Source organism: Eucalyptus grandis, chromosome 2 (genome assembly GCF_016545825.1).
Source record: "Eucalyptus grandis isolate ANBG69807.140 chromosome 2, ASM1654582v1, whole genome shotgun sequence".
NCBI classification, from domain to species: Eukaryota; Viridiplantae; Streptophyta; class Magnoliopsida; order Myrtales; family Myrtaceae; genus Eucalyptus; species Eucalyptus grandis.
Window position 1 is genome coordinate 52,787,606 of NC_052613.1, and position 51,776 is coordinate 52,839,381.

Consider the following 51,776-nt stretch of genomic DNA (forward strand, 5'->3'; position numbering starts at 1 on the left):
CGACAAGAGTTGTCGAAGCAACATTGGTGCAGCTCCCACCATCGATGATCACCGAACACACCTTTTCGTTAATAGTGCAATGGGTGTGAAATATATTCCCCTTTGTTTGTTATCAGGAGAAACTTCAACATGCAATGCTCTTCGGATGATCAATAGCTCGCCATCGTCGGCTTTCTCCACAACTTCTTCTTCCGATCACATTCAGAAATATTTTGGTCTTGATTGCCCTTAGTCTCTTGAAGCATCAAATTGATCTCCTCAATTTCTTGAAGAGTCATAACTCTCTAATTTGGACAATTTGCTTGTAAATGCCCAAAACCATGGCACTTAAAGCATTTCCTTACATCGCCTTCAAACTTCTTTTGGACTTCTTTGGAAGGCTCTGCAATTTTTCCCTTGCCTTTATCTTTTGTCAACGTACTCTCGCCCTTGCTTGAGGAAGCACCCTTAAATATAAGATGTTGCCTTTTGTTGAGGTTCTGGAGGAAAACCTCTTGCTCTTTAATTGCTTTTCGACTTTTATGGCTAACTTGCATACATCTTCAAAGGACCAATAAGGTTGAAGTTCAACCATATCAGTAATTTCTCGATTCATGCTGCCAAGGAAACGAGTGATGGTTTACTCAAGAAATTCTGGAACTTCACTCCTTATTTTGAGTTGTTCAAATCACGAATGTATTCTTCAACACTCATCCCTTGTTGTCTTAGGGAATTCAGTTTGAGGAAGAGATTTTGCTTATAGTTGTCGGGCAAGAACCTCTTCTTCATCAACTTCTTGAGTTTTCCCAAGACTTGATTCGGCCTTTTCCTTCCTTTGCTTGTTGATACTTTAGATTCTCCCACCATAGAGAAGCATATTTGGTCAGCTTTAGGATAGCAATCTTACATTTATTTTCATCCGAATAGGACTTGAAGTCAAAAATTCGTTCGGTTGTGTGTAGCCAATCCACAAAGTCTTCGGGATTGAGATTATCGTCAAACTCAGGGACCTCCACTTTAATGTCTTTTTCATCCTCCTTATGCCTCCCTCTTCGTCTTCGTCTTCGAATTTGAGATTTCGAATCACTAGAGTGCAGAATCGTTCAGTTGTCTCCAGTGGACTTGGAATCGCCATTAGAATTTTGACGAGATTCGGAATCGTCACGCCAATGCCGTTCGTTGGGATGCCTTGTTGGTTGTCCTTGTCTCGTCGGATTCTCTAGAAGATTGGAGACTCGCTCCATTTGTTGTTGAAGATTTTTGATTGCACGATCTCGCCTTTCGTTGTGCGCTTGCTCTAGAGTCAAGCCTCTTGAAACTTGATCATCCATAAGGAATTTGTAATAGAAGAAAGAAATGAATCACTCAAACAAGTTGAACCTTGAGCTATGATACCAATCTTTTGATGTGTGATGGGGTGAGTGATTCCAGAACGGAAAATTTTCAGTGGGGGAATTTTACGGTTAAGTGTATGGAGTAGTGTATATGATGAAGAAACAAATGGGAATAAGAAAACACAGAACGATCTCATTCCAAGGTATAAAGGCCACACCATCAACCGAGGATGAGGATCGAGATCTATGAAGTTCACCACCAAGGTCTACAACATTCAACATTCAATGTTGGCTTGGATAAGCATTGATGGTTTTGAGTTGGTCGATGGAGTTACGTTGAATGCTCCCGCATCAAGAGGTGAAGTACACAATTCCCACAAGCTGAGACGTTGGACTCATAGAAGGAATTTAGTTACAGTCAATTTCCCAGTTTTGGTTCCTCAATTAGCTTAGCTGCTCTATGCTTTGCACCCACTTGACTGCTTGTCATATGGGGTCCTTGGTGCACTTATGTAGTGTTTCAAGTTTTTTTTTATTTATTTATCCCAAATCCATCTAGTGGGACACCAAAATTCATTTGTGTGTTGTGAAAACACTTAATCCGTGTAAGCCTAGGTGTTTGCAACTTTACCATTGAAGAAGTGAAAAGAGGACATTCGTAGCAATTGCTTCTTGAAAAACCCAGATTTCAGCAGAAGTTGGTTGAAAATCGACAATTATCAAAGAAGTCACTTTAATTTTCCCCAAAGAAGCAACAAAGATCAGCAATTGTGTTTCTTGCTATTGTGTGCCTTTTTTCTTAGGTAAACCTGGCATTGCATTAATGCCCCTAAACATAACATGCAAAGAGGTTTAAACAAAGCTACAGTAAAAAGAACTGGAAGCATAAGAAATTAAAACAGTCCTAGAGAACTTAGTCTATCTAAATAAACTAAGGGCAGAAGCTCCTTAGGGACAGCTTAAGCTCCAGAGAAAAGGTTCCTGCGGACACTTCGCCAACAGATCTGCGCATTTGGTTTTGATTCCCTGAAGAGGCTGGTATTGCCTCAATACCAAGAGAGGATTTAGTAGCATGAAGATTTAAGAGGCAGAAAGAAGTAAAGTAACGGCTAATCAGGAACAGCTACTCTATTTAGGTCCTTCTAAGAAGCATTATCATATAATGCATTCAGGTCTAAAATTTGTCACTTAAAATTTCAAATTCACGTCCAAGTTTGCAATTGCACTTTTTGCAGCAAGGGGGAGTGGGATAAATAGCTATTTACTATTGCACAAGCAATCTTGTTCTGGTCCAAACACGCTATCAGTTCACGAAAATGTTTGATCTTTAGTTGCAAATCTCTGTCTCGGGAAGGCCCGAGAAATAGTTTGCGTTGGCACTCCCTTCGGCCTAATGTCTTCCCACAGAAGCAGTCCAATAGCAAATCTCAAGAGTGAAATTGAGCAAGGTCTGGTATGTTTTCATCCTACGCAAGCCAATTGCCCACGAAATCCTTTTTTCAAAACAGACGCTTTTCTTCTCTTATAATGGCCAATGCGCAATGAAGTGTTTCAGTCCCCACCCAAAAATCCAGGTAACACATCTCATGTCCCAAAAAAGCTCCACTCGCTCAAGAATCCTACCGAACTCCTCTAGTCAGAAACTCTGAAATATTGTCATTTCTGCTCCAGACTCCAGGCCTGATAAAAGTCTGACTACGCAAGGGAATAAAGGAATCATTTGAGGAGTCCCACGCACGTCTGACAACGCAAGGGAACTCGGCACAAAAATCAATCGGCCCAAAGCAAAAACACAAACTTGCTTTCACTTGCCCACTTTCGTTTAGGAAAGACCAGTCTATTCTTCCAAGTTTCATAGGGCCATTGGAAAAATCAAAACTAAGGGCGCGTTTGATAACGATTTTGTTCTCGGGAACAGATTTCGATCAGAAATAATTCTTTTTTATTCTGTTCTTAGAATAATTTCTAAACATTTTAAGTCGTTTGGTAATTATCTAAAATTTCTTATTCTAAATAGAATTGCGTTTGGTACTATGTTAATTAATTCTGTTCTAAATCAATTTCTTTTAATTTTTAAATGATTTTTTTACTTTATTACTTTTTAACTTTTTTTTCTTTTTTTCTCCTATTCTTCTTCTTCAAGTGGCCGGCAATTTCACCGGAGCGTCGCTGGCTCTCGTCGCCCACTTGCCAAATCTTGCCTGATGAGCATTTAGCGAGCTTGCCGGACCGGTTGCCGATGACCATCGACGGTAGAATCGGGATGGCGGTAGATGAAGAAGAAAAGAGAAGAAAAAAAAAGGGAAGAAGACTTGATTCTTAAATTTGTTCTTGGGAACAATAATCAATTTTTTTTTTTTTTTTAATTCTTGATTTTACTCTAAATTTGTTTTCGGGAACAACGGAAACAAAATTTTTACCAAACGCAATACTATTCTCAAACTGCTTTCGAAAACAAAAAATCAGGGATACTGTTCGGATGGTTACCAAACAACCCCTAAAACCCCAAGAAGAACTCGCCTCTAAGCAATAGTATTAAGGTGAATTAACCAATGAAAACTCCTGATTCCACTCAGCACCAGCCATTCGGAAAACGTCAGATGAACTTGTCTCATGCGGCATTTTGATAAGCAGAAAGAAGAACGCACATATTCAACTGTTTCAGTTACAATTTACGAAGATATAATGCAGGCAGGTGAGGACTCGTACCCCTTCTTTGAAAAGTGCCCCTTCTTTGAAAAGTGCTGTGGTCCCATCCATCGTCTTCAACCGGTCACCCTCGACGTCCATCTTCACGAATAAACAGATCATTCCTCTCTGCATCTGGACACAGAAACTTCTGTTTGTTCGATCCGATTCCTTCTCCTGTTCAGCACAATTCAGCCCAACTTCACACCTCCGACCCTTCGAATGGCGACCCAGAGCAATGCCCTCGCTTCTTCCATCGATTCGAACTCTGGGTTCTGCGCAAAAACCGGAATTTACCACAGCCTCAGGCCTCCCGCCCCGCTTCCTCAGCCGTCCGCGCCAATCTCCATCACCGACTACGTCTTCTCTCACCTCGCCTCCCATCCCCCACCGGCGACCGCCGCCGCTCTCCTCGACGCGGACACTTCCCGCCGCGTCGCGTACCCGGAGCTCATCCGCCGCGTCAGGTCTCTGGCCTCCTCTCTCCGCTCCCGCCTCGGCCTCTCCAGAGGCGACTGTGCCCTAATCATCTCCCCGAATTCGCTCGACATTCCGGTCCTCTACCTCTCTCTGCTCTCCATCGGCGTCGCGGTCTCTCCCTGCAATCCTACCAGCACTGCTCCGGAGATTCTCCACTTAATCCACCTCTCGAGACCTTCGATCGCGTTCGCCACGTCCAAAACCGCTGGCAAAGTCCCTTCCCCCCGGCTCGGCACGGTTCTAATCGACTCGCCGGAGTTCGAGTCCCTGACGAGGGTGGTGGCTCCAACCGGCGATCCCGACCAAATTGGTGTCTCGCAATCGGACACGGCGGCGATCCTGTACTCGTCGGGCACGACGACGGGGAAAGTGAAGGCCGTGGCGCTGACCCACCGGAACCTGACGTCACTGGTGGCCGGATCCTACGCGGTGACAGCGGCGAGGGCCTCCCCGGCGGTCGCGCTGTGCACGGTGCCGTACTTCCACGTGTACGGTTTCACCTATTGCGTGAGGTCGCTGGCGATGGGGGAGACGCTGGTGTGCACGGGGAGGTTCCGCGTGGAGGAGATGGGAAGAGCGATCGAGCGGTTCGGGGTCAGCCACTTGGCGGTGGCCCCGCCGGTGGTCGTGGCGATGGCGAAGGGCGGGAGAGCGACGGAGGGCCACGATTTCGGCTCGCTCGAGGTGGTGCTTTCCGGCGGCGCCGCGCTTCCCGCGGCGGTCGTCGCGCGGTTTAAGGATCGCTTCCCCCATGTGCGGTTGGCTCAGGTGAGCATCCCGAGGCCTGAGAGCTCCATAGGCGCGTAGGGCGAAGAAGATGGAGGCTTTCGAAATATCGAAAATCGATTGTAATATTAAAATTTAAAACGCATAGAAGCAAATTATTATAAATTCTTTAAAATAATTTATGGGGATATGATACGAAATGAAATAGGATTTAAATGCTCCAAACAAATTTATCAAAGTGAGAGTTAAATCAATGTAGTCTTGATTTGGATTTAAATTCAGTCAGAACAATCACACGTGTATAATGCGTAGGTCATGCAATATTTTTCGATGCATATTTAAAACCCGTGGAATGTCTCTGTATTAATTAAATAATTTTGATGGTACTTTTTCTTTCCATCAAATCATTCCATGAAACATTAGTCTTTATCCTTATGAACAGACCAAGATTATTATTGCAATTAAAACGTTTTCTCTTCTTCCTGGCTTTCCCATGACTCTCTTCATTTTTTGCCTTCTTTTTAGGGAAAAGGACACAGACGATTTATAATAATTTTCTCGATGTACAATATTATCCCTGCACTTTTTATTTATTTAGTATGATTCTTGAACTACTAATAAATATTTAATGTCATTTCATTTGCTCAAATGATAAGTTAGTTGTTATTTGATGACTTGAAGTATTATATATTGGGTCAATATTTCCGTTATTTCATCAATCTACTTTAGAAGAGGAAAAGAATTGGGGCATTGACGTGCTTATCATTATTTAATGACGTGAATTATTATATTGTGATTTGAAATGAATATCTTCAGTAGACATGTAACCTTTTTTTGCCAATCGTTTAAACTTAACGGATTAGAAGTTATATTAGCAAATTCTACTAACTCGAATTAAATGAAGGATGCTATTAAACATTTTCATATAATTTAAGGACTGAATTAAACATTTATTAATAATCTAGGGATCATATTGAAAAAATTAAAAGTTTAAGGACGACGTTACTTGTTAGACTAATGTTCGAGGACTATTTGTTTCATTTTCCCTTGGTTCTATACGTAAGTCACTCTCGTAGGTTGTTCTTGCTCTCCTGCTAAGTTGAACATAAACTCAACACCAAGAACCTTGAAATAATTGCTTGCAATTGAGATTTCTGTCCTTAATGCTTTCTTTCGCTGTAACAAAAATACAAAACAAGGCACTGGACAGGTAATTAACTCTGTAATGAGTTGCTGATTCATGAAATTTATTCGTAGGGATATGGGCTAACTGAATCGACGGGAAGAGCCTTTGGGACGGTTGGTCCAAAGGAATCCGCAGTAGTCGGCGCAGTCGGAAAGCTCGTACCCAACTGCGAAGCTAAGATCGTCGACCCTGACACCGGAGCATTCTTGCCGCCTTGCAAAGTCGGCGAACTTTGGCTCAGAGGATCTTCCACTATGAAGGGTAACGCGTGACAACACTGTACTGAAGATCGCCACCAACTTAACTGGAACTCCCATGAATAATGAACACCAACTAAAACCTCTTGATGAATGTGTTACCTGATACACTTTGGTTCAATTAGGTTATGTCGGAGATCAACAAGCCACCAGGGCGATTTTCGATGCGGAAGGGTGGTTGAGAAGTGGCGATCTCTGTTACATCGATGGACAAGGCTTCCTCTTTTTCGTGGACCGCATAAAGGAGATCATCAAATATAAAGGTTACCAGGTAATTAGTGTCGTTCAACTGGATTTTCTCAATTTCAGGTTGCTTTTTGTGCTGAATCCTCTTGACAGATTGTGATGGGCAGACCTTAGTAATCCAGTAAAGCAAATGATTCTTTTCAAATGGTTCCGGGTCTTTGACACTTTGAAGTACTTTCAAATGTCAAAGACCACGTTAAGGCATATGTTAAACTAGGGCCAAGGCCAGTCTATGAAAACGTACATACAAGAAATGACTTAGTAAAGGTGTGCTTCGCAAGGTTTATTTAGATTGAATTTGATTTTCGTTCAATCAGGTCGCGCCAGCGGAGCTGGAGAATCTTCTTCAATCCCATCCGGACATCATAGAAGCTGCCGTTGCCCCGTATGTGCTCCGACCAGCTTGCCCATGAGCTGCTCTGCTCAGATAAACTTAAAACTATTAAGTATGAACATTTACATTTTGTAATATCTACTCCTAATTTTTGGGCAGATATCCTGATGAAGAAGCTGGTCAGATACCCATGGCCTTTATTGTGAGGCGACTGGGAAGCACTGTCGATGAGTTGAGCATTAAAGCGTTTGTTGCAAAAATGGTACTCCATCTTTCTGTCGCTTACCTTCTCTTGATTATCAACTGGTTTGATGAGTCAGACTTCAGGTCGTCTTCAATGATAAGTTCTTGATGTATTGTTTACACTGGGACAAACCCGGGTGTAGGTTGCCCCCTACAAGAAAATCCGACGCGTTATGTTCATCGATTCCTTACCTAAAAATGCAGCCGGTAAAGTTTTGAGGAGGGAGCTGACCAAGCTTGCGTCACTGGAAGGTGCTAGTAAACTGTGAATTTGGAGCTCGCCAATGGGTATGGCGTCACTCCCATTTTACATGCTGTGAAGCTTTACATGTTTTAGTTTCCTTCACTCCTATAGTGGAAACTGGCGGCCCACGTTCATCCATTCATATGACAAAAATTGTCAGACCAGAGTTCTGGAGTAGATTGTGGTGTTATCCATCTTCCTATACAAGTAAATGGCCAAAAAGCCTACTACTCATTGCGTCCAAATGCTACGATAGAGTGTCTTGAAAGAGCGCTTGGTGTTGCTTGTTGCTTTAAATGTTTCACATGACAAAAGGGTTTTCAGTGCATCACAGTTTCTTGGTTGTGTGAACCAGTATAGAAGTTGGAAGCTCCAAACAAGCAGAATGAACTCCAAAAAATTGGAGGTCATACGTTATTGATGATATCATCCAAAGATCAGCAATTACTGTCTTGATCAGCACAGTATCGAACTTTTGACGCCAGAAAAAATCCAGCAGATTCTTCAACAGTTTCTCTGAACAAAGTTGCTTGGCATTTAAGAAAAACCAGTTTCATAGATTTCCTTTTTAAGTAGGAAATTCGCACAGTGGGTCAATGGAACAGACCAATCAGACCAACACTTACTTGCAGCTAGCGCCATCACTTGTTGTTAGGGCATCAGAGAAGCATACAAATCATCGTTTCCCAATTCAAGATTCCATTATTGCTTGCGGGGTACAATTTCATGCGTTAGGCTGTTATTTCTTTCTCTTTCTTAAGAGGGGGAGAGAGACTGGTACATCCCCAAAATAGGAAGTAGTTCCGAGACAGGGGAACTGTACTGGCGGCAGCGCGTGTGAGGACCTCACCATTGGCAGTCGCTGTGTAAGTTTCTGGGTCTGCGGGGATTCTTGGAAGCGCATCATTCAGCTTCATATCCAATTTAGTTAGCTTCCCGACATTGCTAACTGCTTGCACCTTCTTCTCGAGTCCGTATAGGGCTTTTCCGTGAGCATCTGCAGCTGCCTGCTTAAATACAGATAGCTTAAAGGAAAAGAACAGAGAGAGAGACAGAGACAGAGAGAGGAATAGGGAGGGAGCCATGCCTTGTTCACAAAAGCAATAGAGTTTGCACTTCCAGTCTTGCCAAAAGCTCCAGACATGGCCAGTATAAATAACAGCAGCATTTGCAGCTGCCTGTTTAACCCCGCTCATTTACGTTTACATGGTCTTCTATTACTGTGACTCCCGAATTTTTATTTTTCAGAGCATTTTGACATTTGCGAAGAAAGGACTATGGTTCATTTGTTTTCTAATGGCTTTAATAACATTGTATGCAACTTCTTGATGTGGTATCTAAGCTTTTGCGAGTGATGTGCCCAGTTACCACACTTTCTTAAGGAGTTTCAATTATCTTTTTTCTCATGTAATGTGGAAGAGACATTCTGTATATACATTGTATACTTCCATCTTTCCATCGGTCTGTATGTAAATTAAATAGAAATATATTATGAAAAAAATAAAGTCTCATGAATCACTGTGAAGTAGCGAAGGAGCTATCAAATATGTGAGAGCTACACAAGGAGAAGAGTTGCCTGTATATCACAATCATGATCCAAGAGTGGAGCTACATGAGGGAGATGCCTAATTCCCTAAAAGACCTTGAACTTTTACTTCAATCCCAATTCAATCCTAAATTTTTTTTGTCTCATTAAAAACCTATAACTTTTGGTCTAATCCCAATTCTACCCTATTTTTTTTTTCATTCATAAAAAACCCCTCAACCTTAAGTCCAATCAATATTCTACCCTAATTTTTTTTTTGTCTCACAAAAAATCTTAAAGTTTTACTTGAGTCCATATCTGCCCTGTTAACCTTCCCTCTAAGATTACTATTAGGCTCTATTCTTTTCTCTGAAAATAACTTTTAGAAAAATATTTTCCGGATGTTCGGCGTTCGTTTTATCGAAAACGAACTAGTCAAGTAAAACGTTTTTCGCTATCGAAAAAAATACCTTCAAAAGTGAGTAGAATATATTTTTCTTTTTAGAAAGTGGAAAATTATGTTTATAACTTCGTCTATCTTACTTTCTTTTACCAAACACCATTTGATTTTATTTTCATGTTTTCTTCTTCCTTTCGCCCTTTTTTTTTTTTTTTAAATTGAGTTTTTAATTTTTTTTTTTTACTTTCTTTCCTTTTCTTAGAGGAAAAGGAGAAAGAAAAGGCAAAAAAGTAAAAGAAAAAAAGGAAATGAAAAAAATATAAAAATATAAAAATCAATTTAAAAATAAAATAAAAATAAAATTATTGAAAATGAGTGCATACAAGAAAAGATTTTCTTTATTGAATGGCGGAAAATATTTTCTAGTTCATTTGCAAATTTCAGTCGAACACTTAAAAATATGATTATTTTCCTGGAAAATGGCTTTTTAGAAAACAGTTTTCGAAAATGCCACATTTTTTGCAAAATGAATGGAGCTTTAGTCCCGAATTTTATATTCAAGGAGACTTTTTTTGGAGATGAATTTACATGTCGGCCCCACCGAAGTCTTATTGGATTTGAAATTTGGATGAAAAAGCTACTAGAGTTGGCTTTCTTCAATTGCTCTTGCTCGTAAGAGACTCTTCATTCTATCTCGCTTGGAGACGTTTTATTTGTGCTTAATCTTCAATCTCTTGTGCTCGAGAGGCTTTCATCTCTCGCAATTGAAAAGCTCGCTCGCAATTGAAAAGCTCTCGCTTGAGACAATCAGCTCGGGATGCTCGAATAAAGAAATTTTGGAAGGAGGGTTAAAGAAGGGAAATTTGGGATTCAAGTAAAAGTTGGTGATTTGTTACAAGACAAAAAAATGTATAAGATAGAATTGGGAGTTGATCTAAAGTTTGAGGTTTTTTATAAAATTAAAAAAAAAAAGTTGGGGGTTTTTTTAGGCTGTTGGGCCCAAGAGAGGAGAGTAAAATATGTTGAATATATGTCACAGTCATGATTAAAGAGTGGTAAATAATACATACCTAATGCTTGAAGGTACACCAAGCCCATTAAATGAGGATTCATTTAGGATTTTTTGTCACGCTTCTCTCTTCTATGTAAATATCTGTGCGGCGCTCATGAAAATTGGGTACTTTCCGGCCCCATCACTAAACCGTTTACCAGCAGGGCGCATGTCTGTTGGCAAGGATTGAGTTTTTCAAAAGTTGCATTTTTTATTAAAACATTTTTATGATAATTCTACTCCCTTCTCTGTAGTTAGAAATCTCATAGCGAATTTTTATTTTTATGGAGTATGGTAGATTTGGTTTCGTTTGATAAATGCAAGAAATAAAAACGATTAAGTTATAAGTTCTTTATCTATGACAATGGTAACTTAATTTGAAAATTTTTGAAAGTCTCATCATGTTATCTTTTAGTGCTATATTACATTCTCGCTATAAGGTGAACTCTTTAGATTTGTGCAATTATTTCATAAGTTTCTCATGCTTAATTTATTTTTAGTTGGTTGGTTTTTTTATTTGCTATTTTCCATATTGAAGGGAAACAATGCTAAGAATTGCATAATGGATTGGGTCGAGTATGGGAATAGGTCACTAAATTTATATTACGCAAAAATTGGTCAATATGAGTCGAACCCATTTTAAATGGGAAAAGTACCAAAATAGTCATAAACATTTTGTATTGATACTAATTCAGTCCTAAGCTTTCATTTGGACCAATTTAGTCCTAAACCTTTTCATAGTTGTACCAATTAAGTTCATTTGGCTTGCTAATTTAAGCTGGAAATTGCTGATGTAGCTGCCGACTGTCTTATGTGGTGCCATGTGGACAAATTTTATAATTTTTTATATTTTTCAGATTTTTTAAATTATTATTATTTTTTCCTTTTTCTATTTTTTTTTCTCCTTACCCCTTGGTCGGTGAGGTTGTCGGCTAGCCGACCATTGCCAGCCACAAGCTAGTTGGGGCGAGGGGCCCTGTGCCCTTGCCGGGCACAAGAGAGGGCGTCGGCCCCCACCTAGATCCAGGCGAGGGCCTCTGCGCCCTCGTCGGCCATAGGTGAGGGCGTGGCAACCCTCGCTCGTGGCGGGCAAAGTGCGGCGACCCTTGCTTGGATCTAGGCAAGGGTCCGACGCCCTCGTCGGCCACGGGCGAGGCCGCGTGGCCCTCGCCTAGATCCGGGTGAGGGCCTCCACACTCTCGCTTGCCACGAGCGAGGGCTGTCGCGCCCTTACTTGTGGCCGACGAGGGCGTAGAGGCCCTCGTCGGCCAATGGGCAGGGGTTTCGGCCCTCGCCTAGATCTGGGCGGGGGCCGACGCCCTCACTTGTGGCCGGTGACGGCGCGGCGGCCCTCGCCAGTGATGGTCGGCTAGCTGGCAACCTTGTCGGCCAAGAGGTAAGGAGAAAAGAAAAGAAAATAAAAAAAAAAAAAGGAAAAAAAAAGAGAAAAATAATTTAAAAAATCTGAAAAAAATTATAAAAATTATAAAATTTGTCCACGTGGCGCCACATAAGACCGCCAGCGGTCACGTCAACAATTTCTGGCTTAAATTAGCCGTATTGACTGAATTGGTATTAATGTGAAAATGTTTAGGACTAAATTGGTCAAATTAAAAAGTTTAGGATTGAATTGGTACCGATACAAAATGTTTAGGACTATTTTGGTACTTTTCCCCATTTTCAAGCCACCTAAATTTTACATGACCCATTCATTTGACGAATCTAGCACAAAGATATGGGAGTGGCTACCCTATGTGTGTGTGTGGATATAGATGTTAGGTAAGACAAGACGGCAAAGCCTCAAAATTACACCATTACTCTCTTAATAAAACTTGATCCCGTCTTATCTCTTATCAACAAACAAAGTAAACCTCTCATTGGCCTAGCTAATGCTAGAGTGTTGATGACATCACATGATTGAAGTATTCAATTTGCTAATCACTATGCACATGAGTTTGCTTCCCTGAAAGCATGCGCAATTTTGACATGTTGGAATTACTTTTAACATTTTTCCAATATGACAAATGAGAATGTCACCAAAATTGAGGGAGGAACTTGATTTCCAAAGAAGGGAAATGGTTGCTTGCGAGTTCACCTCCACAATAAGTTTGCAAATGCCCAACACGAATTTTGAGACCCAAATAAATGCCTCCAAGTTTTGCTTTGAGTAAAGAGTGCACTCCCATAGTTGGAGCTAATACAACAAGCCAATTGCTTGATTTATTATGTAGGAGTCGCCTACTGATACTAGAGCATGGTTTCCTTTAGAGGCCCATTAGAATTGAATTTGACCCAACCCAAAAAAAGGATTGTTCAGCACACAAACATATCTCATTTCTCCCAAGACAATCTGTTTTTGATCATATGAACTGAAAGGATGTCCGTAACAAATCCCATAATCAGGCTCACATGTGCATCAGGAAGGGAAAAGTCAGTTTGAAATAGGCTGAATTTGGTTAAGTTTTGGAAATGGGCCTCGGAAAAATGCAAATATCTTTGACCTAAAGGGTTTTGGGGAAATGCAAATTGAGTTTGGTAAAAAATTCTTTACAAAACTATTTTGATGTAAAAAATGTTTGGTAAATCTTTTTTTTATAAAGGGCTTTTGGATTTCATTTTTCTTTTTTATTAAAAAATATTAAGCTCTTTATTGACTCTAGTGAAGGTAATGGTAGTTTTGGAACAATGAGAGGTAAAACTGAAAAACTAAAAATTTATAATAGTAGTTTTAGAAAAAGAAAAAAAAAAAAAAGTAATTCCAAATGCTGAAACCCAAAGCTGGTCCTATGAGTATTGGGTGTTTAGCTTTCCCAATATCAATATTTGACTAAAAGTCCCTTAAACAAACTTGTCAAATGCCCCGGCATTTTCCCAAAGGGTTTTGAGGTTGAAAGTCTCTTGACAAAATTGAACCAAACATATCCATAATGTACCCATAGTCTCTTGTTCCTCCGATTTCAAAAATGCCAACAAGTTCCATTAAACACCCGTGGTCAGTCAGATTCTTTTACTAGAGTTGTTGAAGCATATAGGCTTGCCAATAACCACTTGTGCATATCATGGGCAAAGAATTCACCCCTTAAGCTTTGCTGGCAGAATCTTTTACCGAACAGCCTTTACATATTTACAATCCCTAAACACGGGTAAAATTGTTTCAGAAAATTGCGAACAAGTGCGAAATGAATGTACGGTGTTTTACGTTGGAACCTTTCGTAAGTAGTAAAGAGATGCCGGTGAGAAACCGGCAGTGAGAAGTTTCTCATCATTTGCGGGCCATTCCATTTCCACATTTTACTCTATGTCACAAGCTGATTGATGTACTTTTGTTAGATTAATTAATGAATATATAATACATTATTGACTTCTGCTTCTGCGGGGAAAAAGAAAAGGAAGGAATAAAAAATAAGGAAAGAACGGCCAACCAACAAGCCAAGTCAAAGGCAAGTCGGTTGGTTCCCATTTTATGTCCCTTTGATTGTAATTCTCGTTAAAAAGTATGTCCACTTCCATTAGCACTCACAGTTCCACCGTCAGAATACATTGAGGATGCATTTGGTATCTATTTTATTATCATGAACAATTTCTGATTTGAAATATTTTTTGGCTAATTTTATTATATAAATGAGTTTCTAAACATTCAAAGGCATTGGGCAATTATACAAAAAAAATTATCTCAAAATAGAAATATGTTTGGTATGACTTTCAAATATTTTTGTGACTTAAAATTTCTTTTAATTTTTAAATAATTTCTTTTTTGCCTTTTCTTCTTCTTCCTCTTCTTCCTCTAGCTAGTCGGTGAGGCTTCGATGAGGTCATTGGACCTCGTCTGGCCAATCACAAGCTATCACTGTGGCCAGCAACCGGCTAGAGAAAGAAGACGAGGAAGAGAAAAAGAAAGAAAAGAAAAGAGAAAAAAAATTGTTTGGGCTTGATTTTTGAGTTGTTCTCAAGTACAAAGAATAAATTTTTTTCTACTTCTTGATTTTATTCCAAATCTAATTCCAGAAACAAAAGTTTTACCAGATAGATTTCTATTCTTTTTTTTATCTCGAAGAATAAAAGAACAAAAATATAATAAGCCCAAGGTCTCTCAAACTTAAGATTAAAAACAAGCGCATCGCAAGTACAGATTGTAGACGCATATAAGGCACACTAGAAAACTCAAATATCATAAACTGAAAAATCCGATAACAAATTATCAATCGATCTAGAAGGGAAGAAACAAACAACATCACATACATGGACGTATAATTCCTGAACATCGTCGAGTGTCATTCTCGCTCTATTGAAACGAACCCTAACCCGATTTTACAGACCGCATCGACATGGCAAACAACGGTTACTATGAGCCGAGCTAATTGGCTGCCCATGACTAAATTTGTTCCATAGCACAGCAAAACACTCTGCAGCAGCAGCAGTATTGATTGAACAGAACCCGTTGGTGCAGACATCCTTTTGTTGTACTGGCGGCATTTTGCGCAGGTAGCTCTTCACAGCAGGCTCAACCATGCTCAAAGCTTGGGGATTCCTGGTGGCTTCAGATAAAGAGGAGAAAGCCCTAAGTGCCTCTAATACAAAACTAGCTAGCTTCTGAAAGTACTGATCAGTTGTCTTGAAGTAGTCTCATGAGAATAAGGTTACCTATGTATAAGGATACTATATCAGAACAGGGAACAGTTGAACAACTATGACACTCAGACTTCCTACATGAAAGGCAAATCTGTGACTGCGCTCGGCAAAAGTGGCTGCGCTCTTCCACCACGCAATAGATGGGAGTGCACCGCGTGGATACACAAGAGAAAAATGTCACGGTTAAACCACAGACGTAGTTTTCGAACGAGGCCATGCGACTGACTCATGGAGAGCAACAGGAGCAGCACGAAACAAGGGACGGAGTGGAAAGAGTCGTCGAACAGCAACCACGACAGCGAGGCTACCAATATCGAACCGGCGAAGTCGATAAGGAGGTGCAATGCTCCAGCACAAGAGGGAGCACGAGCGCGAGATGGTGGCGCCCGTCCAGCGGCATGGACCAACAAGAAATACAGAAGCAGGCTGTGGATGGCGACGGTGGTGGTCACGGGGTGTGCTTCGATTGGCGAAGGCGACTTCACTCCAATGAAGTTGACCAGGACGGGGACGATGCGCGTGAGATCCATGGCGTGGCGAGGAGTCGATGGAGGGACGGCGCCGTGTATGTTTCCTTGGCGACGAAGGCTGAGAGAGCGAGGCATTGTGGTTTAGGATCTGCGTGCGCGCGTCGAATGCTGGGGGGCAAGTTGATGATCGAAACGAGTTTATGGAAGACGCAGCAGTATCATCAGATGAGGGCGTAAAAAACATTGGGAGGGTTGACCGAGAAGTCACCGGGAAGTTTATACCGTCCAAACTTTTTTCAATCCGATGCGTACGACAGGCCGTAAAGAGGCTTCCGAAAAAAATAACGTGTTGTTCGAAATCAAAATAAACGCGATTAGGGTTTGGGAGGTACTCTATGAATAAACAAAAGAGAAATATTGTGCGGTAGCGCAAGTTGCTTAGGGTCTCTATGGGGCACGTTTGATAATGCTCTAATTTCTTTTCTTCTTCTTTTTGTTCCCTATAATAAAAAATAAAAAAAAAGATTGAAGTTGTTAGATAAAAGTGTAGTCTAATATTAATATTTAAACATTCTATTATAGATGAGATTTTCGGGTCCGCCAACAAAGGCCGTGGCAAGTCCACATTGACGAAATGGCATTAAAAGGAAACGTGGACTGATTCCTTCCTAAGTAGACGCACATTTCGGTCACTTATTGACTAATTTGCTGATTCGGTGTTAAGAAGTCCCATTTTCATGCTCTTTACTAGGGGTGAGCGCGGTTCCAGGTAGAACCGGAACCGGAGAACCGGAACCGGAGGTTCGGTTCGGTTCCCGGTTCTTAAGGGACCGGTTCCGGTTCCCGGTTCCTTTTTCCTGGGAACCGGCGGTTTCGGTTCCGGTTCGGTTCCGGTTCCCATCAGAAGGGAACCGGAACCGGCTCCAAAAGAAGCCCTAGATAGAAAATCCCCAAATCAATTACCCTTCGCCCTTTCACGCTCACAGTTCCTGAGACCGAGTCTCTCGCGATTTTTGCCTCTGCTCGTCGCCGATGCCGCTTGCCCTCGACGCCGCTGCCGCTTGCCCTCGACGCCGCTGCCGGACGCCCTAACCCTCGACGCCGCTGCCGGACGCCCTAACCCTCGACGCCTCCGCCGGACGCCACTGGACGCCAGTCACCCCGCGCTCGTCTCGCCCTTGCCTCCTGCTCCCTTGACGCCATCACCCCTTGCTTGCCTCGCTGCTCAGCTGCTCGCCGTTGATGCCGACAGTGGATGCCGCTCGTCCCCTCGGTGGAGGCCGCTCACCACTCACGCACCCTCAACGCTGCTCACCCCCGACGCCGCTCTGCCAGCCGCCCCCAACACCGCTGGCCCAGTCGGCCCTTGACACTGCTCACCAGTCAACGACGCTCGTCGCTCGCCCAGCCGGCCCTTGACGCTGCTCGCTAGCCGATGACGCTTGCCGCTCGCCCAGCTGGCCCTTGACGTTGCTCGCTAGCCGACGATGCTCGCCGCTCACCCAACCGCCCTTCACGTTGCTCGCCCAATCTGCTTCTGTACATACACCGTTGTCACATTTCTCCATTGCATACAAGCTACGTAAGGCACCGAACTTAAACAAGTCCGTTCCAAACGGCCTTCTTGAATATATGGATGTGGGGAGTGCTTTTGATATGAATGAGTGTAATGGGGTGAATAGCTTCTCAAACACGGAAGTAGAGCAGGCTTCTTATGGAATATTTGTATGTTTTGGCTGATTAGTTCCATTGTTTTACCCGCCTTGCATGTTTAGGTGATGGGACGATCCTCACCAAATGACAAGCTTCTGCTTGTGCAAGCTCTGAAGAAACGAGGACATGTAGTTGCTGTTACTAGAGATGGCACAAATGATGCTCCTGCTTTAAATGAGGTTCCGATATTTCATTGTTTATCTTTTATCTTCATGGGAAGGTTCGGATCTATTTATGATGTGGTTTTGCTGGCAGCACATTTGCATTACAGCCCAGCTCAATGGATTGGCATTATTGGCCACATCCGCATTATGTTGCTCATTTGTCCATAGGCTCCTAAATTCTCTAGTTGACTGGTAGACAGTCAAAGTAACTTGGGTGCAATAAATGTTATCAAATTGGTTTGTACACCTTAATGTGGTCCTGATGTCTTATGGTATATTATAATTGGTACATTACGCATATTTTGCATTTCCTGCTCATGGTATAATATTAACAGATTGGATATATTTACTCTCTGATATTGCTGTTGAGACGAAAACTTTTATGGTGTTTAGGCACATATTGGCCTTGCAATGGGTATTCAAGGGACAGAAGTTGCTAAGGAGAGCTTTGATATCATTATTTTGGATGATAATTTTGCCTCTGTTGTGAAGGTTAGTACTTGCCACCATGATTAACTTATGATCTTGCATCTCACTGAAACAGAGTGATATTCATGAGGAGCATAATAGTTCCTAGATCTTCTGTCAAATACGGAAATGACGTTATCCTTATTCTACCAACTAACATTCTACCATATACTGATCTTTTGGAGATTCCTTAATCTCTTATAATTGAATAAATATATGACCTATGAGACGTAGATATGTGCTGATCTGCACGAGCTGAGATGTAAGATTGCTCTTTTTTGGTCTTTATATTCTGTGTTTCTTTCTTTTTGTTTCAGTCCTTTTTATCTTTGGCAGTATGCATTTAAATACGCGGATGCAAAATGCAGCATGGGATTGCATATAGCAATTTATAGGGTGGAAGGAGGGAACAAAATAATATGGTTCTTATTGTGCAATCTATTTTTCTCTTTTTGTGTTTTTTGAGTTCTATCTTGTCAACAACCCTGTTGACGCAAAATGAGTTTTAATGGAGCTCCTTTTATAGATGAAGTCCTTGAATTTAACCTATCATGGACACCATGCGGTTGTCAGGTGGGGACGACCTGTATATGCAAATATCCAGAAATTCATCTAGTTTCAGCTTACAATTACTTTTGCAACCATTGGGATAAATGTGCAGTTTCCTCTGGCCATGTTCCACTCAATGCAGTGCAGGTTTGGTCCTCTTTCTCTCGCTCTCTTTCTCTCTGAGATTCTTTAATTTATTCCTGTACCTATTTGTTTCTGTATGAATCTTATGATTGGCTGGCTTCCTCTTTGGGCAGCTTCTCTGGATCAATCTCATCCAGGAACTTGTTGAGAGGCAGCTGGATCTGATAAAGGAGCTTTGCCTTTAGGCATTGCTAATGCTTCCACCAATGCAAATGTTGTATCCTTGGAGGAATTTAAAGATGTGTTGCTTCATCTTTTTTTATTAAAGATTTGGTTTGACTCGATGAAAGCCTTCACGTAACTATTACACAGTAATGCTCACTTTGGGACTCATTTTTGCTTCTTTCTTTTTTATATTTGTTTATTGCTTCACTTGACTAAAAACTTGTCTGCCTTTTCTGCAGCTGGGTCATGGTGATTTTTCTGCCACAAGTACAAAAGTATTGCGCATGGTGAATACTCTTGCAGTTGATAATGAGGCAAAGCAAACCATTCAAGGGGCAGGTCTCCTGCTTTCAATGCACTAGCTGCTAATTTTGAGAGCCCAAATGCAAGAAATGTCTCAACTCCACCACCAGTTGTCAGGAAAAACTTTGTTTTACCGGGCAGTGAGTCCTGAGACCAAAACAGAATTCAGAGCCTAATAACAAAGAGAACTCATGCTTGGTCGAAGTTTGTTGCTTGCATAAGTGATTTTCTTGTGTTTGTCACAACAAAAGTTGCTAAGTTGCAATCCTTTTTTATGATCTTGGCTTGAGCTGATATAGAAGCTTTGGTTTGTCTCTTTCCTTCTTTGTTATTGTTCAAATCTGAAAATGAAGAAAAAAAAAAAGAACCTGTTGGAACCCTGGAACCGACCCGGAACTCGTGACAGGCAGGTTGGGTTCTTTGACGTTGGTGAGTTAGGGTTCCAAAAATGAGGAACTCTGTACCCGAAAGGGTAGGTTCCAGGTTCAGACGGAACGAACCTGGAACCGAACCGCTCACCCCTAGTCTTTACCCTCGAAAAGTTGCCTTCTTTAATTCCTCAGTACAGCACTTTCCACCATGCATGCGGCTCGTGGCTCCCTTCATGAAGACATGGATCCAACGACACGCCAAAAGAGTACGGCACTGACTACCTATATATGTCACTTAACCTTGTGAGATGGCGTCATGGAATTTAAAGGATTATGTGGTATGATCTGATCGGTTATGCCCTTATGAATAGGGCATTATGAATAGAATTTGCGCCGGAGGCTTAAGCATTCTAAGCTAGGAGGAGGCAAGCAATTCGTGAAAAAAGGACATAAAATGTCATTTGATGAATTAAAAAATGGAAAATCCGAAAGCGAAACTTCCTTAGGATAGATAAGCAAACCCAAAAAATGCATAACAATCAACGCCCAGGCAGGACAAGAGTATCGCCCGAATCTCGGACAATGGGATACGCATAAAACATCCACAAACGCTTCATATAGGAATCCGCAAAGAAATGATTCAATTGATCAAGATGACCATTTCTTATTTTTCGTCGAAACACTTTTTAAAGCACAGGCTGTGAAATCAAAGGGCGTTACTTGAATGCTAATGTAGGTGCATGCGAAGAAGAAATATTGAGTTGTTGATTCACGAAATTTATTCGTAGGGATATGGGCTAACTGAATCGACGGGAAAAGCCTTTGGAACGGTTGGTCCAAAGGAATCCACAGTGGTCGGTGCCACCGGAAAGCTCGTACCCAACTGCGAAGCTAAGATCATCAACCCCGAAACCGGAGCTTTCTTGCTGCCTCGCAATGTCGGCAAAATTTGGCTCAGAGGATCTTCCATTAGGAAGGGTAACACGAGACAACACTGCACGAAAGATTTCCACCAACTTAACTGGAACTCTTATGAATAATGAACAAATGAAAGCTCCTATGGATGTGTTACCTTATACTTTTTGGTTCAATTAGGTTATGTTGGAGATGAACAAGCCACCAGGGCGATTGTCGACACGGCAGGGTGGTTGAGAAGCGGCGGTCTCTGTTACAGCGATGGACAAGGCTTCTCTTTTTCATGGACCGGATAAAGGAGATCATCAAATATAAAGGTTCCCAGGTAATTAGTGTCGTTCAGCTGGATTTTTCTCAATTTCGGGTTGCTTTTTGTGCTGAATCCTCTTGACAGAATGTGATGGGAAGAGCTTAGTAATCCAGTAAAGCAAACGATTCTTTTCACATGATTCTGGGTTTTGGAAGAACTTTAAATTGTCAAAGACCACGTTAAGACAGTTAACATTAAACTAGAGCCAAGGCCTGTCCTCTAAAACATCCATACAAGAAATGATTTAGTAAAAGCGTGCTTCGCAAGTTCTATTTTTGTTCAATCAGGTCGTATTGGCCGAGCTGGAGAATCTTCTTCAATCCCATCCGGACGTCGTAGATGCTGCTGATGCCCCGTGTGTGCTCCAATCCCATTGCCCATGAGCTGCTCTTCTCAGAAAAACCGAAGACTCTTAAGTATGACCATGCATAATTTGTTACATCCACTACTGATTTTGGGCAGGTATCCCAATGAAGAAGCCGGTCAGATACCCATGGCCTCTATTGTGTGGCGACCAGGAAGCGCTGTCGATGAGTCGAGCATTAAGGCGTTTGTTGAAAAAATGGTACCCCATCTTTCCGTCTCTTACCTTCTTTTGATTATTTTCTAATTGGTCTGGTAATCACACTTCAGGTTGTCTTCGATGATAAGCTATAGATGTTTTGTTTCCCGGGTGTAGGTCGCCCCCTACAAGAAAGTCCGGCGAGTTATGTTCATCAATTCCCTACCTGAAAAATGCAGCTGGTAAAGTTTTGCGGAGGGAGCTGAGCAAGCTCGCGTCGCAGGAAGGTGCTAGTAAATTGCAAACTTGGAGCTCGCCAATGCGTGCCGCGTCACTCCCATCTTACCCGCTGTGAAAATTTACATGTTTTAGTTTCCTTCAGTCCTATAGTGGTAACAGGCGGCCCACGTTCATCTATTCATATGACAAAAATTGTCAGACCGGAGTTCTGAGTAGGTTGTAGCGTTATCCATCTTCTTCAAGTAAATGGCCAAAAAGCCTACTACTCATTGCGTATCGTTTTGTACGACACCGAAGTGGCTGTCATTCGTGACCTCAAGCTATCCAAATGCTACCATAGAGTGTCTTGAAAGAGTGCTCAGTGTTGCTTGTTGCTTTGAATGTTTCACATGACAATGGTGTTGTCGGTGCATTACATTTTCTCAGTTGTGTGAACCGGTAGAGAAGTTGCAACCTCCCAACAAAGCAGAATGAACATAAAAAAAATGGAGTTCATAAATTATTGACGATATTATCCAAAGATCAGCAAATACTAACTTGATCAACACAGTATCAAACTTTTCACGCTGGGACGAACCTAGCAGATTTCTTCTTCAGCAGTTTCGCTCAACAAAGTTGCTTGGCATTCAAGAACAATGGTTTCATAGATTCACTTTTATAAGTTGGAAATTCGCACAGTAGGTCAATGGAACCAACCAATCAGACCAACACTTACTTGAAGCTAGTGCCATCACTTGTCAGGTCACCGGAAAAGAATATAAATCGTCATTTCCGAATTCAAGATTCCATCATTGCTTGTGGGACACAATTCCATGAGTCAGGTTTTTTGCTTCGTTCTTTTCCCTGAGATGGGTAGAGAGACTGGTACATCCCTAAAAAAGGAAGTAGTTCCGAGACAGGGGAACTGTCATGGCTGCAGCGCACGTGAGGACCTCGCCATCAGCAGTCACTGTGTAAGTCTCTGGGTCCACGGTGATACTTGGAAGCGCATCATTCAGCTTCATATCCAATTTAGTTAGCTTCCTGACATTACCAACGGCTTCAACCTTCTTTTCAAGTCCGTATAGGGCCTTTACGTTAGCATTTGCAGCTGCCTGTTAAAAATTGGATTAGCTTAAAGGAAAAGAAGAAACGCAGAGAGAGAGAGAGAGAGAGAGAGAGAGAGAAGCATGCCTTGCTCACAAAGGCAATAGAGTTTGCACTTCCAGCCTTGCCAAAAGCTCCAAACATCGGCCGCATGAATACCGGCTCGGGAGTGGGAATGCTTGCATTGGGATCACCCATATTTGCCCATGCTATAGTGCCACCTTTAATCACCATTTCAGGCTTGGCCCCAAAGAAGGAAGGCTTCCATAAAACCAAATCAGCCAATTTTTTAACCTGCAATGGAGCTAAAGGATTTGAAAGAAGCGAACAGCTCTAGTATTGTTGGCCCAGAAAAATACTAGAAATGTTGATATAAACAAGTCTCCAACTGACATTAGAGGCAATTGCACAAACAATGATGAGATGGGAACCGAAATAAACAATTGCCATATTCTAATTAAAAAACAAAAACAAGGACCGATATTTCTCTGATCAAGGAAAGCTCAGTACTATATAAATGAAAAAATGAAGGGACCATTTTACCTGTTCCATTTATGTAATATGCTAGTAGTGGATACTGGAATTGGACAAAATGAAAAATAAATATAGTAACAGACTTACCAGCGGCATGTTTATAAAGCTGGCTGAGACTTTAAATAAATGTAAAAAAGTCAGGAGAAGCTTATACCTCTACTGATCCAACTAAATGAGAAAGGCCATTAGCTATGGCTGGATTTATAGTGTACTTTGCGATGTATCTCCTGATCCGAAGGTTATCGCTTTCCAGTCCATTAGGGTCAATTGATCCCCTTTGCGACTTCATCTTATGGGCTGTCTGCCAGGTTCTGCAAATGACCTGGTGAAGGAAAAGGATATGTAAGTGTGAGACCTCAGTGCATTCCCGAACTTCCTTTTTGTAAAGGAAGATACTTCAAAATGAACAAGAAGGAAAGTTAAAAGCACAATTAATAAGCTGGACAAACTTTGAGGACAGGCATTATTCGATAGACCATCTCAAGTATTCAAAACTGATATCAATGGTCATACGCCTAAAAAACCATTATATATTGCTAAGGCGGACCATACACAGAACATATCTGCCACAGTCAGTGACTGTGTTTGTGTCAAAGAGGACATTCATGGGAGTACTTATAAAATTATAGAGCAACTTAAGCAGAAAGGCACACAGCATGCAAGTTGCAGACATTTTGGTTGACCCCAGAAATCATGAGTTGCAGTTGGCAGAAGCTTTCAGTTAATGAGCTTAATGTTGCTACTGCATGCAGCCAGTTCTCATAAGAATCAGCTAGACAGATCTTGAGCAAATGAAGATTCACAAATGGAAAATAATCAGAAAATTTGCAAGGGAAACTGCAGAAGGAAAGCAAAAACTTGTCTGTAAACAAAGCGGGCAATCCTGTGCCATCAGATAGAAATTGATACTAAACTAAGAGTAGAGAAAGGAAGCCTGGCACCTCTCCTATACGACCCATAGCCTGTGCATCAGAAGATATTATGCTGATTGCTCCCATGTCATGCAATATATCTTCTGCAGCAATAGTTTCTGCCCTTATTCTTGATTCAGCAAAAGCTACATCTTCTGGAATATCCTTATCAAGGTGATGACAGACCATCTGCACACGTTCAAATCAAAAGGAAATTAAAGGTTGCACAACTGTACAAAGTAGATTCCATTTTGCACATGCATACCAACATATCCAGATGTTCGTCAATGGTATTGGAAGTAAAAGGCCGGGTAGGGTTTGTCGATGAAGGCAGAACATTTTTAACCCCGCATACTTTGATGATGTCTGGAGCATGACCACCCCCGGCACCTTCACTACCGAACAGAATAAAAAGAGTAAGCTTAACTCTTAGCATCAATTGAAAGGAAAAGGCAGAATGAGTAAAACAATTCCCATAAAACAACAAAAGTATGTATTCATTTACAAATATTCCATAAGATCTTTTAACTTGCCAAAAACAGTTGGATGTCCAGCACATTCAAATCAACAAGTGAATAAGCAACATCATGCTACTACTTGACAGCCATCAAATAAAACATAGCCTGCAAGGCACCTGGCTGAGATGAAACTAATGAAAATGCCAAAGAAAGAGGCTTTTAATAATCACAAGAAATTTTTGAGCTTGGAACATCACAAGGAAGCATGATAGGTAACATACGTAACGCTTGACTTGTTTTGCCATGTCATACTCGAAGTTTTAAGCAGTTGTTGAAATTTAACTCATACCTGTGATAAGTATGGATAGTTCTTCCTTTAAAAGCCGCAATGGTATGTTCCACAAATCCAGATTCATTTAATGTATCAGTGTGAATATTAACCTGCCATACCCATTGCAAGTAAAGAAAGACCGCAATTGAAGTCAGGGATATAATGAAGACTTTACACAGAACTACACTGACTTGGATATCATGCTCGTCGCCGACAGTCAAACAATTGTCTATAGCAGCAGGGGTAGTTCCCCAGTCCTCATGCAGCTTCAGCCCCATTGCTCCAGCCTTAACTATTTCATGCAGCTCCTCAGGTCTTGAGGTGTTACCCTGAGAAAGTGAAGGATTACACATGCTCGAGCCCGCACTCACACGCGCAGAGAGAGAGAGAGAGAGAGAGAGAGAGAGAATTATAAGAAATTTTTGTTAGCTATTAATATGTGTTTCATATAAAGAGAGCAGGATATATGTAAGTTAACCATACTTTTCCAGTGAAACCAAAATTTAGGGGCAAATCGTCAGTTGACTGCAGCATCAATTTCATATGTGATGGTGCTGGTGTGCATGTTGTTGCGCGAGTCCCATCAGCAGGTCCAGTTCCACCTCCAATTAATGTTGTAACCCCTACAAACGGTGCAGAGTCAGAGAGAGAATCATCATTTAATTTGTTAGCACTATTTGGTCGATCAATAAAATGAAAAGAGTGCAATGTGGTGGTGTCAGGTGGTTTCCTCTCAATATTATTCCTGATGACGAGAAGCCCACCTCAGGTAGGTCAATACCAAGCCCATATAAGTACCTCACTACCCTGAAAAAAACAGGTAAGATGCAAGCTAAAGCCTGGATGGGTGGCTCCAACGTGAAATTATCTGTAATTAGTGGTATAACCATATGCTTAATCCACTCATACAAGTCTGCTACTTAAAATTAAGGCAACCCCATGGGATTTAACAGAATCTCCATTTGCCAACCTATCACATCAATTTGATGGTTTGCCCGGATATTAAACAAGAGGATATGAAGCAATTTACTATTTGGGCCTACCAATACGTTGAAAGGAGTGGACAATGGTGGCAAATGGATAATAAAATAGAAGATATAAAGCTATAGAGAAAAGACAAACTAAAAAAAAAAACGATGAAATTGGAAGTATTCAATTTTAAACGACTGTTAAAATGGTTTGAGTCAATACTGCTTTCTGCCAGTGCCTAACGGGAGTCATAACTGCACTATGATGCAAAACTACTAGCACCTTTTCCTTGACATGCTATTGCCAATTATCTCGGTGAAATCCCATTTTAATTAAGGATCCTCCTTGTCTCTCATCTAGGTCTTTTTAACGTGTCTACAATGACAAATTTATCCAATCAAGTTTGGAGTGTCGAGATTATACATTATACTGCCAATCAAGACCTAATAAGTGATTATGCTGGAACTGGAAGTCCATATGATCCGTCATGAACATGCTGGAGGTCCATATGTCCCTGCAAGGACTTACTTCAAAGGTAAAATGCCATTATGCTCGAAGTCTGTAATTCTCATCAATGATTTGGAACTAATAAATGTATAAGTTATAAGAAGTCGCATAAAATAAAGGACGAAGATCCTATACATTTTATAACATTTCAAATGATATGAACAGAGATAATGTGATAGATTTAGATCCATAAAACCCAATGTCTGGTGAGCTGTTATCAGTGACATCGCATAACACTTCATATAATATGAACACAAACTGCAGTTACTATACAGCTGAATGAATTGCAACATGAAATAAAGTCTCACCACTTGAAATTGCTTCATATGCCAATTGGGGGCATATGAAATGAACATGGCAGTCTATGGCTCCTGCCGTTACAATCATTCCTTCTCCAGCTATAACCTCAGTATTTGCCTATGGTTACACAAAAAGCATTGGAGGTACAGCAGGAATATGATTAAAACAAGTAGGCACCATATACTGTAAAGACTTACCCCAACAACCATATCTGGACATACGCCATCCATCATATCACGGTTGCCTGCTTTTCCGAGGGCAAAAATTATGCCATCTTTAATACCAATATCCGACTTAAAAATCCCGGTATAGTCAATGATCACAGCGTTTGTTATAACTGTATCCAGAGAATCAGCTGGTTGACATCCACATGTCTGGCCCATTCCATCTCTTATGACTTTTCCACCACCAAACACACATTCATCGCCATAAGTAGCACAATCTCTTTCAATTTCAGCATATAAATTAGTGTCGCCCAACCGAATCTTATCACCAGTTGTGGGGCCATAAATGTTAGCATATGCCTCACGGGATATAACTTTTGTGAAAGTCAAGGATTCTCCTGTAATACCTGCGCTGCAGATTGCTCCTTGTGTTAGTTATTATTATCATGAAGTTGAACTGGTCAGTGCAGAATCTTTGGATATGGGAAAGATTCTAAAGATGTTATTCTGGAATTCCCAAACCTGGCGCCTACTTCTTCTAGATGTCTGATTTGTCTGGAGGACAGAGTTTCCATAGCTACTGAGCATGTGGCATCATCAATGGGGCCGTCAGCAAAGTTATTTCCTCCTCTGATTACCTTTCTACCTCCAATACTAACAAGTGTGACGCTTTTAGTTTCTCCTGGCTGCAGAATTACTCAACAAGGAAGGCAGAACATGTTAGATAATCCGGACTAGAAAATTAATTCTAAACAAAATAATCAAGTATGATTAAATATAAACAGCAATTTCAATAATTGACCATTCTAAGCCTCATAAATATAGTCATTTTTTTTCATACATAAAGAAAATCCATAGACGACACGCCTCTTCTAAGATACTACTGATCCTAAATACCATCCTTTTCTTGGTTCTAAAAACACTGGTTCAATTACAATTCAATAGTTCTACCGAAAACATCTGAAGTCAATAATCACAAGTATTATACTTTTGAGACTGACATAGTGATATGGCGTGTGGTACTTCCAGGAAAGTAACATGCCTTTGGCTATATGATCTAGCGAAGTGAAGATTGGTGGTACATTGTTCAAAGAATCTTCGAGCAAAACTCTACCTCAAACCTTGTAGCAGTGCCTGCTGGTATATTAAGCCGCATGCCATGTGCTTTCCTCCTATCAAAAACCAGAAATGGATTCGCCTCAATGAAGTGATAGTGACTTCCCACCTGAAATGAAGAAGAGGAAGGAGTTACCAAAATTTAGTATAGATAAGTCCATTTAAAGCAAAAGCATATAAACTGAACGAAGAAAAATACATATTATATTAAGGACATATACAAATGGATCTTATATTTGCTGGGGAAAGGAGCATATGAGTTGTCCGTTTCAACACCTCAAAAAATCAGTTTCTACTTTGATTATATGCATCCTGAAAAAGCAGAAAAATCTCAAGAAGCAGTAATATGCTACTACTGTAATGAATGACCAAGATCCACTCAAAACTGGAAAAGGGACATGCTTGGTGATCATTTGTGTCATTGTTACTGCTCTCCAGTGAAACCTAACGAACAAAGAATCAATGATCCCAAAAGCTTCAAAACAATTTGCTGTCTACCCGCCATAGCACAGTAATAGACCATGGGGATCTAGAAACAACAACAATCTCACATAGGATCCACTTCAAAGAGATCAGATAAAATGAAAGTGTTGACTGTCTATTACTTAGCATGCCCACTCCTCAGTTGTAAAGAAGATCTTATAAAGGTAGAAGATTACTTGCATGTGACTTCAAAACAAGTTCAGAGGAACACTTGAAAGGTCATAGCTGCTGGTTAATCCAGCAACGCATCAATCTAAACCAGATAGGGCAGATCCCAACAAATGACAAAAAATCATTCAGCAGAATGGAAAATTACTCTTCCAATGGAAAACGTTAATTCCATGTTCAGAAAATTTGTGGCCATGCGTTGCGTATCAGGTGAAAAGACAACAACATTTGTGGAATAGCTGCATTCATGACCAACACATAGTATGATGGTGATACAAATGGATCAAAGGAAACAGTTAGCATAGAAAATCACCTGAATTGGCCTGTCTCCTGTGTTGGTCACTTTAAGAATAACTGCCTTTCTTCCACGATTTATTACTATATTCTCGTTGCCACAGATGACTTCCCCAGGACATTTGTCTTCTTCAATACGAGAAAACTTCTCCAACGGAGGAACTGTAGAACAGGTTTTGATCGTTAAGGTATATCACCGCAAGTCTAGTAAATGACTCTTAAGACACTATTTGTGCATGGATTCATTAGGCATCTGTTGTGTCGTAATGAATAAAGCAAGGCCGGGGGTGTTATCACTACCATTCATAAGAACATGCTAAATTTCTAATCCAGATAAGGGTGAGATTTCAGGTGCAGAGAACAATAAAACATGACTTTTCGTTTTTCTACGCTTCAGCTAAGCAGAGTTTTTCCAACATATCGAAATGCCATGGGCTGTGAAGCATAAATTACAATCGACCTGTATTGCCTTCACAGGTAGAGTAATCAAAGAATTGGATTAGAGATTAAAAGGCTAACGATTGCTTCTGGTGAGCTGCACGTGTAAGAAATAATAAAAACAGAGAAGACAGAACTATTCTAAACATTCAACTATCAAGAAACTACTTGCCTGAAAGGCAATATTGCGAGAAAGAATATCAGTGCTTAAAGTGCTACTCCTACTCTACTCAAGACTAAAATTAGGGTGGTTGTGAACTGAAATTGTCCTACAGAAGCTGCATTGGTCAAGTGAGGCTACTCAGCAACTGAAGAAAAGTGACTCCACTTTTTCGGATGCATGCTTACCAGGCAGAAAAGAGCCATGCAGGGCAAGCTCAAGATTTCCATCTTCTCTACAAATCACATCGTGAACAGTGATTAGCTTAGTCCCATCAGGAAAGGTCCCTTCAACCTGTCAGCATTAGCAAGCACTCAGTAGGAGAAAGAATGAGGAAACGATCTCAAACTTACTAATTATCTTATAAGATATCTTCAAAATAACTATTTCGCTGTTGATTAATGAGCTGAAAAGAAAGTGACAACGTAGTCATCAAATAGTAAAGTTTAACACCTGCACGGTATCCAAAAGATGTGGAACAGCCGGAAGAACTTGTCTCCTAACAAAAAAAGAATAACATCACTTAAGCATAAGATAACACATCTTGTGATTCTTTTAATGGTGAAACATGACTATTTATCTATAAATACCACAACATAATGCTGAAACTCAGCTGATGAGAATAATATAGTCAAAAGAAGAGTAAAGTAGCCCTTAGGGAAAAAGGTTGATCCTCATTAGAACGTAGTCACAGGCCGATATTACCTGGTCGGAGTATCTGAATCTTACTGAAGTCAATGTTTAGTTGATAGAAAAGAAAGGGGTAAAAAGCACTAGTGTGAAAGTGTCTCAAATAGCTCACGTGGGAAAGAATACCTCCCAAGAATCTGTTTCCCCAAGTCCATCAAATCTGCAACAGTTTTGTCACCATCTCGAACAAACTCCAGAATCTATGCAGAAGACCACAATCAAAGAAAAATTAATCTTCTTCCGCAATGATATTTACTATTCTATGCAACTTATGGCATTTCGAAAACAGTACAGGACCAGGACCGGCAGTTCTACTGGGTACCGGTCCAGCTCCCTTTACAGCTTCTGAAAGGTTCGCCCGATTTCTATGGACCAGATTACAAGAAATGGTTCCGTTTCCATTACGGTTATGAAAACACCTACTCACGCATGGAAAGCTCCAATAAGACTATCTTGGTCTGGCCAAGGAAAAGTCATTACTGATCATTTCTATCCGTGTTCAGCCATTGCAAGTCATTCCACCTCAGTTGTAATCAAACTTCCGACACAAGCGATGGCACTCCATCACATCCTCTCCTTTTATCTTTTTTCACAAGCAATTGCCAAATATGTCAATGAGAACGGACATGAAGAAGCAACGGACCTGCGTTGCGACGAGGGCGACCGATTCAGTATAATTGAGCCGGAGACCGCGAGCGAGGCGCTTCTGCGCGAGGGAACCGGCCTGGTGAAGGCTCAGCTTCTCCAACTCCCTCGGAGTCAGCTTCATTCTCCAGGGTCAACGCTGGCAACACCAAGCCTAATCCAAAAAAAAAAAAAAAGGCAGCGTCCATGACATGACCAAACCCGAATTTGATCCGGCTCGCATTCGCCAAGCGCATAACCCAGCAAATCGATAGAAAATGGTGATTCAGATACCGACGAGGAACCGGAGAGAAGCCAGCGCAGGTTTTGGCAACACCGACGCTGCCTGTTCGTCGCACCGCGTGGATTCGTCCAAGCAAAGAGGAGAAAGCGAGCCGATGCTTCGCTACTCACCGGAGACTGATAGAGTGAGACGGGCAGCGAACTTCGGAGCGCGATGAACTCGATCGACGGCGTCGATGAAACAGAGAGGGTCGCCGTTCGGAGAGGAGCTATATTGCTCGGCACGTGCAACAGTGATTAGTTGCCTATGCCTTCCACGTCGGAATCCGACGGGAGCCCAATTTCTTTCTCTAGTGGTTTTGGTTTTATCGTTGGCGGGGCGTCATCACATCACTCGCATTCCGGAAACGCCGGTGTCCTTACCGCTTGCTTGGTCTCAGCAAAGACGAGGCACGACTCGGAGAGAGATAGCGATGGCGATTCGGTTTGCCAGTGATGGTGCAAGAGTCATGTGTAAACTCTCGACGATTCGCTTTTTCAGCTCAATCGAGCATGAGCGACTTTTTCGCTCGTGATGACTGATGTGATGATGATGATGAAGAAGAATTGGTCAAGTTAGCTCAGCAGTTCACTGGGAGGTGCAAAGTCTATCCGAAGGTGGAGCTGACGGTGGGTCTTGGAGTCCCACATCGGCTGTCCATCACTTAAGAGCTCGTCCCACGACCTATAAAACGTGAGGCAGAACTCAGTTATACTCACGCAGCCACGCAGTGAGCACAGAGCGAACTATTCTTTCGCCTTTTACTAAAGAATACCGTGTGCGCGCTGCATATAGTGGCATACGCCAATTTTTGGAGGGTTCTTTGCCTATAAGGTAGAGACCCAACAATTCAAGTTTAATTTTTTGAGTTTTGGTGTCTAAGGTAGTCCTTTTTGATGAAACTCGGTCGGTGGGATGTCCGCTCGTTTTGGAGACGCGGGGGATATCGTTGCCCAGAAAGGGTCGTGTACGGATCTTTGAGGTACTCGGCGGACTTGTGTTTCCCTTTGAATTTTTGGGAGTAACACGATCCTCTAGAGCAACCGGCAGTCAGTTTGAAATCGGGGAACCCCCGTCAATTTGAAATCATCGTGGCTGAAGCAATTGGGTTTTGTTTGAGGTGGTGGTTGATTCGAAATCATTGCGGCTGAAGTCCCACATCGGGAATTGGAGCAAGTGTAAGGGTGATGGAGTGGGTATTTGACATCTGCTCGACAAATAGAGACGTTTTAAAAAGGGTCAGTTGGCTAAATATGCCACGCTCACCCTCGACCGGTGAGTGCTGTATGGCTATCAAGACATATGGCTGACATAATTTGTGGAAATCCCTAGGGTTGGCTCGCTTAGCCGACCCTCCTATTGAGTTGGAACTTTTGTGCTTTACTAACTTCAATGAAGGAATCTTAATGTTTTGATACTTTAGGGGGAGCGAAATTAAAGTAATCTTGCCTCCTAATAAATTGGAACATTCATTCTTAATTAACTTGAATGAAAGAATGCTTATTTTTTAGTACTTTGGGAGGAGCGAATTGCTTGCAACTTTCGAATTTACAGCCAAATGACCTTTTCTCGCGGAACACCTCATTAAAATTAATATCAAAGATAATCATGGTCTTAATTTGATTCCCAAGCAACTGGATAAAAAATCAAAGCTGGACTTTTCCCAATCCTTTGCAAGGAAAGACAACATTAATAAAAGATATGCCCATGGATTGAATTCTGCTGCGCTCCCTCCCTCAAATCAAAACCAGCCGGGAACCTTCGTGTTGCTTCACTAACCCATTCTGAGCCCAGAAAAAGTTTTGAGTCGTTGCTACCGTTCAAATGCGCGCTTAAATGGAGTAAGCCACAGAGATTATTTTCAAGTGCTCACTGAAAGTTGACACGCATTTCCTCCCCAAGTATCGCAAATATCTCACTGACTGTTGAACGAAGGAAAACAGACAGGAGCTGTGAGCAGGGGAATGCAGGCAATATCGATCACATTGGTTTTACGCCTTTCATTGACATTATCTTTGCAGGATCTTGACATCTAAGATGATCAATCGGTACACAGCTCGCATGCGTCTTCAAATGAAGAGTTATCAGTGCCAAGCCAAGAGACTACCGCATTCCATTTATCTTGACGTTTCAACCAGTAACCAAATATATTCAAGAACACATGCAGAGACGAGACTTGCTTATGAGTGTCAATGTTCACCTCAGCAAAGCCAAGATGCTAAGCAAACCGGCAAACACTAGATATGGTCCCGATTAAACTCTGTGCAACAGCAAAAGAGTAGCAGACTGCTACTGCAAAAAATGTACAAATGGAGAAAAAGATATGGGATCTTTAAAAGCTTTGAGATATCCCGGCTCTCCATTACATAAAATGGTTGGTCTCTCAATTCTACAAATTAAGGACACTGACAGGCAATTTGGACAATAATGTCCTCCATACCATAACTTAGTGACCTCTGTCAAAGCCTACGCAGCGGCTATCAGGCTTGCAAGCTCTCATACTAAAATGAGATAGAGGTACCCGATGGAGCAGCTACTTCGGATACAGATGCAATGGCATTTGCTGATCGCCGGAGTGATTGAACTCGAACAGAATCTTGAGAACATCGCTATGGAAGATTTTTTGTACATAATCGATCTCATGGGACTATTACCTGCAGCATCTCTCGGCTTAGCCGAGATCCACCTGGTTCAGAAGGAAAATCTGATGTACAGCCCTTCAACCTATTAAGGCAGTAACTCACAAGCGTTCGTCAACAGGTGACATTGGGACAAATCTTCAAATCCTCACGTGTAAAGCTCCTGGAGATCAAGCTAGTTGGATCAAATTGCGGCACTTCGCATCCCATGAAAAGGAATTCCTTAGTCAGCAAGTGATTCAGAGTGCCACTTTGCTATCTCAATTGGTTATGAAATGGGCTGGTGGATAATTTATAAATATGAAGGAAAATCTCGCATTTTGAGCTAATTTTTTGTGTGAGAGAATCTCAAAACCACCTAACACACCTAAGCATATTAATTTCTTTATTATAAGTAACAATTATTAACAATTGGAATTGATGTGATATTTTTCTTTAAGTAATTAAACTTCACTCCCGACATTTTCTTTGGTGACTATATAAGAATTCAAATGGTATTAGGAGAACGTGATTAGTATGCAATAGCTCGATATTGAACATTTTTTTTTCCTTTTCTAAATCTCCAAGTTAGACTTCATAAATAATTTGTCACTGTTATGTTCTAACAATTGGCCAAAGAATCAATTTTGGATAATCGGTTCCCGTATTTAAAAGCGGTCTCTATGGACAACAAGAAATTGTTGTAGACATTCTGAAGATACAAGGTGATGTGCTCCTGAATCATATACTATGCTTGGATCGACTTCAATGAAAATAAGAGGAATTCGGCTAAATTGACAAATTATCAGTGATTTACCAATTTCTCAAAAGTTATCAATGTTCACTTCCTTAGTAAATAGACAACTAGCGAATGGCTTATCAAGATCAATGAATAATAACAAGTTTCAATTGACCACCGACTTCATTATGCACATTTCAAATATTGCCATCACGACGAAAAAATTACCGAACTTTTGGAGAAGTTACTAATTTCACTTCTAATAGTATGCACACATGCGCAATTCCTAACTCAATTGAATAATTACCCCCTGCACTTTAAAAACACTCATCTCTTCTGACTTGCCGCCATCGAGCTCAGTATAATAACCTGAAACTTACTACCAAGGGGGCAAATATTCCTTACCACGTCGTGTTTGGCAAATATTCCTTACCACGTCGTGTTTACTTGAAACTTACCTTGATTAATTTCGAAGGCACGTTCTACTTTCCTAGCAACATGGTAGGCAAAAAACTGTGCTCCTACGACTCTAATTATTCGCTTCTTTTCAATTGGCACACGGAGATAAAGAGGGATTGCAATGGCTTGCATACACGCAATTCTTCTAATTCAATCAACCCAGATTACCATATGATTTGATCTGATACGACAAAAATTCTCATCCTAACTTTGTTTTCCGATCAGCCACTCAAGCATCAGTGCAAAAGCATCTCTCTATTTCGATCCGAATTTGGGGGGAAATGAGGTTAGAGATCTTTTGTCCGACGAAATTTGAATTGAGATTGGAATATAGGATTAATTAGTTTCTCAGTTACATGACAAGGATGATGCGAACTAGCCTTCGGTTGCAGAATGCGAAACAGGGACTGGGAGACATCATTCAAGGTTTCCGATACGACTTTCTCTGGCAAATCCCTCCAATCATCTTTTGTTCGACCTGACAGCCAGAGCAAAAAAAGGGTTGTGAGGAACTTCGGCAACGGAATCAGTGGAGGAGCTCGTTTAGGTTTGAAAGTTTAAATTTCTAACAAGCAAAATCTCTCCATATGAAAATATTAATTGAAACGACAGCAAAATTAAGATTTACCGGATCACCACAATGTGATCATTGAACATAAGGAAAATCATGACAATAAAACAAGCAAAATATTGAATTACATAGGCCAAAGTTCACTAGACCGACACATTTCAAGATTTTGTGGGACCCGTCGAATGTATTTCGAGAATTTGTGCTATCCCAACTAGGTCTCATTGGAAAAAAAAAATGCAAATCCCATTTAGTTCCCAAAGCAGATGTAGAACGAATGCTTGGAAACATAAATATCTCAAGAGCAGACTACTTACATCTTGTATTGCCCATTGCCATTTGGAGGCAGCAGCGCATCGTAGTGTCCATAACTATGGTAGAGGACGTTAATGGGGTTTCCAGTGCCATACTCTCGGCCATATTCAGCTATGATCCTCAGGCTACTCGAAAATCTTTCCTTCATGTAAACTGTAATGGGCGTCCTAACAAGTGAAATATCATATGACAGGCGAGGAAAGTTATGAGTTCACTGGAGTTGAGAAACCTTCATCCAAGACCAACCGATTGCATTCCTGAAATCTAGTTACTTCCTCGACATACTAAACTAAATACAAACCTAGATGATTAAGAAGTTAGCAACATGCGACGCATGCAATCTGAAGGAAAGGAACTCACTGTAGGACGTGCGAGCACATTAGCAGTTCAGGCTCTCCTCCCCATTGATGAGGCTGTCTCATCTCTGCTACGTAAGTGTCGAAATCGTCTTCAAGAAACCTGCACCGGTGCTTGATTAGTACAAAGAAAGACAATCATACTTGAAGATAAAACATGATTTAAAGATCGCCATCAAAAGAGTAAATTGTAGTCTAAGAGCCCAAAGGGTCGTGATTAACCGCTGACTTTTGAAGAGGTTGGAAAGTAAAAATCGGAAGCATCATAGATCTGTCCAGTTCGAAAAGTTCTGAGAACAAAGCCAAGCCAAAAAAGGAAGATCTCCCACCACATACCGTTCAATTTCTGCTCTCCTTTTGACAAATTCATCAGCAACCTGTCAAAATCATCAGTATTTTCTTTAAGAGAGTTATGGCAGAACTTATCAAGACGTCTTCAAAATATTGAAATCCAATTTACACAGACACGACAAAGATACTCTGTTGACAATGACAAATACAAACTAACGAGACAAGCAAATAAGTGATCCACGAATTTATCTGTACCAAGTTCTGGAGATATTCGGCCATTGTATTAACTCTGGCTCATGAAGCTATAAGAGATATAGCTGCACTAATGCAAGGGCAAGCTCAGTTGCACCATGTTTAAATGAAGCGATTTTTTTAAGGCACATAACATGCCAAAGCCATTAGGCAGCAGATGAGAATCAAGTTTTTTCTAGATACATACTGAAAAAGGATCAGTGAGGATGTCATGGAATCAGAAAAGAAGCTGTCCTACTTTAGCTCTGAGCTCGTCCGCAAGTTGTTTTTGATGGCTTTCACATGGTGATTGCTTCCCAGCTCCTAGGTACGCACCATGAATTACAGACCGAAATAAACATCTACCATCTCCAGCTATGCCTGTCACATGCATGGCATGTCAAATCTTTTCCAAGATGTTCAAAACTCAATATAACAGACATATGTTGCTGATATCCATATCACAAATCGTATGCAAGTACAGGTATAGTCCTGCAGACGCACAACATGTGGACCGAGAACTTTGGGGTGGGGATGGCAGGTAAAATATATGTGGATTTCGAGAGCTTCTTAAATCATCTTTGGAATGTCCATCTTATATGCCCCACCCGAACCACTGAAAAAGAGGTCCACAGCAGAGAACCAGGAGATAAATGATTTGTGTTGCGCCTTTATAGCAAACACTCAACACAGCATAATGAAGCAGATAGCAATGAAGCCAGTAAAATTTATATAATACGATATATATAGCCTTTTTAATTCGAAGGTAGTCAATCGAGTTTATCAGGACCTTGTTTTTAGTTGAAGTGCAAGGCAATCATGCATTTCAACCTATTCTGAGAATTGCAACCCATTTTTCTATCTTCAAGACAGAAAAATTTAAATCAGATAAACATCAGACATCAGTCTTTGGCATGCTTTCTTACATGAACAACTTTTCCCAGTTTTTCCAGGGAGCCATCCCTTGAATTACCACAAAAACCAAAAGAAATTAACATGTAAACACACACACAAAAACAGAGACCTTGCCAGGATCCATGCTAACGACCAAACAGACTGGTGTAAAATAGAAGCCAAAAGCTTGAAACTGTGCCAAAGCCAACGGATATTTACACAAAAGAACCATCCAATGAACTATCAAAAGGAAGAATCAACTTTCGTACATGAACAAATTTTCCGAATTTTTCCAGGGAGCCATCTCTTGAATTACCAAAAAAACCAAAAGAAATTAACATGTAAACACACACACACAAAAACGGAGACCTTGCCCAGGATCCATGTTAACGACCAAAGATACTGATGTAAAAGAGAAGCAAAAGCTTGAAACCATGCCAACTTCAACGTATATTTATACAAAAGAACATCCAATGAACTATCAAAAGGAAGAATCGAATTTCCTACATGAACAACTTTTCCCAATTTTTCCAGGGACCATCTTTTGAATAACCACAAAAATCAAAAGAAATTAACATGTAAACACACGCACAAAAACAGAGACCTTGCCCAGGATCCATGCTAACGACCAAAAATACCGGTTTAAAGTAGAAGCAAAAGCTCGAAATTGTGCCGACGCCAATGTATATATACAAAAGAACCATCCAATGAATTAAATCAAAGGGAAGAATCAAATCCCAAGCAAGCATAAGCCCAACCCACGCATCAAGGAAAGCATCGAATTACTTTCAAAACCTTTAAAACGAAAACTCTTCAGGTCTTGAGCAGAGAAGTATTCCTAAGCTTTAGAATTAGTTCAAGAAACAAGCAATGCCAAAACGAGGCATCTCTGTCTCTTTGCAGCTTGAAACATTCAAGGCATGCCAAAGCAAAAACAGAAGTGGCAGGAGAACGAACAAGCGAACAAAGCCGGCACATACGAATCGTTCGAAACTGAGCGAGGTCGTTACCACGCGAGTTTTCAGCTTTCGGCATCGTTCGGGATGAGACAGTCCGCATTCGATCAAAGGGTCATCATAAAAGGAAACCCGAGCACCTCGACTTGTTCTCGAGAGGGAAGGGAAGAGAAAATGGGGAGCTCTTTCCACCTGTGGATGATTGAACGCGTGTGGTCCTGGTTCCAGTAGCTGACTCTGCGAAGTGGGCATGTGAGAACAAGCCGATAGGGACCTTGTCCTCTTCTGGCGGTGAGCTTTGGCTGCGAAAAGCTGGCGATGGAAGAATCAAATTCGATGCTCATTCTTTCTTCGAGCAAGCAGCAAGACGAGACAGTGACGCGACGCTCAAACAACGGAGGAAATCCGCCTTCCCTCCGAAACAGAAAGACCTCTCGGGCCCATTTGGAATCTCTTCGTCCGAGTCCATCTGATCGAATGTCCATCCACGGTCGATCATGCGAGTTTCATATGGAATCTCGCTTTAACGTGGAGCCCACCTGACCTGTGGCTCAGATAAACTTGACTTGGCGAAGACTCAAAATCTCGCACGAAACCTAAATGATGGAACAACTATTATCTAGTGGACTCACGTACTTTCAGAGCGTGCGAAAATCGTTTCTCTATTATACAAATTCGAAGGAGATCACATTTTCTATTCGTGATTAAAAATCCATCGACATCATTCATAAATCTCTTTATAGGAACTGATGTGATCTAGAGGGATTCCTCTCAACTTTTCCATGATGCATGTACCAGTCAATTGTCATATGGTGCATTTGATGTGAAAAAGAGAAAAATAAATATATTAAAAGTTCTAAAACTTATCATAAAAATACAATTGAATTATGAAACTTATCAAATTGATGTAATCAAATCTCAAAATTTGTTAAGTTGGTATAATCAAGTCTTTTCATTAATTCCATCCAACTCGACATACTGAAAATGTTAATTAGTTTTAGGACTTAATATTGCATAACTTGATAAATTTTAGAACTTAATTATACTATTTAAATTTTTTATTATTTTATTGCACTTTTATAGTAAGTTTTATAATTTAATTACATTGTTTGAAATTTTAGTACTCGATTTCATTTTCATGATAAGTTTTAAAACTTGTAATAAACTTATATGAAAAAAAAAAAAATTAGACACGATTATAGGCTTGCCAATCAGTCCATGGGCTTGAGCTCGTCTGAGTCAAATGGGCTTCAAACTTTAAGTAATTTTAAGTGGGCTTTTTCTGTTTTTTTAGTTTGAAAATTTTAGTGAAAATTCCAAATAAAAGCATAAAGTGCTTTCATTTTATCAAATAAAAGCCTAAATTGTATTTTATTTCAAATAAGGTCATAAGATGCCATCATTTTCTCAAACAAATGCATGAAATGGCACTTATTTCATGTAAATGCCTAAAATGGTTATATCAGTTTCAAAGAATGGCCTAATCTCACTAGTCAAGGGCATTTTTGTCTTTTTTTTTTTTTTTTTTCATTTTTCTGTTCTTTTCTTTTCTTCCTTTTCCCCCTTCCCTCCGCCATCCATAGCAGAGGTGGCTAGGACTCAAGTGAGGGTCGCCCTTCCCTAGCATTGAGCGAGGTCGACTCACCTAGGTTGGCGAGGGCAACCCTCACCCTCGCCCTCGCCCTCGCCCTCGCACTATGCTAGCAAGGGCGACCCTCGCTTGAGGCGCAATGATGACCAGGGGAGGGAAAAGGAGACAGAAAAAGAAAAATGAAAGGTAAGGAAATGAATAAAAAATATATACTTAGAATTTTTTTTTCTAAAATACCCTTTCTTCAATGGCCGGAATAGCCACTGCCTAGCCAAAAGTCCTTATTTGGGATGATTTGATCACCTTAGGACTTTATTTGAGAGGATTTGGTCAATTCATGCCTTTATTTAAGACGATTTGGTCAATTTATGATTTTATTTTAGATGATTTGTCTATTTTAGATTCTTATTTAAGAAAATGATAGCATTTTGAAGTTTTATTTGAAAATTTTCCAAAATTTTATGCTGGTTTAGCGAGTGTATTTAGTTAAAAAAATAAGTCCAACCTACCGGACAAAATGCTACTGAACATTGGGAATGGGCAGAATTAGGCACAAGATTATGAAAAGACATTCTCGGGACTTGACTTCAAGTGGTGCGGAGCATGAAATGAGCAGAGAGAACCTCAAAACATTTCAAGCACAAGATTCGTCCTCTCCTTTTGAGGTAATGGTGTCTCGTACATCTTGCGTCACATAAATTCGTTTGTATATTTTTATTTTAGCTGCAATCGATGATAACTCTGATATAAGTTGCTCAAAACTCCGATTGCATGATCTCACATGATTAATTATGGAAGACACATATATCATCACTTCCTGACATTTTATATCAATCACAAAGTATCGATTGAAGTTTACTTAGAATACCAACTACGCGACCTTACTTGACAAATTATGGAGGGCAAAATCAATCACGCATGATTGTGTCATATGACGAGCAAAATTTGGTTGGAATTAATATTAGGGGTACATTGGGGCAAAAGGTATATCGCTCCACTTAGAGAGGCGGGGCCAGGAGGTTTACATTGTTGGACAAAATAAAATGTAGGAGTGGGATTCTAGAATGTCAAAATCCCATTTCATTTGCCGGACGACACGTATTGCCCGAGGTCCACCGTGCCAAAAGTCTCTCATTTTCACGTCATTATCTCACCTCTCTCTTCCCTCTTTCTTTTTTTCCTTTTAACTTTTCTACCTCTTCCCTTTCACTTCGACGCGAACGTCTCCACTTCCACCACCACCCCCACCCCCACCCCCACGGCCATCTCAGTCTAGCCCTCGCCATCATTTTAGTCTTTCGTTGTCAAGATCGAGCTCGGCTGGCGAATTTGGGCCTTGAATCCCCAAAAAAAGATGGCGGTTGGGGATTGGAGCCGGGGAGGCGGAGTCGGAAAGGAACGAGGAGAGCGTGTTTGGGGGGCTTAGCGGGGTTGGATAGACATGGAGCCCATGAATGGGCCATGGAGGGTTGACCTGTGAGAGTGACCCGGCTTGACGGTGGAATTAGAGGAAGAAGAGAGGGACTAGCTGCAAAGGAGCGACGGGGGCAAGGCCGTGCTGGTTGTGGTGGTTGGAGCTCGAATTGCTGCTGCTTTGGTTGGCATTGCTCTGGGACTCCATTCGGTTCTCCTTCTTGGCAATTTAAACGCAATTCCTCTTCGTCTTTGTTGTCATCGTCATCATCCTTATCATTAAGAATTGGCTCACAAACGGGAACCCTTGCTCCAATTTTTGGGATACATGGTCGAGGCGATCCTGAGCTGCTGTTGCTGCTTCTTATAACTAGGGGCCTCCTTGCTGCTTCTTATAACTAGGGCACAGGCCCACAGGCACAGCCACAGGCCCACAGCCACAGGCCGTTCCTTCTTCCTCGCTCTCGTGCCGAGGTTCCAAGACGCTCGACTTTCCTCTCCTCCGTGGCTCCCGATTGACGGCAATAGAAGAGTCCTAGGTGCAAATCAACGTTTACGACAAGCGTAATCGAGATCGACGAGGCTAATCGGCGTTCGGTTTTCTCCCCTTCCGTCATTGTTCGCGCCAATCGTTCGGAACGCCCGATCCAGATCGCAGGTCGCCGGCGGCTTGAGCGCTTCCCGGTAACCCTGAATTCAGATTTGCGGTACATTCTCGGTGATGTTTTACCTCGCGGTAGACAGTCTGGGCTTTGTGAGATGGGGGTTGAGCATGTGTAGATCTTGTGATTTGCAGATTGAGGAAAACACGGAAAGCCGCGAAATTAACCGCTGGTGATTTTCGACATGGTAACGTGAACTCGAGCTCTGGAATTTCGGAATGATTAGGATTCGAGCGGATGGTTTTGCGATTGACAAACTTATGTTGGTCTTTTTCTCCAGTCGGCGCTCTTCAATTTCCATTCATTTCTCACGGTAGTGCTGCTGGTAATATGTACGTGTACTTATGTGAAGATGCACTTTCCCGCCATTCTGGAGCAGAGGACTGGGTATGTTCTTTAGCCTATCGCGATTGTCTATCGGATATTTTTTGGTAGTTTTGTATCGGAGTAGAGGTTTATTAGGTGCGACAAATGTTCACCTCTGCATTTGCAATGCGAAGTAGTTTTCACAAGAAAGCTGTAATTGTCACTGTTATATGGGTTTCACGAAAAACATCTTCCCATTGTACCTGCTACTGCTAGCTATGTAAGAGAAGTAATAAACAGCCCTTAGAGTATTGCTTTCATATGGCGGTGAGATAGAGATACTTCTATCTCATCTGAAGAAGGAAGCCCTCGGCCAAACAAATATTTTACAGAGAACCGACAAGGCAGGACTGCAGGTGCAGTCTGCTTCACTAATGTGATGCTTGATACGAGTGATCATTGGGCTTGAGGTGCATGAACTGAATTTTTCCCCTAACTATTGAACCTCGATTTATTCCAATTGGACTGCTCTAAGTTTGCCCCAAAAATCAGTGTTTTGACCTGGCTGTGCCAGCAAATGCCACATCTAGTGCAAACACATGAAAATGATGCAAGCTTGATGTCTGACTTTAAGTTTGGGGCATTGATGTAGATAGAAGACAGAAAATCGAGAAATAATAGTTAGAATGAAGAAGGGCTGCATCCGTACTCAGTAAATGCTCACTGCATCATCCTTGAAATTTGCATGAGAAGAGTTCTAAACAGAGGCTTTGTTTGGCCGTAGAAAAATTAAGTAGTCTTTTTAACTTGTTCTCATGTACATTTTAATGAAATCCTTTGCCTTGTTCGCATATTCATTTCATTGATTGACAACAAGTGGCCATAATTTCCTTGAATGACTGATACTGAACCTCTCGGTTAATAAACATATTGGCATGTGTTAAGATGAAGGTTTGTGGAAATTCAGTAATACAACACAAAGGAGGTAAGCTTATGGCATATCGGCCTTGCCCTTGTGATTCCTGCCTAATGGCCACTGTATACCATTGTTTTCAAATCTGGTATATAGTACACTCATTAATCTAGTTCCTTGATCCTTCTGCATACTTGCAGGTTTCGTGGTTTCTTTTGGAAGGCTGCTAGAATAGGTATGCAACCCTGTCCCTGCTTGCAGTGTGCATAATGTCGATGTCAAGGGCCTTTGAGGGTCCTCTAAATTTTTTCTTAGTATATTATTTGTCTGGATAGCTTAGCTTAAAATTGTTATTTTACCATCGTCAATCTTGACTTTTTCTATCAATCAATATCTTGAATTTCCAATTAGCAAACTGCCTCATTTATATGGTTCTTAAATAGAAGGTGCATTTCATTTGGTGTGATTGGGCATTCCATGTTAAGATCCTTTTCCTTGTAAAATTTAAGAAATGAGTTGAATACGGCTTTATTTCTTTGTTTGGCTCCTGCATGAAGTTCTTTACTGTTCTGGTTTCACATTGAAACTTGCATATTTATTCCTGGAATGATTTGGGAAGATGAATGATTTGTCCTTTCTTCTTCCTGCTATGCACCTCTTTAGCTGATGATCTTTTCTGTGTTTCTGGAATAGGTGAGCGTCTTAGTCCTTGGGTGGCCATTGGATGTTTTTCAATGGGCGTGTCCATAATTTTCTTCTAAGGAAGACGTGCTTGTAAGCTTCATGTTATCTCAACAGTTATGTATGGCGTGTGAAACAAATAGTGCATTTTTTGAGATGAGCACAATCATTCACTGCTACAGGGGCAAGTTTTGTGCATTTTTTGAACTGGATGGTCTTCTATTTGCTGCACTTGCTTTTATACACCTTACCAATCTTTTCATGAGAAGATTTATAGCCCAAGCTCCTGAACACGATCCTTTAAGATATTATACTAACAAATAGTGTTTCTTTCCTTTTTGCTTGTTCTCGAGTCTGTCAAATCAAGTTGAGCCATTAAAAGTTTAACAGCATTGTGCTCAAAATGAGTGTTCCTGTTTACATTTTTTTGACATGCCTAGAACAAAAATGCAATATAGGTCCATTAGTAGGAGATATAAATGATAGTTCTTCAGAGGTTGCCATCTAATTAGAGCTGAAAGCTTGGTGTCAATTTCAGAGAGAGCGAGCGAGAGAGAGAGAGAGAGAGAGAGAGAGAGAGAGAGAGAGAGAGATTTGTGGGTTTAAACATGATAACGACACTGTGCACTGCTCGATTCTGCAAGAGAAATATTGTGCATCATCTCTTGTATTATTTTTACATCATGATGCATTGTAGTATTTACCTGGTTTGCTAGTGGTCAAAGTTTGGATGATGAGGGCAAAAAAGGGTTGGATTAGGATGAAATCAGGATCGTAGGGTCCTTGAAGCCAACAGGGACACAAGCAAGAACGTTAATTGCTAGTTTGATCTTGAATCTTCTCAAGACTAAAACCTTCCTCCTCCCCAGCTGAACACTGAGAGGATGATTTTCTTCATTGGTTCCTTCTTGTTGCTCTGAGCTGTTATGTTCACTGTCTCGTTGCCCTTTCCTTGGTCTTCTCCTCCCAAGTGGAGAGGATAACTCCTCAAGAACGCTCTCCTAAAATTGTAGTCTTCATAGTGAAAACTCTTCAATCTTGCCTCATTTTCATCTAAGCCACTGCAATCCATGTGTAAGCTTTCTGAGTCAAGTTGCTGAGCTGAACTCAGAGTTTTATGGTCCATAGACTCCATACATGGTGTGGTGAGGTTGTAAGTAATTTATGAAAGGACTGGATGATCCCACATGATATGAGAGCAAATCAAGACTGATTGATTTATTTGCTGAAAGCTAATGTGAACTCTTGTATTTGGTTTATTCGCAATTTTCCATTAAGGATATCCTGGCATATTGCAAAGTTCGTCCATATGATAGAAACGGATAGGAAAATGAATGTTTAAATGCTTGTTTAGAGTTGATCTTTTCCATATGTCAGTGTTGACTATTGAATCTGAACACTACAATGCTTTACGGTTATTCTTTTGTTTCTCGTGTCAGATACATGAGAAATTCGTCTAAGAGAGGAGTTGTTATTTTCGTGAGGGTAGACAATCCTCCAGATCAAATGTGAAATTCTTACTTGGTTAGGGAACAATAATTCCAATTTCTGATGGTTCAGGTCTCAATCTGCATTTGGAAAACTGGGAATTTTACTCTCAAAACTCGACATTTTCTGTCATATTTTTAAATGAAATTCACTGCGATCCTTCCTATGGTTAGACTAAATTGTATAGTTATCCCCCTTATTTACAAGAACCTTCACAGTTTGCCCACTCAGGATCAGTAATCTGTCCTCTGTCCTCTATTTTTGTATTTCTGCTTTTGAAGATTTCTTATATGCAGAATTTCGGCCATCTTTGTTTTTTGTTTTTTTTTGTTTTTTTGGGTTATGGGCTGGGGCAAGAGCATTATTGTCTTCTCTTACCCTGTTCTTGTTCTCGTTTTTCTTCATTCGGCCAATTTTTCGTATTCTCGATTGTTTGATCTAAAAAGTTAAGAGAAAACGTTATTTAACGGGGGGAAATTGTCCAAAAAGTCCTAAATCTATTGCACTTTTGCCAATTCAGTTCTAAATCTTTAACTTTGTCAATTAAGTCCTAAATTTTTTCACTTCTTGCTGATTCAGTCCATCTTGGCCGGAAGATGCTGATGTGGACGCCGCTAACGTGGATAATTTTTAATAATATTTTAATTTTTAAAAATATTTTAATATTTTTTTATTTTTTTTTTTTTTTCTGTTTCTTCTGTTTTTTTCTTTTTGGCTTTTTCACAAGCGATGGCCGGCCATACAAGAGCGGGTCGCATCTCAGCCGTTGATCGTCCCTCCGATCCAACGGGAAAGGCCAAGGAAAAAGCCAAAAAGAAAAAAAAGGGAAAAAATTCAAAAATTCAAAAATTTTAAAAAATTTAAAATATTATTAAAAATTGTCTACGTTAGCGTTGGCGGTCCCCGTGGCACCATCGGCCTTCACGTTAGCATTTTCTGGTCAAAATTGGCTTGATGGGCTGAATTGGCAAGAAGTGAAAAGGTTTAGAATTCAATTGGCAAAGTTAAAAGGTTAAGGACTGAATTAGCAAAAGTGTGATAGGTTCAAGACTTTTTGGACAATTTTCCCTTATTTAACGATCCTTATGATATCATTCTAGGGAACCACGAATATAAGACAAAATCAGCAGCTTGCCGTTGAGGGGTATTGATCACTCTAGGCGTCACGTCAAATTCTTTAAGTCATATGCCTGAGAAAGCTAATCCCACGGGTAAGGCACGTTGAAAATGATCCCGAACGGGGACAGTCACATCGTTCGTCTAGAAGGAAATGGTGATTTTTTTAATCTTCTCATGCTTTTTGTCCAATTATAAGAATAAAGAATATCCGACAAAGGTTGCGCAAATTTGCAAGATATAGCTGCAGGAGCCAAACAAATGTAAAAGCTTGTAGCCTGCGTTTTGCAGATTATTGTGGGAGGATTACTGGGGGAATAATAAAATATTTTATGGGAAGAAATTGGGTGTAGGGGAGAAATTCGAAACAAATATTGAAGACCCGATAAAACCAATTCGCAAGACAGAGTTAATATCAGCTTAGAACTTTCGTTTTGAATCATCTAAAAGACTTTAGCAGTAATGCAAACCGTAGGCAAGCAAGCAAACCATTTGCTTTAGCCTGTGACAAATGCATTAGAACCCCTTCAATTAGAGAAAAACAACCGTATCATCGCTCATCGAAGTTTCTGTATCTCACAGTTCGTTGTGAGTATGCATCTTGCCAGAGGTGCTCTTGATTGAAATTTAGGTCTTTTATTTGTGGATAGGATCCATGGAGTAACATTATTAATGGAGTCCGTATCAGATTAAGGGCATCTACGAAGGAGCCAATGCCGCACCTTTTGTCGAAAAAACCTTTTTTCACCAATGACATTTCTAGTTAAAAGTCCACGATTTTCTTTTCTTGGTAACAACTAAAGGACGTTGGTCGCTTTGCAAGTTTGCTCCAAGTATCGAAGACTGCTGGGACCGAATTGAATTTCGGGCACGCTTGGTATTAGTTGGAGTGTGATGATGAAAGGTTGTATGGTTAGGCGCGGTAGATATAGACGAAGTCTTTGTTGAATTGGGAAGCAAAGTAAATGGCCCATGCAAGATGCATAATTTTACTTTGAGCGGACGTGTATTTTCCAAGGCACGTTGAGGGCCGCGACAAAGTGAATGGCGCTGGGAATGTAGCAGAACACACCCGGCTGGCCCAACCGTCGTCTTCAGTGTTTCCGCGAATTCACGCGCAACATTTGAGTGTGGGTCTCTTTTCTCCTATGGAGTTGCCAAATTGTAATAAAACTAGAAACGTGTTAGAAACGTGTTACTAAATATGTAGAGCCTCGACCAAAGGAATGGGCCAAGCAACAACAGCTTAGTTTCAAATGGGATAGATCCTTTTGCTCAGAGTCACATAAGTAACCTTGTAGCATTCTCTGCGACCTTGTTGGTGGAGACCCCGTTAATATCTGAGGACATGGCGATTTACATGAATTTTTTTTCAGATTCGTTGAGCTGGAGATTTAGATATTTCATGTTATTTAATAAAAGCCACATTTATATGAATGAAAACCATTTTTGGCGTTTACTTCTGACACGAAAAATAGCATTCCAGAAGGATTCGACTTGTTCCAATCTCCGTGATCCACCACCCATCACCAGCACTACAGCCATTATTTTCCTTTGATGAGTATAAGGAAATTGGCTTTTCGAGGGGAAAATGTAGCCAATGATGTAATGTAAATTGATAATTACAACGTCGAAAATATGTGGAGTTTATAATTTCAAGCCTGGCATGCAATGAATTGTGTTATCTATTGAAATATAACATATTCAATTTATTAAAACAAGTTGCAATGTTTATCAAAATCTCTCTTTTTATATTGTTAACTACGGCTCCATTTATTACATATCAAACACCTAAATGATGAAAGATTGCCATTCCTAATGCATCGTTCATCTCGTGTGATAGGCAAATCAGGGCATCGTAAGGCGCTCTTGAACAACCCCTCTCCTTTTTCGTTTTTGGTTAAATTGAGAATGAACAACAATTATCAAGATCTTCACCAAAAAAAATAAAAAATAAAAAATAAAAAACAACAATTATCAAGATGGTTTCAGAGCATGAGGATTACTTGGCCCGAGTAGATAGCTTATGCTTATGACCTTGTGTATGCCTTTAGACTTAGTTTTCCATCTTTTCATTTTTCTTGTTGGACCAAAATGGTGAGTGACCAATGACCATCCTGTTGTCCGAATCATATCCATAAGAATAACGACAATGATATAAAGTCGATTTACCGAATTAATTTATAAAATGAGAGGCTGATTTATTTATAATAGCTATAAGACATTTGACACATCACATTAGAAAATCAGAATTTGGAAAGCATGCCTGGCACTCCTCAGATTACTTAAACCTGTAAGCAGTCAATTCTAATGGACCGTCCATAAGTTGCATCTCCGCTTAGTTAAAGTCCAAGAAATTTCATGGAAGTTGCCTATGGTGGCTTTATGTGGTCATTTGACGATGATGATGATGATGATGATGATGATGGTGATTGAGAAGGGGACACCACATTGTGGGTGGTAATGTTGCGACGTTGGTTTGAGTGTACAATGACTAATGGGAGTAAAGAAAAAAAGTATTAGTTATTGAATGTTGTTCGAATTGCAACTCTTTCATCAAAATTTATTGATTATACATGACTTGTATGAAAAAGAAATTAGTTTACATTATATCAGATAAATGAATGTGTGATTATTTATTATAGAGGTACAAAACTTCAAGTCCCCTGCCCCCCTCAAAAAACAAAAAATCTTATTTATGTAATCATTTATTGTACATCAAAGTCCATTTGCTTGCAGATATACTACCTTCTTAATATTTTTCTGTACCTAATCAACTTAATTCATGCGAATGGTCTGACATTTCCTTTTTCAGCTCGGACTTAGTTGTCACTTATAAAGCGACTGTTGGTATGCACCATTTCAATGCAGAGGCTCTAATAACTGTGTACTATGCTAGTTTCCATTTCGTCATGAAAATGAGCGCATGGAGCAGAGATTTCTCTTTTAGGCCAAAAACGGAGCACAGATCATTCAGTAAAATATTATAAATAAATGATCACACGATTGTTTATTCAATATATAGAGTTGAGAAACAACATTGATTCCAATTTTTTGATAATTTAAATTTATATGGAAAGGCAATTAAGTACCAGTCACAACACGACATCAAAGCCTCTGTCCTGTTTTTGAGTTCCTTCCATCTATTTCTTTCAAATTTTTTTGTCTATTCTTGAGATTTATCAGTGGATGGATGGGGAGCGAGTAGTTCAGGGGAATAAATGCGAGATGGAGACGGGGAGCGAGCAGGGGGGGCGACCCAGCTGGGCCGGTATCCGAGAGGATCGAGACAAAGAGTCAAAGATGGTTGAAGAAGAGAGGGAGCAGGGAGACTGACAAATAGTGACAATTCAGATCCGAGGTCGATCCCGATTGGTCCGGCTTTCCCTATTCGTGTCCGTTTTGGGACGGTAGGGAGATGGCAAAATCGCATTCATTGAGACGCTCGATTCGGTGCCCGCGCGCAGTGGGATTATAACCTGACTTTCGGGGCCTTCGACACTTCTTGAGATAAGCACGAAGGAAGATCGTACGTTTAATTCCAAGTTGGAAGTTTTACCGATAAACGAAACGATTCTTATGAAATACGTGTAGATAAATATAATATTTTATAGAGTATTATAGACACTTGAAATATCGAAGATTATTTACACATAATAATAATATGCGTGTGTATGACTTTCGAGACTGAGATTCTATTTGTTTAGTGAAAAATTAATTATTTAAAAATACTTTTCTAAATATGGCCATTTGAAATAATTAGTCAATAAAAAATATTTTCATTAACAATAATAATTTATATTTAAATATTTTCTTGAATTGTGAAATACCTTTCATTCATTCATTTTTTTTATAAAGAATACATGCAATCATATTAATTATTTTAATCATTCATTTTTCATGAAACAAACAAAACTTAAAAAAATAAACGGCAAAACCCAGAATTGAAATCACACTAAACAATACCATAGTCTATTTGGAATGACTTTTATATTTTGTTTTCTATTCAAATCCAATTCCTACAACTTGCGTATTTTGATTTTTTTTTTTTTTTAATTCGAATCTAAGAAAATTTTCACAGTATTGAGACTTCCACTTTTAAGGTTCAAAGCAATTTCTCCAATATCTTTGTTAAAATCCAAATAATATTGATTTTTTTTAACAAAAATGCCGGAAAAGGGTCAACCTTTTGCTTTTACTTGGAGCCCTAAATCTAAATCAGCTTTGCATTCAACGAGTTTCTGATTATAGGCCAGCACAGCCCACAGATGTGCATTCTTCATCTTTCTATTGAGAGACGGACGTAGTCTATTTTATTTTTTTCTAATTTCAATATTTCAATTTTTTTTTTTTTCCTTTTTCTCTAGGATGACTAAGGAGGCGGGAACAAAACGCCAATCAAAAGATTTTGCCCCCACTGCGCAGCCGACTTCCGTATAATAATTCTTTGTTCCATCCGAGGCAAGTACGGTGGCAGCGTAGAGACAATCGCGGAAACGAACGACGAGAACAGACCATTCTTGTTTTTTTTTCCTTTGTCGTTTCCCGGAGAATGACAAAGAAAGAAGAAGAGAGAGACTTTTTGTTCCCACTCCCACGCAGTTTGCATCGATGCGAGGTAACATACGATCCATTTATATACAAAAGTTTAAGTTAGCGCCCATATGAGATCCACAAAGCTCAGCAATACGGAAACTGTGCAGCAACGCATCATTATCGTTTCGGCTTAGTTCCCCTAAGAAATTCCCAATTTGAGATCAAATCCCAATTTTATTTCAAACTCTTTTTTATCTAAGAAAAATCACAACTTTTACTATAATCTTCAATTTCTGCTCCTGCGCCCACAAAATTGCAAATAGTTTCTTCGAACTTGTCAACGTCGTTGTTAATTAAATGTTGATTATCACAATTTGTGTCTTTATCAATAACCCCGCGTGCCTCGCGTGCGTACAAGACAGCAACAGCCTCTTGCTATTGATAATTTTGAAAAAATTATTGGCCCATTTTTTATGTGAAGTAGGTTTGGA

General features: G+C 40.5%; 5 protein-coding genes and 2 non-coding genes across 16 annotated transcripts; 5 read left to right on the plus strand and 2 right to left on the minus strand.

Moving 5' to 3' along the window:
• The first annotated feature begins 3,843 nt into the window (after positions 1–3,843).
• On the plus strand, positions 3,844–7,883 carry LOC104433650 (4-coumarate--CoA ligase-like 9). The gene is made up of 6 exons (XM_010046471.3): positions 3,844–5,249; positions 6,465–6,654; positions 6,776–6,921; positions 7,214–7,281; positions 7,390–7,492; positions 7,617–7,883. The coding sequence occupies exons 1-6, from the start codon at positions 4,224–4,226 to the stop codon at positions 7,740–7,742; spliced, it is 1,659 nt and encodes a 552-aa protein (XP_010044773.2). The 5' UTR covers positions 3,844–4,223; the 3' UTR covers positions 7,743–7,883.
• An 8,871-nt stretch (positions 7,884–16,754) lies between these two features.
• LOC104445499 (calcium-transporting ATPase 5, plasma membrane-type-like) lies at positions 16,755–19,571 on the plus strand. 4 transcript variants are annotated; one of them, XM_039305865.1, is made up of 6 exons: positions 16,755–17,517; positions 17,568–17,684; positions 18,063–18,161; positions 18,711–18,833; positions 18,944–19,141; positions 19,235–19,571. In XM_039305865.1, the coding sequence occupies exons 1-5, from the start codon at positions 17,425–17,427 to the stop codon at positions 19,013–19,015; spliced, it is 504 nt and encodes a 167-aa protein (XP_039161799.1). In that variant the 5' UTR covers positions 16,755–17,424; the 3' UTR covers positions 19,016–19,141; positions 19,235–19,571. The 4 variants fall into 4 exon arrangements, 3 of the variants coding, with proteins under 3 accessions (XP_039161799.1, XP_039161801.1, XP_039161800.1); XM_039305867.1 differs by having other exon boundaries at positions 16,757–17,396; XM_039305866.1 differs by having other exon boundaries at positions 16,758–17,374.
• A 2,536-nt stretch (positions 19,572–22,107) lies between these two features.
• On the minus strand, positions 22,108–31,726 carry LOC104433651 (urease). Of its 3 annotated transcripts, none has more exons than XM_010046474.3 (18): positions 31,168–31,726; positions 30,889–31,044; positions 30,372–30,445; positions 30,009–30,054; positions 29,744–29,849; positions 28,977–29,119; positions 28,011–28,121; positions 27,419–27,582; positions 26,930–27,308; positions 26,741–26,849; positions 25,440–25,579; positions 25,148–25,285; positions 24,975–25,066; positions 24,433–24,562; positions 24,198–24,356; positions 23,411–23,578; positions 22,810–23,016; positions 22,108–22,730 (listed from the first exon to the last, which is right to left on the minus strand). In XM_010046474.3, exons 2-18 carry the CDS (start codon positions 31,012–31,014, stop codon positions 22,509–22,511), a joined length of 2,514 nt encoding a protein of 837 aa, XP_010044776.1. In that variant the 5' UTR covers positions 31,015–31,044; positions 31,168–31,726; the 3' UTR covers positions 22,108–22,508. The 3 variants fall into 3 exon arrangements, with proteins under 3 accessions (XP_010044776.1, XP_010044775.1, XP_010044774.1); XM_010046473.3 differs by having other exon boundaries at positions 31,164–31,726; XM_010046472.3 differs by having other exon boundaries at positions 31,284–31,725.
• A 147-nt stretch (positions 31,727–31,873) lies between these two features.
• On the plus strand, positions 31,874–31,988 carry LOC120291020. The gene has a single exon (XR_005548828.1). It is a non-coding gene; the product is annotated as a U5 spliceosomal RNA (small nuclear RNA).
• Positions 31,989–32,383: 395 nt separating this feature from the next.
• Positions 32,384–32,510, plus strand: LOC120290986. The gene has a single exon (XR_005548796.1). It is a non-coding gene; the product is annotated as a U11 spliceosomal RNA (small nuclear RNA).
• A 2,694-nt stretch (positions 32,511–35,204) lies between these two features.
• Positions 35,205–38,935, minus strand: LOC104433652 (OVARIAN TUMOR DOMAIN-containing deubiquitinating enzyme 4). Of its 4 annotated transcripts, none has more exons than XM_010046476.3 (6): positions 38,604–38,920; positions 36,989–37,110; positions 36,544–36,584; positions 36,212–36,310; positions 35,854–36,018; positions 35,205–35,446 (listed from the first exon to the last, which is right to left on the minus strand). In XM_010046476.3, the coding sequence occupies exons 1-6, from the start codon at positions 38,680–38,682 to the stop codon at positions 35,431–35,433; spliced, it is 522 nt and encodes a 173-aa protein (XP_010044778.1). In that variant the 5' UTR covers positions 38,683–38,920; the 3' UTR covers positions 35,205–35,430. The 4 variants fall into 4 exon arrangements, with proteins under 4 accessions (XP_010044778.1, XP_010044780.1, XP_010044777.1 ...); XM_010046478.3 differs by having other exon boundaries at positions 38,634–38,916; XM_010046475.3 differs by lacking the exon at positions 38,604–38,920 and adding an exon at positions 38,228–38,394.
• Positions 38,936–41,419: 2,484 nt separating this feature from the next.
• Positions 41,420–44,482, plus strand: LOC104433654 (protein kish). 2 transcript variants are annotated; one of them, XM_039307769.1, is made up of 5 exons: positions 41,420–42,290; positions 42,380–42,432; positions 42,526–42,632; positions 43,665–43,699; positions 44,158–44,482. In XM_039307769.1, the coding sequence occupies exons 2-5, from the start codon at positions 42,430–42,432 to the stop codon at positions 44,223–44,225; spliced, it is 213 nt and encodes a 70-aa protein (XP_039163703.1). In that variant the 5' UTR covers positions 41,420–42,290; positions 42,380–42,429; the 3' UTR covers positions 44,226–44,482. The 2 variants fall into 2 exon arrangements, with proteins under 2 accessions (XP_039163703.1, XP_039163704.1); XM_039307770.1 differs by having other exon boundaries at positions 41,420–42,267.
• Positions 44,483–51,776: the final 7,294 nt, after the last annotated feature.

What these genes read in the sequence shown, in the direction of transcription:
- LOC104433650 (XM_010046471.3), top strand. Translation starts at nt 4,224, where the DNA reads ATGGCGACCCAGAGCAATGCCCTCGCTTCTTCCATCGATTCGAACTCT. An exon ending in CCCATGTGCGGTTGGCTCAG is followed by an intron (nt 5,250 to 6,464) that starts GTGAGCATCCCG and finishes ATTTATTCGTAG; the next exon opens with GGATATGGGCTAACTGAATC. An exon ending in TCAAATATAAAGGTTACCAG is followed by an intron (nt 6,922 to 7,213) that starts GTAATTAGTGTC and finishes TCGTTCAATCAG; the next exon opens with GTCGCGCCAGCGGAGCTGGA.
- LOC104445499 (XM_039305865.1), top strand. Translation starts at nt 17,425, where the DNA reads ATGGATGTGGGGAGTGCTTTTGATATGAATGAGTGTAATGGGGTGAAT. An exon ending in ATGCTCCTGCTTTAAATGAG is followed by an intron (nt 17,685 to 18,062) that starts GTTCCGATATTT and finishes TATGGTGTTTAG; the next exon opens with GCACATATTGGCCTTGCAAT. An exon ending in TTCCACTCAATGCAGTGCAG is followed by an intron (nt 18,834 to 18,943) that starts GTTTGGTCCTCT and finishes CTCTTTGGGCAG; the next exon opens with CTTCTCTGGATCAATCTCAT.
- LOC104433651 (XM_010046474.3), bottom strand. Translation starts at nt 31,014, where the DNA reads ATGAAGCTGACTCCGAGGGAGTTGGAGAAGCTGAGCCTTCACCAGGCC. An exon ending in ATTTTGGTTTCACTGGAAAA is followed by an intron (nt 25,286 to 25,439) that starts GTATGGTTAACT and finishes TCACTTTCTCAG; the next exon opens with GGTAACACCTCAAGACCTGA. An exon ending in ACTATCCATACTTATCACAG is followed by an intron (nt 24,563 to 24,974) that starts GTATGAGTTAAA and finishes TCTGTTCGGTAG; the next exon opens with TGAAGGTGCCGGGGGTGGTC.
- LOC104433652 (XM_010046475.3), bottom strand. Translation starts at nt 38,372, where the DNA reads ATGCTTGCTTGGGATTTGATTCTTCCCTTTGATTTAATTCATTGGATG. An exon ending in CGGACGAGCTCAGAGCTAAA is followed by an intron (nt 36,585 to 36,988) that starts GTAGGACAGCTT and finishes TGATTTTGACAG; the next exon opens with GTTGCTGATGAATTTGTCAA. An exon ending in AGGAGAGCAGAAATTGAACG is followed by an intron (nt 36,311 to 36,543) that starts GTATGTGGTGGG and finishes GCACCGGTGCAG; the next exon opens with GTTTCTTGAAGACGATTTCG.
- LOC104433654 (XM_039307769.1), top strand. An exon ending in ATTCTGGAGCAGAGGACTGG is followed by an intron (nt 42,633 to 43,664) that starts GTATGTTCTTTA and finishes GCATACTTGCAG; the next exon opens with GTTTCGTGGTTTCTTTTGGA. An exon ending in TTGGAAGGCTGCTAGAATAG is followed by an intron (nt 43,700 to 44,157) that starts GTATGCAACCCT and finishes TTTCTGGAATAG; the next exon opens with GTGAGCGTCTTAGTCCTTGG.